General features: G+C 39.7%; 1 protein-coding gene and 2 pseudogenes across 1 annotated transcript; 2 read left to right on the top strand and 1 right to left on the bottom strand.

The window, feature by feature from the left end:
• Positions 1–28,446: 28,446 nt before the first annotated feature.
• LOC127633177 (crossover junction endonuclease EME1-like) lies at positions 28,447–31,564 on the bottom strand (annotated as a pseudogene).
• Positions 31,565–32,645: 1,081 nt separating this feature from the next.
• LOC127633837 (39S ribosomal protein L27, mitochondrial-like) lies at positions 32,646–34,254 on the top strand. The gene is made up of 4 exons (XM_052113178.1): positions 32,646–32,706; positions 33,120–33,248; positions 33,410–33,483; positions 33,846–34,254. The coding sequence occupies exons 1-4, from the start codon at positions 32,667–32,669 to the stop codon at positions 34,050–34,052; spliced, it is 450 nt and encodes a 149-aa protein (XP_051969138.1). The 5' UTR covers positions 32,646–32,666; the 3' UTR covers positions 34,053–34,254.
• Positions 34,255–40,403: 6,149 nt separating this feature from the next.
• Positions 40,404–55,327, top strand: LOC127633176 (uncharacterized; annotated as a pseudogene).
• Positions 55,328–72,089: the final 16,762 nt, after the last annotated feature.

Genomic DNA, 72,089 nt, shown 5'->3' with positions numbered 1-72,089 from the left:
TCTGATGGTGAGATGGCGTTTGTCAATCAGCACAATGCTGCAGATCCAAGTGTAGCGGAAGCATTGGAAACAACATTGTGATTATGTTGCATTTCATAAACTGAAGGGGTTTTCTTTGCAATAATGACCGGCTGATGGTATATTATCCTACTTATTGCACAACTACCTACAAAATAAATAAAATAATGGACATGAAATATTTATTTGCAATGAAACAATATTATTATGTGACATGAAAGTAATCAAAGTGTCTATAAAAGCAGCTGAATTCCACCTATGGTGTGGAGTTTTTTTTATTTAGTTTTTTATGAATGTCTGACTGCTCATTATTCCACATATTACTAGACTGATTGTCAAATAAATAAATATACATGAAACACTGATTTCAGATGAAATTATTTTAAAAGCTTACTATATAGATCGCAGAGTTATATGAGAAGCAGGAAAAATGACTCGCAATACCCAGAGAACCAGTCTGATATCACGTAATCTCCAGATGTGTGGTTTACTAATCAGAAATGAGTATTCGAGAGAGCAGAGTAATACGTTTTACTATTTTGCTATAAGATTACAAATAGCATGTTGACAAAACAGAGTGCACAACACTTATGTGCATTGGATAGGCCGGTAAGGACGTCAGCACATGTGTTTACACTGGGGAAAACGGGCAAAATCTATATGTGTCCATCAGCTTTTGCTTAAATTTTTATGACATTACCCCAATAAAAGAAAACTGTTTATAGCATTTAAATGACCTTATCCGTTGACAGTTTATTAAGCATAAAAATGAATGTATCAAATTAAATAAACTCAATACAGTTTACAGCATCAACTGGAATACCTAATTATACACTAATAAACAATTAGCAACTTTCGAATTAGTCATTTTCCAGTGGCTTTGAAAATGGCTCATCCAATCAGAATTTACAGAGTTGGAACTGTATAAAATTTTAATATATAAATAAATTATATACAAATATATATATATATATATATATATATATATATATATATATATATATATATATATATATATATATATAATATTTTCCTGTTGTGAATGATGAGCAACTTTTGCTGGAGAGCTGACACTGTGTTCGCTGAGCATGGCTTCTAATAGAGTCACAAAAATAATAAGGATAAGAGATGTGACCCAGCTTCAGCCAAATTGAAGTGGTAATGCACTTTTCAAAAGGCACCAGTTTATTATTGTTTGTTTTTGCTTTGTTTTGCATTCAGGGCACTGGGAGTTTGTTGAAGAGATCCTTGACACTCTAATGTTTTTTTAGATATTGTTGGCAAATCCAAATTCTACCACATGGGGACAACTATTTGTCTTTGTCTATTTTCTTATTCTCATCTCCAATGACTCAAGCCAATATGTTTAAGAATTTTGTTCCTGAAAGTTTTTTTTTTTTTTTCCTAGAACAGCAAAGCTTTCCCACATAGCCAGCTTGTTGTTGCAACCTTAAAAAGGATATGACGTTTGCTTATACGATAGCATCCACAACTAATCTGTAGACATCATATAAATTATGGTAGCTTTGTGACTTCTAATGTGCAATCAATGTGCAGAAAGGGCAGTCAATAATTTATTGGATTTTTTGCTATTTGTTGTGCATTGTAATACCTGTTAAGCTTTTTTGGTGTTGTAAATCGCCTGCTGTTATGTAAAATTATTTTATTCAATAATACTTTTATTTGAGGGAGAGCACACTTGTGTGGTGTTCCTTCTTTAGCTTACACCCCACTATGTGAGATTCAATAATTCCATTAAAAATAAGCTGTTTTTCAGATTCAGTCCCAAGCTTGCCTGTATATCATCTTGTATTTCCTTCTAACATATTAGTCTTATCATTTATTCTGTCTATACATTATGGAGCTCATTCACTTTGAATGATCTGTGGTCATTATATTACTGCAAAACATTGGCAGACATCGACCCTGTTTTGAACCATGGAGCCTGTCAATTCTGTTAGATTTACCTACTTGTTTTGTCTATATTGTTTTGTTATAAAGCAGACTGAAAGAATCTGTCAGAATAAAGGACAGTTAAGAAAACCTGAAATCTGCTAGTGTTTTGTAAGCAGTCAAGAGAGTATTTAACTTGTTGAATTTGAATTCTAGCCTCTATATGACCTGGAGACTGCTATAAGTTGGCATTCCCATTCATCTCAAAGGCAGTTGCTCAGCTGGTGCAATACTAATACTAATACTAATACTGCGTCCATTCAACTTGGAAAAATGCAACAGAACACCACTTGACGTTGCACTTCCAACTTGGAAACTTACAATGAAACGCTATAAATACATTATATCATGCAAACATGTCGGTACTTAGGAAGATTTATGGATTTATTTAGTTTTAATATTTACTTTTTAAGCAAAAAAAAAAAGCCTCTATCAGTCAAAGTTTGTATATTCCATGATAATATAACCCGTTTAACAAACATTCACAGAGACAGGTGTGTATAATTAGGTAAATTGTACTCTCTTTTGATAATCGTACCCTTATGGAACATATGCTAGCATTGTATATATAATTTATCCTCCTCATCTCTGTCATCAATCGAACAGCTGCTAAAATAACAGGAGTGGTTTGTTTCCTTATACATCATCTATCGAGTATCGGGCAATAAACGCCTTAATGATCAGAGATGTCAAGAAGAAATATCCTAAATAAGACTTTAAATAGAATGCAGCATAATGACAAATCTGATTGGCCAATGGCACAAAGAGAATGAGCACAGTCACAAGGCCTACACTAGCGGAAAATTTTAAAATACAAATCCATTTCACATGTATAAGAACCTTACAAAAAACTTGCGCAGATTAAACATCTACTGTAATATAAGGAAATATGTGTGTTTTAGATGTTTTATTTCCTCAGAACAAATAGCTAATTGTTAATCTGTCAATGGAGAAACTGGCTTTTTGGGTGCAAATGGTGTAGTTAAAACCATACCTGTCAACACTCCCGTTTTGTTATTTCTCCTAGGAAACTCCCATAATTTGTATGGCCCAAACCTCGTTATATGAATAATCACATCAATATATTATTCCAAGGTTGTCCAGTTGCCAGATTTTGTATGAAACGCATGCTAATCACAAAATCGACACATAATACATATTTCAACCCATTTGTGACCTCAACTTGGCAACCTACAATCCAGTTGCGCTGTTGATATCTGTGCAGGTAGTAGACGCGGGAAGTTGAATCAAGAATCACTGGTAGATGAGAGAAGACTCGGGTGGTGCTCTGTCAGAAAAAAAATATATACATGTCAATTTAACAACAGCTGGACGGAATAATTAAATTTCATACCTCTAAGACATATCGACAATGCCCATGCCTTTTGCAAAGTGTCGCACTGATTATAATATCGGACACGGTGGGAAAAATTATGTTACTCAGCACTTTAAATCACATCGGCACAACTTGTATGTATTTAGCCTGCCTCTGCCAAACAACCCCAGCCCCGCTCAGAGGTCTCCTGGATTTTGGTACCCAAATGTTGAAAGTTATGGTAAAAACATCTAACAGAAGTGGCTAACTGGGCCATGTTAACTAGCCAAACCTTGACCCCTTGCTTTACTGTACATCACACAAAAGAGCCTTTTTCCACAGGTCAGAGCCAAACATTAAGGCAACTCTAAGATGGAACTGCCCAGTGACAATGTGAAAGAGTGACTTTACCTGAAACTGGTACATGTATTGTGTATAGTTAGATCTGTAGTCAGACAGATCCACACTCCTCATCGGCATCTCATTTCACTACCCTTGTCTGATCACCATTTCTCAAAAGGAATTAGTATTTTGAAACTGCTCATCTGTCTTGCTATTTGTCAGCTTTCTCAGAAAACACTGGCCACACAGTGTGGCAAAGACACCAAATTCCTTGTGTTGGTTTCCACAGAATGTGTGTGTAGCAGCCGCGGGTATTTGTCTGGCTGTGTCTTGAATAAATCTGAGGAGAGGAAGTGCTCCCAGCAGGAGTTGTGAGTACCACAGACATCTTCCCAATTAATACATCAGCAGCAAGTACATTTGTCCTCTGGCTAGATATTTTCTATCAGCGGCATGTCAGTGATTTCTCAGCTGCATTCAAAAGTGCGTACTATAAAAAATGTTGTGACATTTGTACCTTTTTAAAGTTTGCAGTCAATGATTTTTTTAAGGGATAGTATATCCAAACCTTCATCATTTACTCACCCTCATGTATAATATATCTTTCTTCTGTGAAACACAAAAGGAGATATTAGGCAGAATGTGGGTCTAGTTACCCTTCGCTATCACTGAAAGGAAAAAAACGTGTAATGAAAGTGAATGGTGACTTTGTGTTCCACGGAAGAAAAGGCCATTGTTACTGAAAATGGGCAATATGGTCAAACACAGGGCAATCAGTTCATGCAATATTTGGTTAGTAGCTGTTGCTTCCTGTGGGGAAAAAATGGATACCCTGTGTTTTTCTTTATTTCCAAAGAGTCTTTTCAAAAAATATAATCAGATTACAACCTGCAAGATTTTAATTGGACTGCACAATGGTCACTTTATTAGATACTCATTTTTAAACAATGGAAAGGACCCTCCTTTGCTGCTAGAACAGCCTAATGTTTTATGCGATAAATTCAACAAGATACTGGAATTATTAGTTTGAGATTCTAGTCTGGCTGACATGATAGGAACACATATTCCTGCTGTATTGGCACATTGTTGGAAGTAGCCATTTTAGAATGGATAGACTGTCACCATAAAGGGATTCATTTGGACATCAACGGCAATAACTGTCAGCAACAATACTCACGTAAGCTATGGCATTAAAATAAAGCTCAATTGGCTTTTAAGGAGTCAATTGGTTTTAAGATAATATTCCCAACATCATCATTAGCCTGAGCATTTGACAGGAAGGCAACAGATAAAATAATTGTTACAATTATGTGTAATTCACATGAATCCACTTCAGGGTTCAACATGTTACATTTTCAGAGATGCCCTTCTGCATTGCACTGTTGTTACAAAGTTATTTTATTTACTCTAGCCTTCTTTTCAAGTTTGAACCAGTCTGCTCATTCTCTTTTGACCTCTCTCATTAACAAGACATTTTCACCCAAATAACTGCAGTTTACAGAGTGCTTTATTTTTGTTCTTTTTTTTAGAGACCGTTGGCTTGAAAATCCCAAGAGATCCACAGTTTATGAGATACTGAAACCACCTTGTCTGACTCCAATAATCATTCCATGGTCACTGTCACTTAGGTCATACAGTATTTCTTGCCTATTATATTTTGTTTGAACAAGTTTGCATGCTTTTATGCATTATTTCTGTCTCATGAATGACTGAGATCAAATGACCAGCCAAACACTGCTTGCTTAATAATCCCTCTATTATTGGACACCTTCACTCATAGAATACACAAGTCATGGCTGACTGCTAATTGTGCAATCCTACAATGGCATAGGTAATGGGAATCCTTGCTTTTGTATAATGCTTCATTCTCGCGAATAGGTGTAGCCTGTAAACCTTTAAGGAGCACATATACTAGGTGTTGAGCATGCAAAATTACCATGCACCTTTAATTCATAGTAGTATTATTTTGTAATGAGCCAAGAAGTCAGTCTTTGATGTATAGACCCTGTATTGGTCTTATTGCTTTACAAATTCGCTGGTCAGAGTTGACCAAACATGAGCTTTGGTACTCTCAATCTTGCGATTCAGTCCTACTGTGTCTGTATACATAGATGTGAAAATTAATGGAATGTGAAGTACAGTGTGACTTCACCTTTAATGGGCAGGTGTACCTAATAATGTGGGCACTGAGTGTGCAATAAATCTGATGTCCATGCTCTTTACCAGAGCGACTTACATTATACTGTATCTGAATGCACTATCTTTAACAGATATGTTGGCCAAAACCATAGTGGCCCTGTGTGCACAAATACAGATGTAAGGTTTAGTCAAAGTTTACATGATATTACACAGGTGCAAAATACAACTGGGATGACACATCCATTTTGGTGACCATAGTAACCACTGATATGTTGCACATTTCAGTTCATGGATAGTGCTAACAGGTATACATCATCAAGCATTGGATGATTGCTAAAACCTGTCACAGTGCTTCTTACGAGAGAATGGTGAGACCATCCAATAATACAATTTAATGGAGTTGTATATACTTGCAATTTCTAATGCATATTACTATTTATGTTCCAAAAATGAATTTAGACATCTCAAAAATGTTTAGACGGTGATGTCCATGCCTGTTGATTATTCAAAAGGAGATGTAAAAAGGCTTAAAAAAAGACATGAATAAATGTTAAAAACACATAAAATTCTATTAATTAGATGAATTATGTATCCCTTTGTTTTTGAGAGCCATTCAATATAGAAGTCATCAAATTTACATTGTTTTAGCCATCAGACTATTTACTTCATGAAGATCTCTTGATTATCTTGAGCCATGCTTAAAAAAGTCAAGGCCATTGTTTCACTAAAAGTATATGTACACAAAATGCATACCCCTCTCTTTTATTCCAAAAGCACCAGAATATTTTAATGCAGTCCTGTTTAAAAAAGGGGAAAAGTGTGACATGCAGGATGCAAACCCATGAGAGATGAAAAAAGTTAGAAAGTCATAGCATGTGTTCCAGGTGTACTGTACATTTTCAGTTGATTTGTTAGTGATATCTAGTGATAGCTTTTATTTTTATTATTATTTAAAGGTTCCTTATAAGTGTATACGCTTTGAGTAATCCTCTTAAGTGATAAAGAAAACGTAGAAAATGTTACCAAACAATTGATGTTTGAGCTTCAGATAAAGTGACAAGCTGAATAGTGAATAGTTGAGTAGTGGGTGCTTTTTAATAATAAAAAATCAAAACTTTTACTAACTTCCGCTAGAAAGAATTTGGTTGCAATTCAAACCGAACCAAACCAAACCATCTCTGCTGAGAATCAAATACCTGCTAAGCTAATGAGGGTGTTGCCATTTTATTTGCTTATATGTCATCTTCTGAGCATCATGTAATGGAATGCCTTTATAGTTGGAGATCAGAGATATCAAGTCGGAATAACCCACATCCGACTTTCAATGGAATGCAGCAATACAAGGCAGAAAGGCAAAGAGCTTTCTCTGATTAAAAAGAGCACAAACCCCTCCACTACTTTTTTTTTTTTTTTTGCAGTTTACAAAGCCTAGAGCTGTAAAAGAAACAGATGTGATTTCTCAAGATGCCTGTGTAGTCATAAAAATGTTGTCATATTTGTAAGCAAAATTAACTGGCCAGCAAAAGAGTGCACTCTGAGACTAAGGCTACCCAAGACACTCACACAAACCTAAAGCACGTGCACACACAAACACACACACACACACAAAAACTCCAAAAGACTGCTGGCACTTCATCTATACTTGAACATCATTCATGCTGTTGTATGCCCTAACATTATACAGTAGGTGGCCTGCTCTACTGGCCATAGCTCTTGAAAATCATATATATACACCGATCAGGCACAACATTAAAACCACCTGCCTGATATAGTGTAGGTCCCCCTTGTGCCGCCAAAACAGTCTGAACCCGCATCTCAGATTAGCATTCTGAGATGATATTCTTCTCACCACAATTGTACAGTTTGATTATCTGAGTTACGGTAGACTTTGTCAGTTCAAACCAGTCTGGCCATTCTCTGTTGACCTCTCTCATTAACAAGGCGTTTCCGTCCGCAGTTATGCCGCTCACTGTTTTTTTGTTTTTTTTTGGCACCATTCAGAGTCAATTCTAGAGACTGTTGTGTGGGAAAATCCCAGGAGATCAGCAGTTACAGAAATACTCAAACCAGCCCGTCTGGCAGCAACAATCATGCCATGCGATTATCTAATCAGCCAATCGTGTGGCCGCAGTGCAGTGCAGAAAATCATACAGATGGAGCGGTCTACTTCAGCACTGAACCACTGGATCTATAGAGATAATTACATTTTTAATTACATTAATGTTGTGCATCTCACACATTGAACTAAATTGCTTCGAAGGATCTCGTGTATGCCATCTCTAAGGGTCCTGCCCACAGGATACACAACAGTTTAACTACAAAATGTGCAGCAGTATGAAACAAAACCTATCGCTCTACTGTTGCTGCTGATGCAGTGGAGACTTGACACTTGACACAATTGTTTCTTGTGTGACTGTGGAACGTTTTATAATATTCTGCTCTTTTATAATATTCTTGCTGTTCAAAAGATAATATCTTGCACCTCAGCTTTGGAACAGGTCATGGACTTTCATGTCTCAATGTTTTGAATTATACACTTTGGCCATGCACTGTCATTGCTGTTAGATTACATGTTTATTTCATTCATGTCATGTTAAAGCTTTTTTTGTGAGGCTCTTTTTGTTAGTAAAAAGAATGGAACATGTTTTCTATATTATCATACACAAATGCATGTGACATAAAATAAAATAGAATTGGTTGAAAGTAATCCAAAGCTATCATATTAAATAACCCCAAAACTTTTTTTGGCGAGTTTACGTCACTGATTGCATTTTTTCTTGTGTAATTTGTAATCAGTACAGGATTACAATTCACAAGTAATCCGCCCAGCACTGTGCACATATATATATATATATATAATATTGCAAGTAAAATTTTTATGTCATTCTAGTTTGACATGGAAGTTATTTTGCCACTAAAAATTAACATTCTGGAGGGGAAACCCTTTGAATATAAATTTCAGCAGTGCATAATGCATCATATCATGAATGAACGATTATCAATGCATGACTCAAACTAACTTACAATGCTGACAATTCCTGCAATAATTTTCCACACATCATTTATTTTTACCCTGTATGTGGGGAGAGACAAAAAGAACTATGAAATCATTCACAATAACATTAACTTCATCTTGCCTCCACTCGACTACAGAAGGGGAGAGAAAGGAAAATTGTAACATTTAATAAATATAACGTTAGTAATAATATTAATGCAAAATACACCAACAATGACCATATCATGTCCAGTATTTCCACACATAATTTATACATTTATAGATTATAATCTTATAAACTATTGAAGTGAAAATCAGGGTTGGTATTTTCCATAGCAGCTTGTCTTGATTGCTCCATTTATACTCTGGGGACGTATCTAGTGTTTGAGGATGTGCTTTGCATTAATCTACATTAATGCATACACAAAGAGTACATATTAAAATTATAAATCTTTTTTTTTCCGTTTGTTTGTTTGTTTTTTCCAGTTACAATTATAAAGCCAATAGAAAATGTTATGCAAAGTAAAAAATGTAGTTGACATTAGTAATGTCAGAGATGTTTGTGGCAAAAGTTCAATAATAAACATTTTCTGAGTAAAGGAGAAAAATCCCTATTGCATAGCTGGACCACATTGTATCACCAACTACAAACGTAACTGGTCTTCACCTTGATTCAGTTGCGGTGCAAAGTTTTGTTCCCCTTTGGCATGTTTGGCCACAGATTCCTCATGGTTTTAGTAACTAATAATTTTCAAGAACTGAATAATTGTAGCAAGTGAACAACCCATCCTTATCAAAGTGATTGAGTAACAATTGCCAATATTTACCAATTAATTCCCTAAAATTCCACTTCTTGCTATCAGGGCTTGAGCCCCAGAAGTTTGCCTCTATCAATGCCCACGGTTACATCTCATACCATCAATGTCCCTTCCATATCCTTACCTGGTATATTCACAAAGAGACAAAGCAAGAGTAACCAGGTACATTTTGAATCTGTCTTTGCTTGCAGAGATAATCTATATATATTAGACTACTATATATTCGATTTGAATTAGCACATACAATGAAAACCTCTCCTCTATTCCTTTGTTTTCATTGTTCTATTCCCCTAGCTAAAATATGGTGCTTTTTAATACAATTAAAAAGGTGTGGATGGATGGATGGATGAATGGACTGACATTAAACTCGAAACATAAAACAATTTATTTTTTATAAAACAGGAAAGAAATCCACAAAATTGACAAATACAAATTAGAGAAATACATTTGACAATAAAGGATGATTCATGAAAGAGAGATCAAGCTGATCAACATTCTCATTATAAAGTTGAGCTAAAGTAATTGCTCTCTCTATTAATGTGTGTGAACTTTAGGTCCTTTATAAAACAATGTGGCTGTAATTATTTTAATACTTTATGCAAGTATTAACATTCAACTTTTACACATTGATTCAGAAGAAGAGTTCAACCTTTGCATAGCATCATCAGACTTTGCTCCTTAAATGATCCCTTCATTTCAAGATGTGCACTGTCATTTTGTAATAGTTTTAAAGGGTAAAATTAGCAACTGAATTCCAGAAGGACAACAGCAACATTATCCTCTTTAATGGGAGCGCACCAAGTCTCTCTAAGATAATTACATCATTATCGGTCTATCAATCACCATTTGGTGTTGGGAAAATTACATAAATCCCAAAGCTCAGGAAATATGAAGTACATCAAATACCCTGAATTATTCACTAGCTTGGGCATTTGAATTGATTTATGATGAAAAAGCCAGCCTCACATCATAGTGTTTACCATTTCCACAGCTAAGAAGTTCTTAGAAAAGAATGAACATCCATTTTTTATTTCTGCAATGCTCACCTTCCTCACATTCACATAGAAAGAAAAGAGATTTACAGAGCAACATTTATTCGTTTTTGGTGTTTTATTAGGTATACAGGAGAAGGAGCATACTGTCTTTCCCCTCATATTTGTAATGCTCTAACATATTTATCTCAAGGTTAATAACTTCAAATATGCAGACATTTATAAAAAGGGAATGTATGAAAGATAAGGGGGCCCTGCTGCAATTAGCCAATAAGCAGATTCATCGACCTTAGTGTCTTGCTGCAAATTCTTTTCATAGCAATCATGAATAAAGTTCACAGAACAAAAAGCCCTTTTTTCTAGTACCTCGTCAATGCATATTATCAACTTTTTGTCTTTATACAAAAAGTTACAATTAGTCTTCAGAATTTTATTTTTTTTATGAAAGTTAATTCTAATGTATCTAAAATAGCGTGTAATATACAATTTTGTACATTTGATACATGCAGTATCCATATAGATTCCCAGACTGTACAGTGGCCCAAAAAACTATTTAGAAACTTCAGCCATACTAAAGTGTCCAAAAATATACAGCACAAACACACAAACAAAAGTTTCCTTATTGACAAAGTTTGTTAGCTTTATTAAACAATAGACATTTTTAAGAATAGGTATTTTGACTTTTTCTGGTTGTCAAACATTGGAGGAGCATGTCTTTAGTTAAAGGAATAGTTCACTCAATAATAATCATTCTCAAATCATTCATCCACCCATATGCAATTTCAAACTTGTAATTTTTTTCCATTAGCGAAACACAAACAAAGATATTTTGGTGAAGATATTATGTGGAAATAAAGTATCCCTACAATGCACGTCAATGGAGTTGCTCATTCCAGGCTCAAAAAAGGAAATAAAGGCAGCATAAAGGAAATCCATACGACTCTATCCAATACTTTTTGGGTGTGAAATAGACCAAAAATTGTACTTATTTTTCACTAATCTTGACATTGCAGTCTACCTGGCACGATCATGATTTCAAGCTTGATTACACTTCCTTGCGTTTGACACGTGTGCAGAGCACTTTACACAAGCTCTGCCCAAGTACACATGCTAAACACATGCTCTGCTTCTGTATTTCTTCAGAAGACATGGATTAAGTCAAGTCAAGTCATTTTTATTTGTATATCGTTTGATAAAGCAGCTTTACAGAAGATCAGGCATTAACAGACGATAAAACTATAATGTCTATAAAGTCTATGAATCATCATTGTGTAATTAGATAAAATACAATCGTGAATTGTGTTTAAAAATAAGTCATAAAATACTAATTGTATTTATAACCCCAGTGATCAAGCCGAAGGCGATTGCGGTAAGAAACACAAAACTCTATAAGATGTTGGTTAATTGTGAAAAATAACCTTGGGAGAAACCAGACTCACTGTGGGGGCCAATTCCCCTTTGGCTAACATCATGCCAATATTACTTATGTATAGTGCAAGTCATGGTTTAAAATTATTAAACAAAGTAAGTGTTAAGGGACATATTAAACCACTCGAGTCATTTGCCCTGTGTTTATGCTGCATTTATGTATTTTTGGAGCTTGGATGTGTTGGACCCCAGTGACTTGCATTGGATATATTCACATCATATCTCCATTAAAATATCTTTGTTTTGTGTTCCGCAGAAGAAAGTCATACAAGATTGAGATCTAAGGGTAAGTAAATAATGAGAGAATTGTAATTTTGGGGGGACAGTTGCTTTAATATGAACTACACCTGTGTTAAATAAAATCACCTTGAAATCAGTCCATTAATAGTAATTTTAGAACATGGCAGAGACAAGTGAAGTTAGTTTGGAGAAAAGGTCTCGCATAATTTATTTTCAGATTCCACTTGGCTTGGAATTTTTCAACCAATGCAGTGGAATTCATAAATTAGCTAACATTCTGCATTACATCTCTTTTGTGTTCTGTGGAAGAAAGAAATTCATTTCTAATTCAATCAGATTTGGAATTACATGAGGATGAGTAAATTATGATAAAAACAAAAACAATAAAAACACATTTTTGGGCGAACTATTCCTTTGAGTGTCCAAAAGTATCCAAATATTTTTTGGGGTCACCATATATGCATTTCTGAAAGTACTTTTTTCCTTTAGTATGAGACAACATATAAATGAAATAAACAATATAATATTATCTTGGACAGAGTGAACACTAAAAGCAGAAATAGATTTATTTCTTGCCATGTTTTTTCATTTCACTCTTCTAAAAGATGCACCATTATCATCATTCCAATTCCATTTCCTGTTGAGCTTAGATGCCTTTGTCATGCAGCAATCACTAACATCATTCTGACATCCTCATACATTCAACATGAAGTGAGCACCAGGAAGGGTAGGTTAAGTATAGCAGATATAACATAAAATAAGGATTGATCCTAAGAAATGTCAGGAGAGGGATAACTCAAAGGTAACACAGTAAATGACACACGCTGTGGGAACTGCATCACACGCACAAACTTTTTTGGTGTTAAAGGTCAAGTATTGCTATTGACCAGAGAACGTAGAGCACTAAGTCTTGTGAAGCCTTCAGTGGATTGAGGGGTTGAGGGGAGTGTGACAGACCTGTGAATTGAGAGACATGATGAATGACACCCTCTGTCTTTCCTTCATCTCTCCATCTCACCGCTGCCTTACTGTGAGAATAAAGTGTGTCTTTTGCGGGCAACTGTGGCTGTCAAACACCTCCATTCTGAGAATTAGACGAACTAAAGACAACAATGAAGAACAAGAGAAAACCAGAAAAGTGTCCATAACTTTCAGGAAGAACCAGCAGCATTCCACGGGTTGTTTTGTAGGGCTGGGTTTTGCCTACCACGTCACAAATCAATATATTTTGCAATGCATCATGAAATCATCACTGAATTGTGATTGAAACTGCACCAAACTGTGCGAGATAGACCTAGATTGTCCTTCAAAGAAAGAGTGAATCCTCAGGTTTACATTGAATCTCTCGTGCAGCTCATTGAAGCGATTCTGACTACACTGAGGACTCATCCACACAAATACATTTTAGTTTGACACTGCATGAATTGAATGAATATGCTTACGCCTCTTATCCACACTAGAGCTGCTTGAATTACTAGAACGGAGTGTTTTGAAAATGCACACGACAGTGTGCTTGCTTGAAAACACCTTTAAAGTTCTTTAAAATTAATAACATAAGCATTATGCTTCTATCTAGCATGTGTCAGAACCTGGCCTGCTATATTCACCAAGAGCGCCACTGTATTAAAGGGGTGCGACGCACACACTGTTACGAAAGCAGGAGGAGGCAGACGAGGGTGAGGATCTAAGTGCGGTTTTTATTGAAAGTGATGGAAACAAACAAGACTGGAACAAAATGAAACGTCCACGATGGGAAAAACAAAACCAAAACACGAAACACAACCAAGAGTACACGGGCTGGAGAAACATCCACGGTGGGCAAAGTTAACATAGACAAACTGGGCAAACACATGAAAACATCTACATCCAGACATCCACATTCAACAATCGACAATGACTGGGGAACAAGCAGGGTTTAAATACACAGAGAGAGTGATGATCAAACAGGACGCAGTTGAAAACAATGAGTGACTGCTGGCAGTGATGAGGGCAGGGAACTATGGGAAGTGTAGTTTTAAGACAGTTGACAAGTGAAACACGGGGCAGACAACAGGGGATCGTGACACACACACACTCCGCTGCCCACTTCTTTTCCAGTTAAATAACAACATAAAAGCTCATAATTAAAATTGTCTTTACAATATCACACTTAAAAATTGTCTTAATCTTTCTCTGGTCTTTATAGACTAAATTACATAGCGACCTTTACATTTTTTATGAGGGGGTCCAGCGCAAGGTGATTGTTATTTTTGGGGGTATTTGGCATCAAAACTTTTGAAAACCTCTGATTTAAATGACCAGCTGCATACATTTTGAACTGTAGGACATGACATGAATACTTAAATAGATCAATAAAAAATATCAATACAGGGATCCAAAATCAATGCAATATTTAAAAAAGTATTGCAAGATTTCTGTATATAATTCTATCGGCACAGCCCTGTTGATTTGTTGAACAAGATCTCAATGTATGTGGATCCGATAGCCTTCTCCAGGTGCCTCTGTTGTGTAGTGTCATTTGAATAACAAACAGCAGAGTAATGGCCCTGACTTGGCTCATTGACTAAATCTCAATATGTGCCGTGCACATGAATACATATTTGTGTGCCTCCTCTTGTCAGAGTGTTTTCAGACCTTATATCAAAGACTATTCCCAATTTGTTTCTGCAGATCGAGCAATCTGGCACGGCACTGATTGGAATGTTAATAAAAATGCCCTAGAGGGTGACGGCGTGTAATGAATGCTGAGCAGCGGCGTGCAGGACACTCCTGCAGACCTGCTGTGGTGTCTCGAACACATCAACACACACACGCAGAGCCTCAGGAGACTCTTCCGGGACGCAGTCCATCAAACCACCTTACAGACTCCAGAAGGTGCATGCTTCAAATAAATAAGTAAACGACTCAAATACATCAAAAACACATGCACCAAGCCTTCCACTGACAAGCAGAAAGAACGGCGGACTTGCTCGCCTTCACACAAATAGCCCAATTAGCGATCACATCAGGTCGCTACGGGAGAGGAGGGCGAGAGGCGGGCATTGATTAGGGGTCCCTGCAGGGATGAAGCCTAGGATCTAGCGTAAACAGAGCCCTGGCCTGATTCCGCACAGCAGCCTCAAAGAGCCTCCCACAGTGACACTTAGATTCTGAGGAGAGATGGAACAGATAGAGAGAGCGAGATCATGATCAGATTTTGTTAGGGCCATCGTTAAGATTTGATGACCTGTTGGAATGGGATCTTATATGAGGATACTAAAAGTGCTTGATACGTAGTTGGACAGACCTCAATGTACTCACATTTTTCTCCTCTTTAGCAAGATAATCAGAATTGGCCAAGAGTTTTAGAATGGATATTGCACAGTAAATACTGCAAAGTGTAATAGGACCTAGGGGCATAGGGTTTCAAAGGTTAGCATGGACAGTTAGCTCCCGTTGGTAGATGCCATAACTACACCATTCTGGGGGCTAAAAAATTCTAGTTTGAAGACCATTCAAAAGTAGCTGTGAATTCTGACAACAACAAAATGAATAACAATTTCTTCATTATATTATAGTAATTGTTTTGTTACCAATTTATTTTGGAGGGCCCTTAATAGCATGAAAAGGACTTGTATTTCATCCCTTTGATGTCACAACTCAGGATAGTCACTGGTGAAGGATTCTGTACTGTGTGCATTCTTGTAGTGCCACCAGCCAATCATCATTGTCATGATATCATTTTAATGCAGCTTCAGAGTGATTAGTCACATGGTATCCACAGCTCAGGCGCTTGCCTCAGAAACTCACTTACACAGAACCGAGTCTCTGCATGCAATGATCCTGCATCAGTCAAGCAACTGTCTTTGAGATGAAAAAGGAATGCTAAAGAATAAGCTTCTCCATGTATTATTAACCTCCTTGAATGGGACGCACAATTGTTAAGAAGTAGTTATGATAGTAGTATATGGTAACTATGTTTATCATATACTACTATCATAACTACTTCTGCCACTGATTTATTTACTACATACTGTTATGACAGTATGAATAAGAAGCCTGGTTTCAAAATTTTACATTTAAAATAAGCACTTCGACATCATTAAGGATGCATGAGACACAAAAACATTACATCATATTTCTCAAACATTGATCACTGATTAGAACAGCAGGCAATTAATGCATGGCTCCAGAGCATGATTAAGCATCTCTGGGTCTGCTTTATATACATCTACATTTGAAAGTTTGTATTGTATATATATTTTTTTATAATATATCAAAAACCTCCAAATAATTTCTCAAATAAGCACCCTGAGCAAAAAAGTGTTTCCATTTCCATTCACAGGTATGAATGCTTGCAATTATCAGTTTTTATAAAAATGTACTATCCAGGGAAAAATATCTCCAATAAGATATAAAACATACTAAATATGTTTCGTGCTCAGGGGCACTCAGAAGTCCTTACCTGGTCCTGCTTCTCAGTGTTTTTGTCCAATGTAAATTCATGTTTGAGTGATGTTTACACAGTGTCTAGTGTAAAGGCAAACATTTTTCCATTGTGTCATAAATAATACCTACCATTACAGTCAGGAGCACTTCCATCAAATGAATAGATTGAATACTTTAATTAATACTTTATTGACTCTGCAATTAAGCATCTGTTGGTATTTGCAGTATGGTTCTGTTCTGGGCAAACTCCTCGCACTTCCATGCAGTCATGCAGTGGATATCACACAGGAAATTGTCAACACAGTGTAAATGTAAAATCAATTAAAATGTAATAAACCTAGATGATGAGAAATAGTATAAGAAAACTGCAAAAAACTTCTAAGCCTTTATATAGTAAAATATTTTTTATCTAAACAAAGTCTATACCCTGCAGATAGAGCCAGTCCTAGAGGGCATATATACATATGATTTGTTGTGAAGCAATCGTAACTTTTGTGTAACTAACACTTTATTATGGATATTTAAAGAAAAGAAAGGAGAACATTCATCACCATGTGCAGAATGCAGAGGCCAGTTATGGTGTAATTAAGCCGGTGCAAGCATGATGGATGAAGATGAGCTACAATCACATTGTTCAATCATACTGTAAATATTTATTTTATAACAGTATCAATGTTGTTTACCTACTGTACTTTACAGTAGTTACGTTCATTTGGAGCGCACGCATACGTGCAGCTGATCAGATTTGAAGCGGCATCAAGCCAAGTGCAATGAAACATTCTCTTCCTTATTCAGCCTTTGGTGGATTGACGGACTATCTTACTATAGCATTTGCTAATATTTTTATACAAAAACGTTTTATCAAAAACGTACATTTGAATTGGAAAAATAGAAAATAATCGCCCAGCCATAGTTGAGATGACTAAATAAATACAAATGTGATATTCAAGAGGTGGAGCTGGGGATAGAGGAGGGTGTTGAGTGCAGCTGTCATCCAGCAATAAAAAGGTGGCTGAAAGAATGAATGAAGGGGGAACTTAAAAAGGACCAATTTGATTGGAGACTGAACATAGTAGACGAGCGTAGCTGATTTGCTGTACTGATGCTACACTTGATAATTAGGTAACAAGCATATTTTGTAAATCTCTTATTTGGTACTGCAAGCTGTTGTTCATCTATTATTATTAGTCACCTTTTTTTCGGAACGTTAGTGAACAAATCCCTGGAAAACACCAGGACAAGTGTGTTGATGGTCATAGGCATGGAGGAGCACCTTTTATTCTAAACATAACTATAATCCAGCTTACTCACATGCATTTCAATTAAACAGGTTCCTTTCTATCCAGTCATGACCAAAATTGGTGATATGTGAGAATGCGTGAGTTTTGACAGTCATTAAAAAGTATTTCTTGGTGTTATGGACCTCCTTGATTATTGAATTTTAACCAGTTTCCACCAATTTGAACAATTCAGTCTGAATTGCAAACTGGTTGTAAAAAATGTTTTTTTTATTGTGGGCATTGATTAACCCAATGACGATTATTTAATTGGTCAATCATAGTGCTATGGTGTCTAAATACTAACTCTTACCTGACTTTTCACCTGTACTTCACCATTACCCCCTAATGTTCACATGACACTTAAAAGACCTCTATGAGAACACAAGGGAGGCAAAGGAGACATCCAATTTTTTCAAGGTTGGACAGTGTTACTCTAGAATTCTTTTCAAACTATTTGATCTCATATTGCCTAATATTTGTTTTGTTTCACTTTCGCACTGTTGATTATTTTCTCATCCACATCTTTGGGAGGAGTAACTGCCTCCCTTGCCTCCTCTGAAAAAACGCCCTGATAGGTATAGGCAGTGTGAAGCAATTCTGCCCCCATGTGGCTTTCAAAAATTCAGCCAACCACATAAAAGAAAATCCACTGTGAGTGAAGGAACTACAGTATGTACATAGTATATGCAGTCTGGGAGTAGAGTGCAAGGCAGAAAGCCCAATTCTGCAATAACAATGCAATGTTTTGTGGCAGCAAAGTTGTTTTCTTGCATCTATTTTCCCTGAATAGTTGGATCTGAACACTTCAATCATCACTCGTCTCTGATTTGCAAATGAACAAAAGGAACATGCAGAGAAGAATAATTATTTATTTTTAAAGAGAGGCAAGAAACATTGATTGAATGCTGGTGGCAAGAAAACCAATACCACAGTGGCCGGTCTACTTGTGTTCTGAAATAGATTGTACAGTCTCTGACATTCTCTCTTGTTGTTTTAGCACTCAGATTCACTCACCGCTGAGGCAAAACACACACTGAACACAATACAAGGCTAATTTCAGATGCATTGCCATGTTGCTATTTTACCCAGAGTTCTCTTTGCCTGAGATAATGCATTATTTAGCATACAGAAACTGAGGCTGAATTTTGTCATGCCACTGTTGACAAAGGGCCAGCAGAACAGATGCAATTATTTTGGCAGAGCACTATAGTCCAAGACATTGGAAAGGCACCTAATCCCCAAGGGTACGAATGGAAAATGGTAACAAAATGGTCTCGCAAAACTGTAAACAGCACTGCCCATGGTATTCAGTCTTGTGCGCCGGCCGATCAGAAAGCACATTTTTCAAAAGGATGAGTCGAGTTGAAAATATGAACAGAAAGACAGTGACTAACAGCGCTGCTTTGCTTTTCACTCTACTGACTTTGAGTGAAAGGGGCCGGCAGTGACCTTCCGCCACTCCCAATCCCTATTAATCTCCAACAAGAAGCAGGAAGAATCTCAGATGTGCATCAGAAATGAGAGAGAGAGCCTGCTCCTCCACTGAACAGAAATGGTTTACAGCGGCCCAATCTATCATCTGGAATACCCATGAATTAAATCTGTACATTCCACATAGGAAAAAATAAACTTACACAGATTTTTGTGCTTTGGTGCATTTGGAACAAATGGTAGACATCAAGAGTGTGAGTATAATTTCCCATCTTTGGGGCGACTATTCAGTTTTGACAAGTTACAATGGTAACTAGTAATGGTAATATATAATATAATATATATATACATAATATCCTGCAACAAGTTTTTTTGGAAATGAATGTGCTATTCAAATTGTTACAAGCCAGTGGAGATTATTGCTCTGCAGACTCTAGGTCATAAAAGTTTTTATAGTCTGCATTTTGAGTACACGAAAATTGGATTTCATACTATTCAGCTTAACAATCACTACAAGGTGATCCTTTTTTAAGCTACCATAATTCTGCTCTTATAATTCCCTTTGGCACAAGTACACACCTACTAGCCATAGTTTGTTATGCCATCCCTTAAACTGTAGAGGAATTACTGCCTTCAGGGACAGGGATGAAGCATGCTGATCATCTTTTAAGCACATTTAATGGCTCGTTACCTTACTGCTCATTTCAGGCATCACGGCACTCCTTGGTCAGGTGCCATTCTCTAATTTGCTGGAAATGAGCCATAGGCCTCTACAGTCCTTAGACAGTGAGTACGGCATGCCCAAAGGACCATTTTGGTTCCAAAAAGCATGCTGCAGTGTCTTTAACAGGAAAAGAGCCTTGACAGAATCAGAAACTGTTGTTTCTGCAATTACTAAAACTCTGTCTGACACTGCTAGAGTGTGTTAAGATACAACGCGAGGGACAAAATAAAATTAAAAATGGCTTGGGTTTGACCTATAGTTCTTTACAAACCACAGAGTGGCAGGTCAGTGTCATGTGAAAAACTGCAAGCATATAGCATTTCTAAGAATTTTACTCTATTTTGAAAGTATGCTGAAACGGCTTCTCGACTTCCAAGACAATATTTTCCACAGGGATTAAGAGAACAAAGAGACTGAAAGAGCATTCCAATGATAGAGAAACTTTCAAGGTTTACCTCTCTAGTGCAGAAAGGTGTATAAATGTTTGAACTAAGGAAATAGGACAACTAGTTCTGATGGAGACAAATTAAAATGGTTTTAAGAAACTTAATTAAATAAAAAATAAAAAAAAATAAACAACAATTTATAGTAGGAACAAACAAATAAATCATTGAAAATCTGGTACTTTCAAATGAAAGCAAGTAGGTTATAAAATATTTTAACTGTAATAAATACCAAAACATTTAGAGTTATATAAAATGTACCAAAACTTTAAAAAAATTCAGACAGAGGAACCTATACTGCAGAATCAAGGGGCTGCTAGGTGGAGGATGACATCATCAGAAGAAACAGCCGTTTGGAAACCTCCACACCTACTCTGCGTGTTGTAGACGTTATGCCCTCTCCACGTCTGATAGCAGGCCAACTTGTTCATGCTCTGATTGGCACCGTGCATATGCCCGCATGTAACAAATATAAATATGAGACCTCAGATCTCACTATAAAGTATTACATCCAAAACAATGCTGGCGAAATGTGCTCATTATATTTATATATGTATATATGGTGGTATTTTTACCAGCTAAGAACAAACGAAAAGTTAATAAAATGTACAAAGGAGTAAAAACAACGTCAGGAATTCCTTTGTTGTACACACATGTGAAGATATGCTGCAAGGACAGCTGACGGGCAGTTCCTACGCCAGTACAAAACTGTAATGGGAAACATAGCTCCAATGATGAGAAGAAACGTCTCGGGTTACATGTGTAACCCTTGTTCCCTGAAAAAGGCGGAACGAGATGTTGCGCTGCTAAGCGCTACGGGGAACAGCTTTCGCTGTGAGCTGAGCTGAAATATTGTGTGAAACACGTCAATGAACATTGACCGGAATTTATAGCCTCGGCTGATGTAATCATTAGATGCACCTGAGGCCAGGCTATAAATGGATACCTCACCAGGTGTCGTCAGATACTTCTTTTTGAAGAGCAGTCCTGGGACGTCCCAGTGCGGCAAAGCAGCGCAACATCTCGTTCCGCCTTTTTCAGGGAACAAGGGTTACACATGTAACCCGAGACGTTCCCTTTACAAAAGGCTTCACTACGATGTTGCGCTGCTAAGCGCTCACGGGAACGCAATACCCACGCCGCGCACTTGGGGCTGTCCGGACCCCTACGGTTGTGCAGTGTACTCACAAAAATGCAAGAGGTCTCAGACATGAGCTTGAGATGTCGACTCAAGGGCATAAGAGCCCGGAGTAGCATAAACATCTAAACCATTAATTTTTTGATGAATGTGTGCGGAGAGGACCAGTCTGCCGCATCACAAACTTGTTCAGGCATGAGCTGAGATGTCGACTCAAGGGCATAAGAGCCCAGAGTAGCAAAGCATCTAACCCATAAAGTTCGATGAATGTGTGCGAAGAGAACCCTATCGCAACACAAACTTGTCATAAAAACTGATGAATGTGAGCGGAGAGGACCAGCCTGCCGCATCACAAACTTGTTTAGGCATGGGCTGAGATGTCGACTCAAGGACATAAGAGTCCGGAGTAGCAAAGCATCTAAACCATAAAATGTGATTAGTGTGTGCGGAGAGTGCCAACCTGCCGCACCACAAACTTGTTCGGTGTCAACTCAAGGGCGTAAGAGCCAAGAGTGGCAAGAACATCCAAACTATAAAAGTTTAATGAATGTGCTTGGAGAGGACCAACCTGCCACACCACAAACTTGCTGCAGAGGGAGACCTCTAGCCAAGGCTTTAGAGGAGGAGAGCCCTCTGGAAGATTGCGCCCTAAAACCTACTGGCTGAAGCTTGAACGCGCCTCGTGAGGCCCGGGCAGTAAGGTCCCTCACCCAAAGTGACAACCCGGTCACGGCTTCAAAGTGAAGAACTGCTGCCCTGACTTTACGCCACTAGCAAATGCGGTGGACATAATTCTGAAGGGCACAGACTGGACAAAGTCTGAGTAGTCTTTAGCTGCTCCAGCATTACAAATGGCAGGGAGCAGAAGGCTTAGAGAATGACTGGCCAAGGGTCGAGAAAGGCACCTTGGGCAGGTAGTCAGGGTGAGGGTGCAAAGAATGCTCTTGGTCCTACCTGGGGCAACTCAAAACAGGCCGGCAAAAGAGACAGAGCCTGTAGGTACCCAAGTCTCCTTAGAGACGTAATTGCCATATGAAAAACCATCTTGAGAGTCAGAAGTCTACCAAACGCTGACTCTAGAGGTTTTAAAAAGGGGGGTCTTACCCTATGAAGAGGTCCTAGCAAGGATGCCTCTTAGAGGGCACCCCGCCCACCAAGGCGTGGCAAACCGAAGTGGAAGCCACATAGAACCCGGCAGTGGCGAGGCAAGTGCCCACTGACAGTTCTTTCCACAGAAAATCCAGAACTGAAGCAAACTGGCAGTTATTTGGTTCTGTAATTTGAACTTATTAGAAGGAAATGCATGCATTTGTGCCATGTATGCGCCACCACGATCAGCACCCCAGAGGGGGCTGGGTGACTCGGGGAGAAGTAGAGGAGACATTGCGCTATCAACAGAGGCGAAGAGGTCCTCTTCTGCCCTGTAAAATCTACCCAGATCAGTTCCAAGGGAGGGAGCCCTAGCACTTGCAATGGTCTCGATAACTTCAGGAGAAAACCCTGTGAACCTCATTTGGTACCCTACAGGGGCCAAGCATGAAAGGTTTCACAATTCGGGCCGGGGATGAATATGCCCCCTGAGCCTGAGAAAGAAGGTCCTACCTGTTCGGAATCGCCCAAGGCGAGCCGTCGAGGAGAGATATTAACTCCGAGAACCATATCATGTTTAGCCAGTGCAGCGCCATTAATAGGAGGCAAGACCCTTGCTGGTGAACATTGCCAAGACTCCCGGGAGCAGAGAAACTGGGGAAAGAAACGCATACAGATGCATTCTGGGTCATGTATGTGTTTTAACGTCCAGACCCAAGGGGGCTGGGTGATTTCAGGGAGAAGTAGAGGAGACATTGCACTATTCATAGAGGCGAAGAGGTCCTCTTCTGCCCTAAGATCTTACCCAAACTTATTCCAAGAGGAAAAAGCCCGGCATTTAAAAAGGTCTCGATAACCTCAGGAGAGAGCCCTGTGTCCCTCAGTTGGTACCCTTAGGGGCCAAACATGAAAGATTCCACAATTTGGGGCAGGGATGATATATTGCCCTGTGCCTGAGACAGAAGATCCTTCCTGTTCGGCACCGCCAAAGGCGAGCCGTCGAGGGAAGAGATTAGCTCCGAGAACCAAGCCCTGTTCGGCCAGCGCGGTGCTATCAGTAAGAGGCAAAAACCCTTGCTGGCGAACTCTGGGCAACTACTACCTTAGGGTGGAGTTCTTAATTCCCCTGTTGGTATTTTCTGTCTGGACCTTAAATCTGCTCCCATATACGGGCATCCAGGGATATAACTGACCTGAGTGACAGGAGCTTGCCCTGGGCCCTAAGGAGAACCCAACGTGTCAGAAATACAGCTGACAAGAACGTGGGTCTCCTTGATTATTTATGTAAGAGGCTACCGCTGCATTGTCCACCCGCACCAAGACATGGCAGCCTCAGGAGGAGGTATTTCAGGGCCAGATGTACAGCCATCAACCCGAGACAGTGACTGTGACAACCGAGCTGACAACCCTCCTTTCCCCTTAAGCTGGACGACCACTTAAGGCCGCTACCCCGCCCATCAGGGAGGCGTCTGTCGTTAGCAGCCTGCGACAACAAGACGCACCTAGAGTGGGACCCAAGGCAGAGAACCGGGGTCTGAACCACATAGAAAGGGAACGAAGCCTGAGGCGCGTAACCCTATTTAGCCTAGGGGTTTTGGCCCTTGGAAGAAATCCCTGGCTTTTGGCCACAACAAAAACGGTCTCATGAGCAGAAGGTCCAGAGGGATCACTGTGGACGCCTTCAGCCCTGAGACCTGGAAATCATTGATACTGATAACAGTGCAACCTTGACCTAGCCTGACTTTGCTCAGGGTGATCTAAATGGACTCAATACTAGCGCGAGACAGTTGTGCCCGCATTGAGATTGAACTCCATACGATGCCCCGATAGACAGTGTTCTGAGTGGGAGAGAGGACGCTTTTGTTGGCGTTGAGCCTCAACCCCAGAGAAACAGATGAGCTGAGACGATGTCCCTGTGCTGAACTGCCAGTTCCTGGAACTGCGCTAGGATCAGCCAGTCGTCTACATAATTCAGAATGCAGATGCCCCAGAGTCGCAAGGAGCCAGCGCTACATCATGCATTGTGAATGTGTGGGTAAAAAGGGCTAGGCTGAGAGAAAGAACCTGACCCTGGAAGACTTTTCCCCCGGAAGTGAACCTCAGGAACTTTCCATGTTGTGGCAGAACTTCTAAATGAAGTATAGAAGTGCGTCATAAGATCAATGGTGACCAGCCAAACGAGTTGTAGGGCTTGAGACACGACCGTCTTGACAGGCATCATCTTGGACTTGAACACCCACGGGTAGTTCAAGCTTTAAGATCTAAGCCAGACGCCACCCCTCACCCTCCATGGGAAACGGGAAGTATTTAGTGTAATAACCTAACTCTCTCTCTGGAAGGGGAACACATACCATGGCCCCTTTAACCAGGAGATTGAGTTATATATATATATATATTTTTTTTTACATAAAAAGAAATCCGGTTCACGGTAGTGAGAACATGCCGTTGAAACACGGAAAAGCGGCAGTGAATTAAATCCTGACGCCCTTATAAGACCCACAGAAAATAATATATCTGGCAGAAGTTCCTACGCTGCCAGGATCTCTGAGATGGGTATTATATTTTAACACTTCCTGTTGAGGGGTTGTCGAGTGTTTCGAGTCCTGAATAAAATGCAGGAACAGCGAAAACACCCAACTGGGAGGAACAGCATAGTGTGCAGAGCAGCATAGTGTGCAGAGCAGCACCAGCCTGACCTGCTGCTTGATAAGCCCCTCCCACTAAAGTGGAGGTTGTCCTACAAGGCTTTGAGGGAGAGAGGGCTTCTAAGTGACGATGCCGAGCCCGGCGAGAGATAGCCCATAAGCGTCTCTTCGACCGGGCGGCATCACTGAATACCGCCGTGCCTCAGCACCCACGACAGTCGAATATAATGACGCCGAGGGTATGTAGAATATACGTAGATAGATATATATATATATATATATATATATATATATATATATATATATATATTTTTTTTAGGGGTTCTCCATGAGCGAAAAAGCTCTTAATGGAGGTTTATCAAAGAAGGGAAGGAACCCATGAGGCGTTCCCTTTCTTAGACTGGAAGATAAAATCTATCCCCTAATTTGGAGCGTGTTTGGGGGGTCTCTTTTTCGCGTGGCCAGACCAATCTGGCAACCACACGAGTAACAACATCGAGCAATTCCTCCGTAGATTTTTTATCGCGGACGGAAAGCTCGGAGGCGGGAAGAGAATAGCGATCCACCTCATGATCCGAGAAGCGTCGAGATCATGTGAAGAAACAGCTGGGTTTGGGGAGAGAGTGAGAGAAAGGGATCAACCCGTCTCTTGCTCCTCAGCCAAAACCATGCACGAGCCCCACGAACGATCTTCTTTTCAAGAGTGCTGACTCCCGGAAGCAAGCGAGGCGAGCACGACGCACTCTGCCTGTTAAAGCAAATCGCAGTGCTCGCGACCGCCCTGCTGCAACGCGAGAGCAGCGTGCTCCCAAACAAACAGCAAAAACTGATGTGTGTCGTCTTCAGCTATAGAGCGAGAAGAGGGGAACACGCACCGCTTATGCTTTCAGTCATTCTCTCTTTTTAGAAATATATATATATAATATTTTCTAAACAGAAGAGAAAAGAGAACAAAGAACAAAGTTCACTGCACATTGTCTAACTGATTCTAACTCCTAACAGAGGAAAGAAATTTTTGACAGGGTGTGTGAAACACACAGAAACAGAATCGCTCTGAAAAAAGAGTTTTTGACGACACCTGGTGACGTATCCATTTATAGCCTGGCCTCAGGTGCATCTAATGATTACATCAGCCGAGGCTATAAATTCCGGTCAATGTTCATTGACGTGTTTCACACAATATTTCAGCTCGGCTCACAGCGAAAGCTGTTCCCCGTAGCGCTTAGCAGCGCAACATCGTAGTGAAGCCTTTTGTAAAGGGAACAGGTATGCTTGAGGTCAGTATTAGGCAAATTACTTCCTGTTTTGGTCAGTTTAGACGTCTTTGGTCCATGTTGCGTTCATATATCAATTGAACCGTACAAGAGTTCATTTGGAAGCGGACCGAGACCCACTTTTCAGGCGGTCTCGGTGCACAAAAAGGTTCACACGTGACAGCGTTCACACGTGTTCAAATGAACCGCACTAACATAACAATCGCACCAGAGTTCGTTTTAATCGACCCAAACCTGCCAAGTGTGAACACACTTGTGCACATATGCTGCAGAACAACATTCAATTGTTCCTGGCGCCTTCTGCGGCATTAGTCTGGCTTCAGACTCTTTAAAATTCTGTCGAGCCCCGGTGCTTTTCCGTCATCAACTTACATCATCACAAATGTGCACATGATGGAGAACACACAGCAGGATGTTATATTTGTGTTTTTCATTAATTTGGTGTCACGACAGAGTGAACGCCACGTGTCTCTATGTGTCACATGCCATAATTCAGTAGATATCCATGTCCAGGAGAAGGAGACTATATCTGATTCTTGCAAACAATCTTTTTTGAGGGGACAGCTGATTGTGAGCAATGCATTTGCAGCATTGCTTATGTTTCTCTGCCACTCATGCATGTGTGTGTGTGTTTTGTGCAACTATGTTGCATGCACAAGTTCTTTTTACTTCGTGAACAAGTGCGGACCAGAGAAAAGGTTGCTTTCTCACTTAATGCCGAGTTTACACTACTCGATTTTAAGCCTGATTTTCACTCGCCGACAGTTTGTGGCGATCGCCGACAAAAGCCTGAAATAGCAGACAATCAGAGCTCGTTCCAATGAGGGACGATCGCAATATATGAACTATCAAAGACCCGATTTGAGAGAAGCCGACACGTCACCGATGTCAGCGAGATATCTAGGACGTTAAATATCTGAACCTGTCTGCGATTCCAAATCGTGCAATGTGAAACATGTTTTGACTGAATAAAACTGCAGCGTTGACCTACAGCCAATGAGAGCGCAAGAAACAGGTCAAGGGAACTTTCAGTGGGAGGAGTCCTGATGTACCTGCAACAGAACATCAACTAGCATGGCTAGGCCTAAAGTCTCATTTGACCGAAGAAATGGAGGAAACATTTGTGGAACATTGGCTGGAGTACCAGCACCTATTTTATGTTTCAGCTGAACTGTACCACAACCGGGTGGAGAAAGAGAAGAGTTGGAGAGAAATTGCCAATTTTTTTGGACAGTCAGGTAAACAAATAGGTAGATTTTTCAGTAGGAGGTACTTTTTCATATTGTAACCAATAAAATATATGATGCCTTTAGGCGATTAAAAACATACACATCATATTCTGAAATGTATAATATATGATCATGCATTTGTTTTCATATCTCGTATCACTTCTCGTGGGTACTCTGCTGTGAAACGTAATTTGGATTCCAGGCAGAGTCATCGGGGATCCGTCAACCTGAAATGTCTTGCAATGTGTTCACGCCGTAGCAGATTCGTCGTATAATTTGAAAACGCTACGACTTCCATGACAAGACAGACAGATGACAGACAGACAGAGGCGGACTGGGAAGGGAAATCAGCCCCGGATTTTACATAGAAAAAATGGGGGGTTGGTGTCACTGTCATGTGTAAGTATAGGTCATGTGCTGGCCAATTTCAGCTTATCGTGGCCCATTGGGCCCCGTTTCGCAGCCGGCCCATCGGGAAAATTCTCGAACTTCCCAATGGCCAGTCCGCACCTGCCTGCTTCCCTCTCACTTGAATAGTTCCCCTGCTACTGCTTTAGATTGACATGGTAAACTATAATCAGTGAAGTTCTTTCAGGTTGAGTAGAAACAGACCTGCACCCCAGTGTGCAGCTGCAGGTCTACCATAGCCTGATGGACAGGTGAGGGGAGTGAAAGACAGAGCTAACTCAAACAACCTCACATATCACTGTAAAAAAGCATATGCAGTCATAAATTTGACTCGACTGCCAATGAGGTGCTTCAGCTTCCCTCCTCCAGCTGCACTCAACAGACCACAGGAAGCTGATTGATATCATCTTTCTTTCTTCTCTTTTTCTGCCCTCCCTGTAGTCCCATGTCCTCGCCCAGCAATGCCTCACAGTATTTCTTCTGGCATTTTGAATTCTGCGATCTGCAAAGGAATATTTATTATAAAAATATATGTAATCAGATTAGACTTCGTTAGTCAGCCATTAAAATTAAAGCCTAAAGTGTATGCAGTATTTTATATGTTTGTACTATGATGGTTTTTAAACCCATTACTGTTACAATTTTCAGAAAATAAGAAAACATTTTAAATATCTTAATATAGGATAACTAAGAGAAATATTGCAGGTTAAATACAATTAAATCGCTTTCGACAGCATCTGTGACATGCTGTTGAATAACAAAGAAAATTATTTTGATTCATCCCTCAAACAAAATCTATACAAAATATATGAGAGTCTATGAGGCAAGTGCACAGAAGCCTATTTTTTTTTTACAGGATTTACATGAAGTCTTCGATTTTAAATACAAATAAATGTCTGACACTCTCAGTGCATTGCTTACTTAGTACTTCTCTATGTCAATCATGACTATGCTGAAGGTTCTGTCTGGGAGTCCTTGAGTCCAGGAGGTCAGAAATATACTGATTTAATACCATTGCTTTGTCTCTACATTAAAACAGAAAACCTAGGTCTTTAAAAAAATATATTTGCATAAAAAAAATCCTCAATTCTAAAGACAAAAATTTCTCAAAGTTTATGCAACCGCATACTTTAAGGAGCTTATGGGTCATTTTTACATAATTGAGAGGCGATGCTATAATTATATTCATTACCTTCAATTGCTCTTTTAATTCCATCTTTAGTTGCTACATCATACAAAAATGGCATAACCAGCCAATTAAACAATTATCCTATTAATGGTTAATTAAGTAGTTATAATGGGCCTTTGGGCAATAGAAAAATCATGCAGTGCTGGAATAAAATGTCCCTAATTTGCAGTAATTGTTAATCATAGTCACAAAGTTATCCACTGGAACTTGGATTACAGTATGGGACTTTGGAATGGACAGCATCTCACCAGTCTGCACACAAAATATTCAAATATTCTAAAACCATGTGTAGATTTAGATATAACTAATTTCTTACAGATACAAGATGGCACAGATAAATGTGAAATGTGCAACAGTGACAGCTGGATACATCAAGTTTTATTTAAAGCATCTTGTTTATTGCATTAGATCTTACATTGCATCTTAATCATTGTGAATACAGATACAGAATATATGACAACAAAAATGGACATGTTGCAGATGAGCAAACACTCTAAAAATTACACTGTCTAGATGAAATTGAAAACATTACATATCATTATTTTACTGAGATAAAAACACTGAAATGAACACATTGCATTGTTGAGTCAGCGACATATAGTATGTGTACTATTTGAGTATACTAATATTGTGAAGTTATATACCAGTACTCATTATATTTCATTATCAGTATATTTTTATCACTGGCCCTAAAGCCAATTACAAAAGGAATAAGGCTTCATAAGTTGTGTATGTGTTGGCGGTAAACATGCCTGAGTGCAGGGTGAGCGTCTAGCCCAGGTGACACTGCAAGGAAGACACTGCTTCTCTATGGCACAACTGCATCCCATAGCGTGTAGGGAAGTCAGGAAAGTGCCACCACCTTCCAGCTGCAGCAGGCCTATGGGGAGGAGACAGTTAATCATTGCTAATCCATTGCACAAAAGCAGCTTAATATCTCATGCCAGCGCATCTCCCCTTTTCTCCCCAATATGGAATGGCCAATTCCCACTACTTAGTAGGTCCTTGTGGTGGCGCATTTACTCACATCGATCCAGGTGGCGGAAGATAAGTCTCAGTTGCCTCCGCTTCTGAGACAATCAATCCGCGCATCTTATCACGCTGTGCGTGACACCGCGGAGACTCCCAGCATGTGGAGGCTCATGCTACTCTCCGCGATCCATGCACAACTTACCACGTGCCCCATTGAGAGGGAGAACCACTAATCGTGACCACACTCGTGACTCTACCCTCCCTTGCAAACGGGCCAATTTGATTGCTTAGGAGACCTGGCTGGAGTCAATACCAGTGCTTTTTTTACAACTCAAGAAAACTATGAAAGAGCACAGAGCACTGAAAATAAGAGTTATGGAGTCACACTGCCACCTACCAGGGTCAACCGTCACCACCATGTGTTTGATGCACTCCTCTGGCTTTAGGGCTTTCACAGCATCAGCAAGAGCTTTCTTCTCCATTCTCAGCCTCACCTTCTCTACCGGCTGTTGCTCTCGCATGGCTTTTTTCCTCAGGGCTTCCTGTCTGGCAGCCTCCACTTCTGCTGGGGTTTTGCATTTGGACAGGTAAGTACCATTTTCCCCTGCAGGCTGTGCTTCGTAGTCAGACCTGCACTTCCTTGTTACCGTGATAAAGATATTGTTATGTTCAACTGGCTGGGCCTCAGGGTTGATATAATGTGCAGGTAACATAGCTGGAACATCTAAGAGGCATGAACATCCTTTAGAAACCGCATTAGAAGCCTGGTACTTCTCTACACCAGTGGCTGCTGTAGGCAGACCATGCTGTTTCTGTTTAAGTCATACAGCTAAAGGAATCATGGCCTCCTCACTGTCACTGCTAACCGTAATAACGTCACTTCCAGCAGCTCCAGAGGGATCATTAACATCTGATGAAACTGGATCAGCAACAGGTGCATTTCTGAGTCTGAACTCTCTAAAACCACCAAGTTGGCTTTGGTTTTGACTGAGAAAAATCAAACACAGGCAGCTCTTCTGTATCACTGGAGTCACTGTCACTTATGAGGAATCCAGTTATACTGGTGCAGGTCATGCTGTCATCCAATGATCTAAATGCACTGAAAGGAGAGACCAAATAAAAAATGTCAGCAAAATATCAAAATTACTTCAGTTGTTACTATAAAATCAGAATAGATTAATATGAAATTTCTTTCAAGCAGTGAAAAGATCTTGCAAAACTTTTTATTATTCATTAAATTACTTTACTGGTGTTGGATAACACAGTAACTGTAACTATGGTATTCTTTTGCAGACTCTGGTTACTATGTTATTTTTGTAAGTAATAGTACATTTGTTGTAAATCCTCAACGAATCCTTTTTGTATTTTTTACAGTAAAATGATGAATGTAGGAAGCTCTTAGACAAAACAGGAAGAGTCCCAGCAGCTACAAAAAATTTTAACTCAGACTTACAGGTATGGGAACTACTAAAATATTTTTACAATATCACTTTGTTGAAACAGGACGACTTTATATTCGATGGAAAAAAACAAAAACAAAGCTCATTTCGCCATACCCAATCACACATGATCAGATCGAAAGTCGACTGCACTGTGGAAAATTTAAGTTTCCTGCTCGAGACAACAGAACACAGAAAATAAAAAGTACAACTGCTCATTCTACTACAGCTTCAGCTTCAGATCTATGTATGACAATTTCGTGAAATTTTAATTTCTCTCTCTGCTCACACGAATCAAATTCCGCAGTTCGCGGGTTCTTTTCGTTTTTCTTTTTTTTTTACCTTTTATTATTAAATATATATATTTTTTCATTATTTATAGAACCAATCATAGCACATGTTATACATATATAGATATTGCAGTGTAACAGGGGAATTGAAAATTATGTCATAGGATTTTATACAGGCTTTGGACTTTTTGTTTTTTAACATTCACTGGTGAAAACATAGCAGTCAAATTCAAAAGAAATCACCTTAATCATGGGGGATGAATTCAAATATGTCTATAAAATTTTGCCATTAAAATATTTTTTTAACAATGTATTCTAAGTCTTTGTTACTTTTGTTTTCATAGAACAAAATACCATCCTTCAATGTAAAATAGTAGTCAATATCAGTTCGCGGGTTCTGAAGGATGACGGAAGCTCGTCCGCTGCGTCAGAATCACGTGATTCCAAATGGCGGCGCTGGCGTCCTTGATGCTGAAATCCAGAGCTTGTAAGTTTAATATATTTTTTAATTTTGTTATGATGCAGTGCGCTGGTTTGGAGTCGTGTGTGAATTACTTATTGTAGATGAGCATTTTTTCTTTCAACGCTTTGTAATGACACTCGGTTGTCGGTAGCATACTAACCTTCCACTCACTCACTTGGAAGTAACCTTTTAAGTAAGCATGTGTTCAATGTTGACAATAGACTCGGAAGCATTCAAACGGTTATTTATGAAATTATAGATAAAACACCGAGGTGGCTTATATTTTGTACGTCTTAATGCATTTAGTTAATGGTTAAGCCTATTTTTGTTTTACAGCACTCATCTATATCAAAATGTTGACGTCGTGGAGAAACGTTTCAACACCAAACGTGTTTCATGCAATAATTTCTGTTGTTTATTTATTCATGTCTTTGCAGGCGCTCTATTTTCAATTCAAACACCCACAGTTGTATTGTCGAGATTTGCCTCAAAGAAGTCCGGAGGAAGCAGCAAAAACCTGGGAGGGAAGAGTGCTGGCCGAAGATATGGTTTCAAGAAACAAGATGGTACTGTTTTAAAGACTACTATCTTAGCATATACAAGAAATATATGGAGATCATTTTTTTTTTAACATTAATTTTACTCTAGCTGCACTTTGCATAAATGTGTCTTAACATCATTCATTGTCTTGCATTACAACACATTTTCTGCTTTACCTTCTACCAAGGGAACTTTGTGCATGCTGGCAACATCCTAGCAACACAACGGAAAGGTTTAATGCGCTGGCATCCTGGAGCCCATGTAAGACTCCTATGAATGTCAGATGTGTACCTGTTTTCACAAGATGTGACAACAATGACAACACAAAGGCAGCATATAGAATAATTTTCATTGGATTTACTTTAATTTTGTGAAGTGTTTTTTTTTTATTTCATTTGTTTATCAAAACACTTATTACAACCAGGTCTACAATAGAAAGTTATTGTGGATTATAGATGCATGCATGGAGGCATTTTTAAGAGTATTGATTTAGTATTTCTTATTTTTAGTATAAGTTTTGAAATATGGCTTAATTCAGAACAGTGTGACGTATCTCAGAAATGTATGTAACGTAAACAAGATTTAACTAATATGATAATACCTCTTATTGCCTGTCCTCACAGGTCGGTATTGGAACCAACAAAACACTTTATGCCCTAGAAGACGGTATTGTCAGGTTCACCAAGGAGGTGTACATTCCTCCACCACGAAGTGCTGAAGCCCGGGACGTGATCCCAAAACTTCCCAAGGGTGCAGTTCTCTACAAGTCCTTTATCAATATCACCCCAACAAAACAGGAGACTACATTTAAACTAGTGGACATAGTGTGAGGAAGTCTTTGCCATCTTACCACATTTTGGTCTGGATTCTTTTACTGGTAACCAAACTCTGGAATATTTTTTTGCTGTCTTTTGATATGTGTATAAAAATATAGCAGTGGCCTGCCACACCTACTTCATCAGTGGGATATTGAATTTCTTTCTATTTGTACAGATATGTGTTTAAATGTGCTACTCAAATAAAAGTTTTTACTTAACACCTTGTAAATGTACTGTGTTTAATCACTTGCATTTAAAAAAGAATCTAATTGTTTATTACAATCTAGAAATATATATATATATATATATATATATATATATATATACATACACAGTGGATATAAAAAGTCTACACACCCCTGTTAAAATGGCAGATTCTTGTGATGTAAAAGAATGAGACAAACATAAATCATGTCAGAAATTTTTCCACCTTTTAATGTGACCTATAAAGTGAACAATTCAATTGAAAAACAAACTGAAATCTTTGAGGGGGGGAAAAAATGTAAAACCTTACAATAACCTGGTTGCATAATTGTGCACACCCTCTTATAACTGGGGATGTGGCTGTGTTCAGAATTAACCAATCACATTCAAACTCATGTTAAACAGAAGTCATTATGGCCAAACGGTTCAATTTTGATTTCATTAGACCAGAGGACATTTCTCCAAAAAGTAAGATCTTTGTCCCCATGTGCACTTTCAGACTAGTTTGGATTTTATACTGCTGATTTGGAGCAGTGGCTTCTTCCTTGCTGAGCAGCCTTTCAGGATATAGATACTTGTCTATCTGTTTCCTCCAGCATCTTCACAAGGTCCTTTGCTGTTGTTCTTTGATTTGTACTTTTTGCACCAAATTACATTCATGAGACATCCCTACCTGAGTGGTATGATGGCTGCGTGGTCCCATGATGTTTATACTTGCATACTATTGCTTGTAAAGAGGACCGTGGTACATTCAGGTGTTTGGAAATTTCTCCCAAGGGTGAACCAGACTTGTGGAGGTCCAAAAAATTATGTCAAGCTGAGTCAATGAGTTTGAAGGTTGGCCTTAAAATACATCCACAGGTACACCTCCAATTCAATACACCACCTATCAGAAGCTAATTGTCTAGGCTTGACAACGTTTTCTGGAATTTTTCAAGCTGCTTAAAGGTACAGTTAACTTAGTGTATGTAAACTTCTGACCCACTAGAATTGTGTTACAGTCAATTAAAAGTGAAACAATCTGCCTGTAAACAATGACTGTAAACAATGTCTGTAATGACTCGTGTCACGTACAAAGGAAATGTCCTAAATTACTTGCCAAAACTATGGTTTGCTAATATTAATTCTGTGGAGTGGTTAAAAATGAGTTTTAATGACTTAAACATTTTTTTATATAAACTTCTGACTTCAGCTTTAAATAAACTCAGCAAATAAAGAAACGCCCCTTTTTTAGGACACTGTATTTTAAATATAATTTTGTAAAAATCCAAATAACTTTGCCTTTTCCATGCTTGTTCAATGAACTATAAAAATTGTATGAATGTGCACCTTTGGAACGGTTGTTAAGACACTAACAGCTTACAGATGGTAGGCAACTAAGGTCACAGTTATAATACTTAGGAAACCAATGAGACCTACCAACTGACTGAAAAACCCCAAAAGAAAGATGCCCAGGGTTGCTGCTCATCTGCGTGAACATGCCTTAGGCATGCTACATGGAGGCATGAGGACTGCAGATGTGTCCAGGTCAATAAATTGCAATGTCCGTACTGTGAGACGCCTAAGACAGCACTACAGGGAGACAGGAAGGACAGCTGATCGTCCTCGCAATGGCAGACCACGTGTAACAACACCTGCAGTATCAGTACATCCGAATAGCACACCTGCAGGACAGGTACAGGACAGCAACAACTGCCCGAGTTACACCAGGAACGTACAATCCCTCCATGAGTGCTCAGTTTGTCTACAATATGCTGAGAGAGGCTGGACTGAGGGCTTGTAGGTCTGTTGTAAGGCAAGTCCTTACCAGACATCCCCGGCAACAACATCGCCTATGGGCACAAACCCACCTTCGCTGGACCAGACTCGTCTTCACTGACGAGTTGCGGTTTTGTCTCAGCAGGGGTGATGGTTGGACTCATGTTTATCATTGAAGAAATGAGCGTTACACCAAGGCCTGTACTCTGGAGTGGGATTGATTTGGAGTTGGAGGGTCCATCATGGTCTTGGGCGGCTTATCACAGCATCATCCTACTGAGCTTGTTGCCATTGCAGGCAATCTCAACACTGCGTTGCAGGGAAGACATCCTCCTCCCTCAGATGTACTCACCCTCCAGCATGACAATGCCACCAGCCATACTGCTCGTTCTATGCATTATTTCCTGCAAGACAGGAATGTCAGTGTTCTGCTATGGTCAGCGAAGAGCCCGGATGTCAATCCCATTGGGCACATCTGGGACCTGTTCGATCGGAGGGCTAGGGCCATTCCCCCTGAAATGTCCGGGAACTTGCAAGTGCCTTGGTGGAAGAGTGGGGTAACATCTCACAAGCAAGAACTGGTAAATCTGGTGCAGTCCATGAGGAGGAGATGCACTGCAGTAATTCATGCAGCAGGTGGCCACACCAGATACATTTGATTTTGATCCCCCCCACCCCCACAAACACACTTTGTTCAGGGACAGATTATTCCATTTCTGTTAGTCACATGTCTGTGAAACTTGTCCAATTTATGTCTTAGTTGTTGAATCTTTTTATGTTCATACAAATATTTAACACATGTTAAGTTTGCTGAAAATATAAGCAGTTAAATGTGAGATGACGTTTCTTTTGTTTTTGGTGAATTTGTTTATTATTTATATATATATATATATATTTATAAATAAATTGTTATGGTTAGATTCTAACAGTTAGAACCTCCGTAATGTGACACATTTCCGAGTGGAACAGGATATTAAAAAATTAGAACTTGATTTTATTCAGCAGAAAGAAAGGCTCAGTCCTTCAGCAGATCAATACAAACAAACAAGCACTTGCTGCTTTTTGAGATTAGCTTTTCATGGAGCATTAAACAGTGCAAGGATTGTCCTGTTGGTGCTTTTTGTTCTGCTTTATTGACTCCATATCCTTTTATATTTCCTAAACTTCTTTTGTCTTAACTGTTAAAGATTAGACTGTCTCTCTTTTCCATAAAATAGTCATGGACTGTCTTAGTAGCTGTTCCCTTTGGGCTCAGCGTGCTATTCATGTGTATCAGAAGGATTAGGGGAAACAAAGCCTGAATGTTTTCTTGGGTTGGGGTAAGTCAAGGAGATATAAGAGGTATTTTACCAGTACCGGCCAGGTAGAAAAAAGCTGCCAAATGTGTTGCAGCTGCACCATGTTGCTGAACTCTCTCTATGGAAGAAATGTGAGAGGATTAATTATGGAGTGTGCTGCTGACACTTCAAGTTTAATGATGAAGATGCACAAGATGTTCAAAACATTATCACACTTGATCAATGGATAATTGTTGAATGGCAATAAATAAGGATGGTGAATTTTTTCAAAAGTTAAGTGATTCTGAGCAATGCTTAGTGTAATAATCTACATGATTATTCATAAATTTACTGAATAACCACGAATAACAGATTGTCGCAAATACTTTAGTGAGATACAGTAACATTTTGTACTAACTATAGGAGACCATAATCTCAAATATTTTATATGTTTAATTTTGCACGTTGAACATCACTAAAACTCTAGGGGGGGTTATACTTTGTCATATTTGCACAATATTGCTCCTTTCATTGGCATGCTCATCGGTTAAGAGCAGAAGTAGCCTATTTTGTTTTTGTTGCCCTTTTTGTATTTTTTAAAACTTCCCTTCCCCCACTGTCACCTTTTAATTTGAGCTAATGTGCACTTAGATATGTGTGATGCCTCAATGACAAGACTCATATTTTATTTTAAATAGTTTGTTAAATATTTAATATTTTTATTTAGAAATTTCATACATTTCTTGTCATGTCTCTCATAGATGTATTGAATTCAGGACCAGACTGTTAAAATTCTGTCATTATTTTCTCACCTTCATGTTGTTCCAAACCAGAATTATTGTTTTTTTTTTTTTTCTTTCCATGGAACACACAGGAAGATGTTACTCAGAATGTGACAGTCTCAGTTCCCACTCACTTTTATTGTATGGGAAAGAGCGGCGTAAACATATATTTTAATTATTCCTTTTGTGTTTCTGAAAAAAAAACGGGAAGCAAAAGGAGTCAGATTTAAAAAGAACAGTGGGTTAACTAACCCTTTAAGTTCTTAATTCTTTGTAAGCACCAACCTTGATGTGTTATAGTTTGACCAAGAATCATAATGTCTGATCTCGTAAAAACAACGTTTTGCATGAAGCTTTGGTGAAAGGTCATTAGAATCAATCATCTTATTCTTATTGGCCCTTTGCTGTAAACCATTAGATGCTGTTTCATTGTCTGCTTCTGAAAGCAATGTCCTAGTACTGCCAAGAAACCCTTGTTACGTCCATCTGCTTTGCTTTGAAAAGAATGACTGTCAACCCTCACTCTATCTACTCAGTTGCTTAGCAACGGCTGTTGTACCCCAAGAAGAACTCATGCTTCCTTTTTTTTTGCATTTCCTATCCTTTATTTTTCTGTATATTTGAATTAGAGAGTAGAATAATAGTATGTCCTGGAAGGTCTTTGAGTAAAAAAAAACTGTTTCTCGAAGGCCAATCTATATTTTCAAGTTCTCAAGTGTTTGTATGTTCATAGGATAAAGGATTATACAGTTCTGCAAAGTAAAGTTGCACAACAGATGTTCTATTCCAAGGGCAAACAGTGACACTCACACCTTGCCTAATTCAGAATGCTCTTTTTCATCTTTTCATTATATAAAGTTTCTATAAATTTAAAGTAATAAAGGAGGCGATGACGCATTTAACCAGAATGAGTGCTTTTAACTGCCTATTCATCAGGCGGGACTTTACAGCATGTTAATGAGGGCTCCTCTGTCCATTCGCTTCTAGGGCTGTTGCTGTGAGATAAACCAGAAGTAATGTGAATGTTTAAGGGGAGAGGTGGCAAAACGCACTAAAAGGACAAGAGAAAAGACAAAAGATTAGAGGCCAAAGAGAGGGAGAAAAAATGTATTGACAAATAGGCAGAATGAAAATGTTGAGCAGGGTCCAGTGGATGGTTCACTATCAGAGCTTGAAATAGACCCTCTTGAAGTCTCTCTCATGTGTGATTCATTATTATTCACATTATTATGCTCTATCTGGGGAACAGATAAAATTGCAAATATTGTGCACCTGCCACTAATTTGGATTCTCTGTTTTCACAAGCTGCTTCAGTGGTGAGATGTCTTTCCTACCTTACTCAGTAATAGATATTATTATTTCTAATTGTTTTCAAGCATAGAGCAGTATCGTGACCTCATATGAACACAGTGATTTTGGAACATTTCATGCTTTCCAATAGAATGTTACTGCCCAAAGGGAGCAAACATTTACTGTGATGTTTGCACTGTTACTGGATGCCAATATTTACATCAACATGGCTAGAAGCAAGAGACATCTGTCAGGGAGATGATGGAGGAGACCTTGCTTTGGTAAACAATGTGACTGTTCAGACCTTCATACAAAATTCATTTCAACTGTAAGAGATCACAAGACCTATATGTGGTTATATATGGTTTGATTGCATTAAATCAGAGCTGATTGTCTGTTTTCTCCCGCAGAAACACATGAAGGGAAATGTATCAGTTTGTTGCATTGCAACTGTCTTCTATAATAGGGCAGATCCTGTATTTGCTTTTACTCTCTGTGAAATCCAGAGAAGCCCCTGTTTGTGTCTGGCTGAGGAATGAGGGGTCGGGTTGCAAAGTGAAGCATGTACTTCAATGGCTCTGGCCTCTGAAATGGATAAATGAACAATGTGACAAAGAAAACTTCATCTTGTGAAAGAAAGGTACCGAATCAGATATGCTGATAAAAACTGGTGATACACCCAAAGCCATGTAATCCAAATCATCATGAGTGGAGTTTGGTAAGCCAAGGATTACTATTATAATTGCTCATTCTTTACTGTAGGGTTAAGAATGTGTACAAACTTCTAAGTACTTAACCTTGGCACCATCATGCACATGCATTGGCAAATCATGCATTTCCATGTGATCAGAACCTGTCAAATTTCCTATTTTACTATACTTCATTTGTGGTTTGATTATTATAATTACTTGTGGGTCTTATTGCAAGAAACTTGATATGACTGGATAAAAAAACAGTGATTATCTCTGAAAATTAAATGTATTTTATCACTACAGGGCTAGATTGCTATCAACTTACTTTTAGCAGCTAAGGGGTGACAAAGCGCACTTAGCATGACAAAACCTTTCCCAGAGCTCATAGCTGATAGCGTTGTCATTCATTTTCTTTTTAAAGTGTCTTTGCCATCTCTGGAGAGCTTTATGAACGGTGTGCCACTAATGTCCTAGATACAACGGCTACCCTCTCAACCAGACCCAGGACAAAAAAATGGTTGAGGTAAAGAAAATAATCTCACTGAATTGTTGTTAATCAATGCTGGTCTATTATGTTGGCTGGTTTTAGAGGGTTTGGGACACCAACTATGACCAATTTAAACCAGCTAAGACCATCAAACCAAATGAGAAGGGAACATCATACATAATCTCCCAAATAAGAGCTCACAAAGTAAATGCTCTTGGGATGTATTGTGAATAAGTTAGTGCAATTCACACTTCATGTTAAATGATTGTGAGAGCAATGGTCGATTTCACTGTGTCCACAAATTACATTGTTCCCTGGTCTCTGGTTCAGTCACGAGGGTCGAGTCCTGTCTATGGATCTGGTGACAGCCAAGTGATCAGTTGTCCTTTGCTAGGATGCAAATTTTACGGCCTTACTGTAGCCCGGTACACTTCATCTAGTTCCACCGGGTGAGTGCAGACATTTCACATATGTTGCTTGATAAATGCATGTCCTTCCTACTGACAGCTGCAAATTAAAGGTAAGGTGTGTAATGTTTTCCAAAGATAAAATGCTTTCTCCTTTCCCTTAAATGCAGAGTCAACAAGGAGTAAGTCATTCGTAGGTTGGTTCCCCTCAAAAAGTGGGAACATTGTGGCTTTGTGGAGCTACAAAAAAATTCCTTTGTTTGTTTGAGCATCCTGATATAGCCACATTGTCTCAACCAATCGTGTGAGTTTAGGGCCGGCTGTCTGTTTTTGTTTTTGTCAATGCTGTAAAAACAAGTTGTATTTGTACATATTCGGACACAGTAGTAACAAAATTAATGTTGCCAGACAAAATAAGTTTACAGAAAGTGCAATTCCTTTTTATAGTTATTTTTATTTATTTATGAAATGACAGAAATCTGGTTTACAACAAATCCTTTTTTTAATTGTGTTTGTGGTATTTTCACATTAAATCAATCAACTGTGCAATATATTGTCCTTTACACTCCTAAAAATCATTTTCAATATAAAATAACATCAAATATTTATCTCTCAACTGGAGTTTTGTGAGTTTTTCAGCCCAGCTTTTGAGGTCAGATATATGCTAGTTTTCTTAAAATTTACTTTTAACTGGCTTTATAGCTGTAGCGCAGAAGCTGGAATTTTCACATCCAGAAAAATTGTCAAAAATATTGATGACTCATCTTGCACTCACTCATTTTGATCAGATAAAATGCATAAATAATTTTTCTGCTGGTTATTTAAAACCAAGCAATGAGTCCTTCGATATGTCCCACCCTAACTTCTAATTTAAGTAGGAAATACCTCAATAAAGTAAATAACTGCACTCGTCAAGCTTTTTAATGGGGTCTTTAAGTGCTGCTAATTAGCAAAATATAATTTTCTGTCAAATTATCAATTGTCTATTTTCATTAAAAAGTAGCTGTATATTCTGAAAAAGACTTACACACACAGTGTACCTCTTGCACTCTCCCCCATCAGGCTGTAGTTCTCTGTTGAATGCCCATGTGTAACACCACTGGTGGATGTGCCATCCGGCAGTATTGGTGCCACCTGCTTGAGATCTGTCTGCCTGTCACCAGTCCATGCAACCCTTATCACTCTTTCAACGTGGGACATGCATTCTCCCTGCCTCCCCACTTCCCTGCGACGCTACTGTTCTTCCACTTGATGGCAGACATGTCACTCAAACTGCCCCCGATTGCTTATTACGCACACGTTATTGTAAGTGGCATTGCTTCACTTAGTGGCATGGCTCTTAAAGGGATAGTTCAACCAAAAAGTACAAATTTTGCCATCATTTACTCATTCTCATGATTTTCTAAATGCATATGACTTTCCCCTGTGAAACACAAAAGGAGATGTTAGGCAGAATGACAGCTAGTGTTGCCACCGCCATCTGTACCATATTTCGGTGTCTCACACCCAAAGTGCTTGAAACATTTAGCACACTGAAAGAAATAGTCCTGAAACACAGACATCTTTTGTGTGAGCTGTGTGAGAAATCAGCTTGCTCTACATGGATGCTACACTTGACAGAAGGGCCATCTTGCCCTGCTGAGATGCTTGAGATTGATGGAGAATGTGTGAGGGAAACTCCTCACATATGGTTCTCTCATGTGTACATGGTGCTTTCAAGTCTAGGGGAACATACACTAAACACCATAGCTTCAAACAGCCTGAACTACCAGAGTCTGAGTTTGAGAGTTGTGTCTCATATCCCTGTAACTGGGTTACCACAAGTAGGTAATTCTGTGAGTTTTGTCATTGTGCAAGTACATTTTGCTAATAGTATTTGCATGATATTTTGGGAAATGTTTCTAAAATGTCATAACTGCATTTTAAGGGATTTCTGGATGCTTAATCAGTTTTATCTACAGTTGTTTACAGCTTCAGTAGCCACATGCTCATCTGTGAGTTATACATGGTTTATTGATGACCTGGTCCAGTTTGCACACACAAGAGAGTCTTACAGCTTAACTGTAACAAGCTTATGGTAAAATTAATTATCTACATGTGCAAATGTATACCTATGAAGCCTAAAATGGATAAAATAATCAACTGATTAAAGCCTTCAGATCTTTTTTAGGTTAGTGGTTCTCAACTGTTTTTTCCTTAGGACTCTGATTTTACATTACAAAACAAACTGTGTTTGGCACAAGCCACATTTATACTTAATGCAAGTGAATAATTAATAAAGTCTGGTTTGTATTATTTTTCTTTAACCTTGCATGTCATTTTGATCATGGTTTTCAAGGATGAGGCCATGTCAAGCAACATGTCCATGTTGCTTGACATGGCCATGGTTGTATCGCCATAATTTGACAATATTCTATTAAGTGACAGATGAATTTGCAGAAACATATTATACATTTTGATTGGATGCACAGCCTTTGATTTCAACAGAAAATATAGTAAGCATTTATTTCCTCCCTTATAAAATTTGATAAGCCTATTTATTTTGCTAATTTAACTTTAAATGATCATATGGTTTTTTGCATTTTATTATATGCATTTAGATTGGTGCATCCACCACCCTATCAAAACAGACCTGTGACCCACCAGTTGAGAATCAATACTTCAGGTTTTGTTTCAAATTATTATTGAATTTTTTTCAAAAGTCATCAAATCTTTACTGCTTTATACTAGGTGATGGAAAAGAACCATGTGAGCTCTCAGTTAATTAGTTAATCAGAACGTGCAGTAATTTCCATATATATATTGAGCTTTTGTCGGATCATCTAGACTGTAAGGTGTGTGAGAAGTGCCGGACAATACAGGATGCGTGGGGCGAAATGTCATCTAAGTTTCTGGACAAACAGACAGCTAGAATGTCAAGGATCTGCAAAGCTGTTATTGCTGCACGTGGAGGATTTTTTATGAGAACTCTTTGAAGTAGTTTAAGAAGTTCATAACATCTTTTTCAAATTGTAACAGTAATGTTTTTACGTTATTAATGTCCTGACTATACATTGTGATCAGTTGAATGTCACTTTGTTGAGTACAAGTAACAATTTCTTTCCATAAGAGCAAAATTGTTACATTTTACATTTATATATATATACACTACTGGTTAAACGTTTTTAAACACTCATTCTTTATTATAATATTTTTCTTCACATTGAAGAATGATAGCAAATTCATCAAAACTATGGAATAACATAAATGGAAATATGGAATTATTTTGTGTCTAAACAAAATCCAAAATAAATCAAAACCCACCCTTTGCCTAGAATTTGCAGACATGTACTTTTGACATTTTCTCAACCAGCATTTTGAGGTATCACCCTGGGATGCTTTTTAAACAGTAATAAAGGAGTTTTCATCTATGTTGGGCACCTATTGGCTGCTTTACTTTATTATTTGGTCCAAGTCATCAATTTCAAAAACCTTTTTTTTATTATTATTAAATTTTAGTTTTGTAATTAAATAAATTATTATGGTGGCATAATTATATTGTTGTCTACAAAACTAATTTCAAACATTTCAGCACATGCCTTCAGATCAAAAGATTTTTAAGATCATGTGAAAAATTTCAGTCAAATGTTTCAAATGTTTTGACCGGTAGTGTATAAATATGTAAATGTAGCAAATGTCCTTCAATAGTTTTGAATTGACTTTTTTTTACATTTTTAGGTGACTACACACCGAAAATAACGGATTACAACAAATTCAACCATAATGAAAAGACTTTAACTGTTAAAGGATGCCAATATCAGGATTGCTGGTGTCATCGTCCTCTATTGGCTGTCAGGTCAAACACACCATCGTCTTCAAGGTCTCATGTTGACCCTCTTCATATGGAGTGATTTACTACTGGAACTTTGGAGACAACTCCAATAAAGTGAAGGAATATCACAGTAAAGTCAGCCATGTTTTTAAAAGACCCAGGACATACAATGTCACCATTTGTGCCAACAACACCCTGTCAGTCTTGACTAACTATATAGCTGTGGAAGTAGTTGAAGCTGTCTCTGGTCTCCAGCTGAATTACACTGGCTCCATTGAACTTAATTGCATTTTTGAAATCACTTGCAAAGTGTCTACAGGCACAAGTTTACATGTTATTGAATGGCTATGTTCTTCTTTTGACTCATCACTGGGTTTTTGGAGATGGGATGGGTTGTCTATTGTTAAAGGGGCTACCACAATCACTCATACTTCAATTCAGGGATTTACTCAGTTGGTCTAAAAGCTTAGAGTCCAGTTGGTTCAGCCCATTATCAAACCAACATATGTGTTGAGGCCCAAATAACTGATGTTACATTGCATTCGCCCAAGATTGCTCTAGCGGTGAATGAGGAAATATGCTTTGATGTATCTGTGCTTCCCAAAATAAGTGATCATTATAGGTTTTGGTGGAATAGTAACTTTTCTAGTAAATTCCTGTCATAGGCCTGACTCAAAATGATTTAGTTTTTTCCAGCAGAGGGTTTGTATGAAATTACGGTGATGGCAAGTAACAAAACAAAATCAAATGCTGTATCCAATCTATCCATAAAATACAAAGGTAACCAATATGCTATAACTATTCAGGCCAATTATTTTTGATCTGAGCTTTCTAGTAAGTTAGATGGCCTTTTTCGTTGGGACTTTGGAGTTGATCCCTTAAAAATCCATCCAATCCAGTTCCAAAATCAATCACACATTTTTCCTTTCGTTTTTTGTGACTGTCACTGCATCTAATGCAATAAGTTCCCATTCTGTTTCCAAAGTAGTAGAGGTGCAGGCATCTCTGTCACATTTAATGGTTAATACCAGTCAGCCATTTGCAAAGGCAGGAAAAGAGATTTTTTAAAGCTTGGACTGATGTGAATGGGAATGTTAAGTTTTACTGGACTGTAAAATATGTGTCACTTTCAATCCCAGGGACATCTGAATTTATATATGTGTTCCCTAAAGCAGGGGTGTTTCTGATTAAAGTCACAACTCAAAATCGTGTCTGTCACGTGAAAACCACAATGCTTTTTGAGGTCATAGAGAGAATAGAAGGGGAAGGAATCCCATGTCATGGTCTGCAGTCTGCATGATATTTCATGACCATGAGATTGTGCTATTTACAGCATCAGTGACATATGGTTTTAAATTGACATATGAGTGGCTCGCAGATCATGGTGGGAATAATCAAACTATAAGCAACAGTTAACAATTTCAGCTATTTACAAACAGCCCTGGTGATGTATATGTTTAGTTGGTAGTATCCAATACTCTTGGATTAGTAGATACTAAACTTTCATTGAGGACAGTTGAGTGCATTTCTGGTGTGGGTATTTCAGTACCAATGTTGCCAAAGGAAAGCCAGTAAAGATCTCTGTGAATGTAGCATATTGAACAAACCTTCATATGGTTCCTGCACTCTGAACACAGTCCTGAAATATCAGATGTACCCTTTGTCTTGCATGCCTTCTAAGTTATTGGTGTGGTCGAATGCAGAGTGTCGGTCTCAAATGTGTTTGGATCTGACAATTCAACCAAACTACTAATAATTCAAGAGAGCATCTCTGAAGTTGACTTTCAGATAAATGGAAAAACAAACATTTTTTGTCGCATTAAATAGCCTCCTGTCACTCCATGGATGTGCAAGGACAGAAAATGTCCTACATTGGGAATGGACATTAATTTTTCATAACAGTAAAGTAATTGTTCTTGCTGACAATCAAACAGTTAGCTATTCTTTTGTGGACACATGTCAAATGACATTAGCTGGCAAAATGTTTTGTATACTGTGACCATTGATGATGCCAGCTCGCAGCTGTGTTGTGTGAGAGAATGATTTGGTTACATTCAAACCATCTGTCTCCCAAGGTACTGAAGTTTCCTTTACTTTGAAATTCATGAATGAAATTTTATCCATTGACATTGAGCAAAATTTTACCACCTCTTCTCTTTCAGTTGGAAAGCACTGAGTGAGAGCAATAGCAAAAAATAATGTTAGTATCCAAACAGTGACCATAACCGTGCAAGTGGCGGAAAGAATCAAGGGCTTGCATTTGATTGGAAGTTGCTCTGATGTCTTTGAGGCATCGAAAACCATCACTTTTCAAGCAGTACAAAGCCATAGCTCCCAAGCCGATTATTACTGGACTTTCCTATTAAATGGAGTCTATTTCTCTCAGGAAACCGGGCAAGTTCACTTTACACCTATTACAAATGGATCCCTGTCAGTTAAATTGGAAGCTGATAATGGCTTCTGTTCACTGTTCCTGAGCATTACAGCAACAGTACAAAAACATGTAAAGGAAGTGAAGCTTGTTAGCTCCCACGATGGAGCTTTTATTGACTATCCAATCACTTTTGTAGTCATCACAGATGGGGGAAGTGACCTTAAATTAATTTGGGATTTTGGGGACCCCAGTGGAGAAACCCTGGTTTAGAATCCAATACTCATGACCACAAATAGAATGTTACTGGTTGGTTTGTGGTCCAATTAACAGCTTTCAACAACATAAGTCAGGTCTCAATGCAAATGACAAATGAAGTACAAAAATTGGAGTGTCCAGCCTCATGTCTACCTAGTTGAAGAACAATCTAAAATATTAAAATCTACGCCAAGCTTTTTTGAAGCAAGAATGGACTTCAAAGGCTGTTACACACAAAGCATCATATCTCTGGGAGATTTTCAGAGGCCCTGATTGCTCAGCAATGGACAAGATATCTTAAAATAATTCAGTGGATGTTATGACACCGCTTCTGTCTCTGCAAAACCACACTCTTAAAAGTGTGAAACTACTGTCTGACATTTACCACCAGACTGCAGTGAACTCCCCTAATGCAGCACAAGACTGTAAAGACGCTGTGGTCCACAGTCAACTGGTGTCTCTGATTAAATGTCAAAATGGCCTTATACTGGATGCAACTGAGTCGTGTGATCCAGATTCAGAAGAGGATACTATTGAGCTGTTTCGGGTCCAGTGAGGTTACATTACAGAGGTAATTTAAATTTGCAAGTCACCAACACACAGTACAGTCAATACCTCATTCTCTCAAGTTCACTTCTGTCAACTCTTGATTTCTGGTGGATTATGTGATTCCAGAACACTACAGCATCATCTTCAGCCATTCACACCCCTCATCATCCTATTCCATGAAATGAAAGTATTCCTGTTTTTCCCAGAAGTGCATTGATGCCAGACAGTGTACCACTTTACTCTCACCCTTTACACAAGTGGGCAACAGCTTGTCTCTGTATCACAGCCAGTGAGTGTTAGCTCATTTTACAGTGCTTAGAAATTTCATTGTGAGCATATTTTATCATTGATACTGTTAATTCTCTGAGGTTACAGTAGACGATGCTGCTTTACTGTCTGTGACTGTGAAGTGTGTATCCTGTGATTCCCTGTTGTCATTCTATGTGAGTCATAGTCAGCAAATTGTCATGGCTGGCTATTGTTCTTCATGTGAAGAAGACACTGTACAGGTAATCCTTTCACAACATAGTTTAAAATGACTTTATATAAAACAAGCCCATAATGCCTTGTGCGTTCAACTATGCTTTTTTGCATACAAAATGTGTAGCGATTTTTGTTGTAAATACATTTGAATTGCATTCTATATTCTCATATTGGTTACAAAAAATATGGACACAAAGATATGCTGCTGATTTATGGTAATAAAAAGTAAATATTGATAAAAGTTTAGCTTTAGAACAGTGACAAATAAATGGCATTTATTTAATTGAAAAAATATATCTGCCTTTATATTTTGGGAAGGGGGTTCCTTGCCATTGCACATTTTGGGGTTCCTGGCATTAAAAAGTTTGAAAAACCCTTGCCTATAATCCTATAAGCCACTGATTTTACTCTTCATAACAATACACCTCATCTTACAGTACAGGTGGACAGCAGAGAATCAAAGAGGTGAAGCTCCAGCACTAAATTAAGTCACTACCTCAACAGGAACTCTCTGGAGAGAGATTAGAGTCATTAGAGTAGGGGGGCTAATAGAGCGACATGAATACACCTTTACTCTCAATGTGTCTGAGCCAGCCTCTGGAGTTTGGGGGTCAGCAAGCATCATCTTAGTCCCCAACCATCCTCCTTATGGGGGCATTTGCACTCTGTCACCAGATGACTCTCTTCATTTCCTGGAAACTGTGGTCCTTTATAGCTGCTCAGGTAGTGTAGATTCCTTCCACTGTTATTTCTCAAGTAATGGATCTTTGGTTTGAAATCTTCATTGCAATTTTTTAAAATGGCAAGGTGGATGGATGACAATGGTAACTCAGCTCAGCTGATATTTTCACTGTGAGTGGCACAGTGTGAAGGTTTTGGACAATTATGTCCCATTACCCTTTATAGAGGCTCTCAAAGCATGTTTGGCTCCCTAGTGCCACTGAGTAATGCAATCACAGCGGAAAACACACCTGTTATTTACGTGCTGGTGAAGGTAGAAGACAGCGTGGGGGCTTCAGTCATCACAGTGAGAAAGTTATTCAGCTGATTAGCAATTATTTCGTCTGTGAAAAAGTTTATTCCATATTTCCATAATTTGTGTTCCTTATTACATGCTTGCCACATAACAGCTCCAAAGTAACATTTCATATCTCATGTAGGAACCTGACAGTACTGTTGAATGACCATCGCACAACAAAGTGGTCAAGAAAAAAAGCCAATCATAGTTCTGGGCCTTGCACTAACAAGGCAACCCTCAGGACATCATACAATATTCTATTGTTCTCACCAACCTACTCAACCCGGTAACTGGGATAGCCCTGAAAAAAAAAAAAACAGTTGTCTGGATGTTCATTAAGGACTTTTACTTTGTTAAAGTCTTCAGAATGCCAACAACCTGTCATACTTCCACAACCTGTTCATTCCAATAGACAGCACTTTTCAAAGATTTGTTTAATAATTTGATGCTGCCCAAAAGTAAATGATTTTATGATTATCATTATTTGTATACTCTCTTTTTTACAGTTTAAGATATAATGATCATCACTAGGGTGGTACCCCCAAGGGCAGGGCCTTGGGAAGTAGGAGTGCTGCACCCCCTGGTGTCGAGATGATGGTAGGTCTTTTCTTTTTTCAGTCTTTTTTTTTTTTTACATTTTGGATATGTTTTCCTAAAAACTATATGCTTGAGGAAGACTTGACTCTTAAAAAATAAAAGCCCATGTACATACAAAAATGCACCTCCTGCTACAGCACCCCCAATTTTTGCACCTCTAGTTCAGATTTATAACTTGTTTTGGGTACATACAGTTGAATTCAGAAGTTGGTTGAAGTCAGATTTCATATTAGCAGACTAGTTTTGGCAAGACGTTTAGGACATCTACTTTGTGCATGACACAAGTAATTTTTCCAACAATTGTTTACAGACAGATTGTTTCACTTTTAATTGACTATATCACAATTCCAGTTATTTGTATTTTTATCCAGCCAGAGCCAGCCCAAGCTCTGTTGGCGCCCTAGGCGAGATTTTAGAAGTGCACTCATGCGCTCAATAAATTATACACAATTTTCAAAAGTGTATACTGATGGGACCATTCTGTGATTGCTTGACGTTTTGCTGCTACTTTTCTATCATGTGTTAGTAAAACTCAATAAAGTCTGAATAAAATTATTAATTGTTTATTGTACCATACTTCAATGCAGTGATAATTTGGTATTCAATTTAACACTCTCAGGAGTCTGGTTTAATAGTTAAATAAAATATTCTGAAATAATAGATTGTAAAAGCTAATGTTAATGTTTGCCGCAAAGTGGATAAAGTCAGTTTATTCTGAAAACATTATCAAGCAGTTTGCCAGTCATGATGCACAGTACTGTGCAAAAGTCTTAGGCACACACGATGTTTCACAAAGACATTTGTCTTAAGATGGTTATTTATATCTTCAGTTTCAGTGTGTCAATAGGAAATATAAATGTTAGACTCACAAACATTATTTTTGCAAATAGAAAAGATTAGAATAGAAGAACAGGGAGCCCTACAACAGATGTAATGGCCCCCACAAAGCCCCCCAATTAACATCCTGTCAGTCTGAGATTACATAAAGAGACAGAAGCAAGCGAGACAACCTAAATATATAGAACAACTGTGGTGAATTCTCCAAAAAGCTTGGAACATCCTGTCTGCCAACAACCAAGATAAACTGTGTCCATGTGTACCTAGGAGAATTTGTGCTGTTCTATAAGCAAAGGTGGTCAGACCAAACATTGATTTAGCTTTTTTATATACTTTTATTGGACTTTGTATGACATTAAGTGAGAAATTAAAACTATTTATGTCATTATTTTTAAGACATCCTCACTAAGCAACATTTTCCACAAGTGCCAAACTTTGACTGTGCGGAGTGCTGTACGCTGCTTGTAGGATTTTATCACTACTATTACTCTGATCAATACTCCTTATCGGTTTGTTTTTTTTATCGGTTATTAAATAATTGATAAAAATATCTTATTTTTTTAAAGGAATGTTGTTTCTAAAGTAGCAACAGTAATGTTTACAACAACAATATATAAACTTTATCACTATATAAACTCAAAATCTCAATGGAAACAAATCTAAAATGTCAATAAAAGAATTGTATCCAATTGCTGTGAAGAAACCATGGAAGGCTGTAATCAAGAGTCTGTGTCAATCAAACTATGCACATGTAGTTCAAGTGCAGGTGGACCTGTCACCGTCTTTGCTGCCTACACAGCGCTTCTCAGCATTGGTAACGTTTCCCACATTAACATAGCTACTATTTGTCCCACAATTGGTTTGTTGGGATCTGGTCACCCCTAGTGTGTGTGTGTGTGTGTGTGTGTGTGTAAAGTGCAGCTTCAATATACAGAGTGCAAGATTTCACATTGTTAAGTGCAACGTGTTGAATTTGTAAAACTTGAACAAAGACAGAATGATCAATATTCATATTTGTACATATTTGGACTAAAATCTCTAATGGATTTCATTGGGCATCTACATACTTGTGAATATGTAGTGAAATTTAACTTCATGAAAATGTGTCACTTATAGAACAGGTGACATTGGAGGTGTCTCTACCTCCGTCTCATGTGTCTCACAGTTTCGAGATGGATCTTTTTCTCAGTCATCCAAATGACTCATACTCTTCTTTTCTGTCCCTACCCACTGGCCCTGACTCTTCTATATATGATGGACCGTCTCCTTTTACTGTGATTCAGTATTTCTTAATTAGACCAGTGCGATTTCTTTAATTTGCAATGCAACAGCAGAAACTTTATATTAGAGTCAAGACATCTTATTTGTTTGTTGTTTTCCTCCAAGACCTCTTTACAAAGCAATAAACTTGATTCAGAATTTTGGAACTCTACAGAACAGTACCACAGTTTTTACTCCACATGCAATTACAGTATTTAAATAGATTACATAATGACAGACTGTTATTTTAAACATAAATTTTAAACATAAAGTGGATCACTGGTCATCGTGTGACATCTTTGGTCTGTCTGAGCTGACAGGAACCACTCATTTCCTGAAGAGAAAAAAGCCCTTCTACAACTACATTTGTCTTCTCTGACCGTGACACTTTGAAACCAACCGAGTCTCCAGTTTTATAAAAACAACCATACTTTTTGTTTGGTTGAAGTAATAAGGAAGGATAAGTGTGCATAAGTTTCGATGTTAAAATACTGTCTCCTACCCAAGCTTAATATTCAGAGACAATGGCAAATGGGGGAGTGTTTGCAAAAGCTCTTTGAAAACAGTCATTATTTTTGCAGTGTCATTTGGTGACACTAGTAGTGCAGAAATTACACACTTCAGCATTTTACTGTCACACAATAAAATGATAAAAATCCCATAAAACAAATCATCCAAATCACCCAATTTCCTTAAAATATAGAACCATTTGTTCTGTTTTTAGAGGAAGATCTTAGGACTATATCTGCAGACCTGAATCCTACAAACACTCTGGCAAATACACTCTGACAGTGACCATTTAACACCCAATGAGAGCACACTATCTGACATGTGAGGGTTGCACTGGACACTTCACACTGAACCACTCACAGTTCACCTGGATACGTGATCACACATCTCTATGTGTTTTTCTCTTCCAGTCAGGACAGTTTGTGTAGTGAGTGGTCTGATCTGAGTCTGGATACATCTGCATATGAACTTAGTCTCCACAAATCGCCCTCAACCTTCTCAGTGCTCTGTGAGGCCAGCATATTTCTCCCTAGACTTCCACCCGACTCTATAAGCAACACATGCATTGGTGAGCACAACTCACAGAGCAAGAATTGAGGATTTTCAATTGAGATATTAAGGTCAGAAACATGGCCTCATGTGAGGGGTGCAAGTTCAAATCTAGCTTGGGAAAATTTCCTGATCCCATTTCCCCCCTCACTCTGCCAACAATACCTCAAGAAGATCAATATTTCATATTGTTATCTGTGAATTAATAATTTGATTATCAATTTAAATTTGTATACATTTGTAATCAATTTAACTTTTTTATGAAATAACTAATTTATTCATTTTATAAGATCATGGAAGTGTTCTATTTTGTTTTAGTTTTAAACAATTTTATTTACATTTTTACCTTTCTAATTTAGCTAATTTACATGACAAATATTTACATAAGTAATTTATATTATATATGATATTATATACATCTGTATTATACACAATTATATAAAATTTAATTCAGAATTTGGCATTTCTATCACAGCCTCATGGACCCTCTGCCGTTCTTTCACAGGCAGACATTTAGGAAACATGGATCTATAGAAATAATAAATAATTTTAATCATAATAACAAAAAATATCTTTGTAATGTCACACATAAATCACAAGAAATCTTGAATATCCAAGATAAACATTAGGATATTCGTTTCCATATAATGTCAGTCCATGATAATTTATGAATATCATAGACTGAGATCTTATTATAAAAATCATATATAATTGTAGTCTAGCTTCTAAGTATGGACTGTTCTTCAGGTGTGGTTCGTGGTGTGCCTGGTTTGAGTCTTCCTTCCTGGGTTCTGTGTGTGGTTTACCTGCTGGTGGCTGCTCTTATGGGAACATGTCTGGCTCTTGTGGGACTTTTTGGGAGCAGGTTGTCCAGCTCTGTGTTTCTCATGTAGCTGGTGTCAACCCTGACTGCCTTCCTCTGCTTAACTGTTGGAACCTTTTGCAGTGAGCTATCAGTCCAATTTAACCCTGTTCTTTGGAAAAATCAAATATGGTAGAGAGGTAGAAAAATTGGTCCCACTTTATATAAGTTGTCTTTAACTACCATGCACTTAAGAATTTGTTGCGATGCACTTATTATATATGTTGTTGCATTGTACTTAATTACATTTATTTACATTTTTAGTTACATTGTTAGCCTTAACCTAACCCAAATTAAACCCTTGCCCTAAAACCTAACTTTAAAACCTAACCCTAAACCTATTCCTAAACCTACCCGTACCTTAACCTCAGTAGCAGCAAATGTGAATCTTATGAGAATTTTGCAGAAAAACATGATGGTACATTAAAGACGTTGCATGTAAGTATTTTAAAGTATAAAATAAAGGGAGTCCTGTGTAGCTCAGCGAGTATTGACGCTGTCTACCACCCCTGGAGTCACGAGTTCGAATCCAGGTTGTGCTGAGTGACTCCAGCCAGGTCTCCGAAGCCTTGGCCCGGTTGCTAGGGAGGGTAGAGTCACATGGGGTAACCTCCTCATGGTCATGATTAGTGGTTCTCGATCTCAATGGGGTGCATGGTGAGTTGTGCATGGATGGAGAGTAGGATGAGCCTCCACATGCTAGGAGTCTCCATGGTGTCATGCACAACGAGCCACTTGATAAGATGCGCGGATTGACTGTCTCAGAAGTGGAGACAACTGAGACTTGTCCTCCACCACCCGGATTGAGGTGAGTAACCATGCCACCATGAGGGCCTAATAAGTAGTGGGAATTGGGCATTACAAATTGGGAGAAAAGGGGGTATAAAAAATAAATAATTAAATAAGAAAAAAATTCAACATAATATACAGTCTGACCAAAATATTTTATTAGGGCTGTCAATTTAACATTAATTTGGTAAATGATTGTAATTATATGTAAAAACACACACGCACACACACACACACACACATTTAAACATACAGTATGCAATGATCTGATTAATTAATCAGCGGATCATGTAGTTAAAATTATAAATAGATTTTCAGCCCTAGTTTTTATCAGAACAGTACAGATCTTACCTTATTCTTTACATAAGGTGCTCTTAATTTTTTTCTTTTTTTTTCTTTTCTGCAGATATGTGTACAGGCACTATATTTGGTTGCTGTGGTGAGACCAGTGGACCCAGAGATGGAGGAGCGTTTGTCTCAGAAGACTGAAGTGTGAAGGACAGGAGAGGATGAGGAAGATAAGGTGCATCCTCCCTGTGGATACGGCCTGCTGCAGGCTAAAGAGGAAGCCCGGAAACTGAGAACACTAAGAGCATTAATGAGGGTGAGCTCAGAGCCACACACAATCCATTCAGCACTCATTTAATCCTCAGAGACCTATAACAACAGGATTATTTTCCATTCTGACCCTAAAGTCTATTAATATTTATTTTTGTGGTCTGTTCTTATGTTTTATCTTTATTATCGGAGCTGTTTAGTCTACATGTTCTTCCTGTGGGTGGTTCTGATTGTGAACTACCAGGAAACCGTGCAGGAGGCCAACGGTAGACTGCTTCACTCGGCCATTAAACACACACTGATCTCAGCTTCGACAGAGCAGCCCAGTCTCACAGCATTATCAGGGTAAATCCATCCTGCCTCTGTACAATCACATCCCCGTTAATCCACATACAGTGATGTCCAAAATCTGAGACCTCATTGGAATTCTGGGAATCAATGTCTGTTTTAAACCTGAAAATAAACAAAAAGGTTTTAGACGTTTGAATCTGAATTAAAAAAAAAGAAACATTAGTAATTAATATATATTTAAGAATCTGCACTAATGAAATGTGAGCATATTCGTGACATTGACTAACCATGTTAATTCCTTTGTACGAATGGTCAGATGGCCTTGCTTCCAATGAAGCACACAAGATTCTCTTTGGAGCATTCTCAAATCACATTGGGATAACATGGATCTTTAGGATTTGTTGAGTCCATGCCATGCTGACATTAAAGTAAAAAGAAGACATACCAAATACTAGAATATTTTGAATTTTTCAGTTAAACTTTTTATCGTTATGGTAGTCATATAAGCATTTGTTTTAAATTAGAAACATTTTCATTAGGGATCTCAGACTTTTGGACCCCACTCTATATGAATATCTGATTAATGCTTATAAGTAATATGGACAAAATGATCATAATGAAGTGTAACTTGTCATGGTTTATTGTTTCTTTTAGATGGTGGAATGCAGAGCTGTAGATAGAGCAGAGATTAGTATCACATATTTATAAAAATCCTTCAATCTCTTTAATTGGCCCACCACACCTACAGAAAGTGCATTCTCAAGACTGTGAGGACTTATTCATTTATTAGCAACTGTAGCATTTTCAAAATCTGCAGTAAAAATTTTACAGATCAGTTTCAATCTGGTCGGTATCCTTTGATGCTGACTGCTCACGTTTCATCACATGCCAGCCCTGGAAACCAGAGCTCCTCTACACCCAGCAAGCACACTCCAGCTTTTTTAACTCCATAAGAAATATCAGACAGAGACAGAGAAGATATATGTCTAAATAAGAAGATGATGCACACATTACTGCTCTTTTATGTGGAGATGTATATACTCTATACATCTGAATTGAGTCCATTTTTTTCCATTGCAAGTTCAGGGAAACAAAGTCCTTTAGTCTGTAGTGAACGTGAGCTGCTGAATCATTCCTTCCTATTGGAAAATACAATGACATTTTCCTTAATTTAATATATTTCTGCAACTGATCACAATCTCCTTTGTCAAAGCAGAGGAGCAAGGGCACATCATGTACATTCATTCAGAGACAGGAAGTAGTGCTTGTGAACAACACTGAATCCACACATCAGATTATGTAAGACCTACAGACAGCAAAGTGTCTGACAACAGGGTGAGTGTAATGCCATGCCATTACAGACAAAATAATACTATTGAATATAACGCATACATACCCATGTCCAGTCTTCTGCTATGGATTTGTTGTCTCAGCAAATGTGCTGTCTGTTACTATTTCACAATGTCAATTATTGAAGCTTACCAGCATCACATCAGCTGAATGAATCCTGATTTTGTTTTGTGTGACAGGACACAGGTGGTGTTGATTGAGTTCACTCAGTATAGTAAAGAGATGAGTGTCTTGGCAGGCAGAATTCTTGCTTTTATCTCCATCCAGCCTTTTCACTTTTCTCCGTTCTCTGGTCCAGACTTACACATCACATTTACAGTAATGGTAATAATATAAAGCCAGCATAACAGTAATCCATAAGACTCAAATGGTTAAATCAAGTCTTCTGAAGCAATATGATAGGTGTGGGTGAGAAACAAAACAATATTTAAGTCATTTTTTACTCTGTATTTACACTTTAACTTTCACTTCCAGATGTAAATGTGGAGATTTAGGTTAAAAAAATAACTTAAACTTTGATCTGTTTCTCACCCATAAATATGATATCGCTTCTGAAGGTATGGAGTTAAACACTGGAGTCGTATGGATTACTTCTATGTTTTCTTTTTGTGATTTTTGGAGATTCAAAGTTCTGACAACAATTCACTTGCATTGTATGGATTTAAAGAGCTGAGATATTCTTCTAAAAATCTTATTTTGTGTTCTGCTGACGAAAGGAAGTCATACACATCTGGGATGAAATGAGGGTGAGTAAATGATGATCATCATTTTTGGGTGAACTACCCCTTTAAGTTCTAGTTCAGTGTTAGACCATAACAGGTGTTGTATAATCAAATAATCTTTTCCATTCTGTCAATTGGGTTATTTTTGTCAGTCATGTTCTAGTATTGGTATTTAGTCTGTTTAATTTTTGTATTCCTTATACATGTACTATATATTCTTATCACCTCAGAGGCATCTCACATCCATCTCTTTCAGCTCTTTTCCAGTTCAGTAAAGGGCTTTAACACCTTAGGGCAGGCTAGTCACTCTCTGCTGTGTTTGTTGAGTGGGGATATGGATCTGCATCGACTTTGTGTGCATCATCCAGTGGCGGGAACTCTTTAATGCCTGGTTTCTGTGGGCTTTGGGTACTTTGTGCTGCTGTATTGATTCAAACCTCCCGAATGGTACAGGCAGAAATTTACTGGCCATTCATGGAGCCACAGGACTATGAGATGGTACAGTTTCTCATTAAACGACTCAAGCTATGGATAGGGCTTAGCAAGACCAAAGAGGTACTCAATCTATTTCTGAATATTCTTGTCCAACTTATGATTTGTATTTACAGGAACATTTATATAGGTCCATTGACATTTATATTGACGTTCAACAGACCCTTAATCCAAAGTGATTTACAAATGATTTATCATAAAGGTGCCAACAATATTAGTAGTGTCACAAAACCATATTTCAAAAGTAAAACAGAATAGTACATAGCAACATATTAATTCTGTGTCAATATGGTTTCAAAACTCAGGACTATCCCTTAATCTGAGTAAGACAGTGTCAGTTTGTTTTGCTTCCAGATTACACCCCATGGAAGAACTGCATCTGACAATTAATGGTCAAAGAATTGCCCAGGTTAAAGAAGTAAAATATCTGGGATTAATCCTGGACTCCCATTTATCATTTGAAAGTCATGTAAAAAAAATCACTAGAACAACTAGGGCAAACTTGTATAGTTTCAGAGTCATACGGGACTGTTTAACATTTCATGCGGCAAATACATTTATGCACACAATGATTTTTTCTCACCTAAGTTATTGTATAACCTCCTGGTCACAGGCAACAGACACAACAGTCAGGCCCCTAAGATTGATTTACAACAGAGCTTTAAAAATATTGGATAAAAAAACTGTTAGAACACACCATTGTGGAGTATTGCAGAGGTTGAACTTTTTAAATTTTGAAAATTTTATTAAATTTTGTAACTTGAAATTAATGTATAAATGTTTGCATAAACAAGCCCCTGAAGTTTTTAGATGTCACATAGTCCCACTTCGATAAGTGGGCTCCATTACACGAGGGGCTGCTAATGGAAATGTGAAAGTGCCCGTTAGAAAAAAGACCTTTGGCCAGTCGGCTTTTACTGTACAAAGTGCTAAGCTCTGGAACTCCTTGCCCGCCGAGCTGAAACAGGACTTAGATCTGGGGGCTTTTAAAAATGAATTAAAGCGTTTTTTAAAAAGAGATCAAGTATGCAATCATTTATAGTTTGTGCTCAAATGCACATTTCTTTATGCAATGTCAGAATTTAGTAATGCTCTTGTAAATGTAAATGTATTCTTTTTTACTTTCTGTATGTATTGTTATGTGGAAAACCCATCTGGGGACGGCCATTGCAAATTAGCCTCGGCTATAAATGTTGTAGTGTGGTGCATGTTGATTGTTCCCACTTGTCCCTATCAAATAAACAAAAAAAAAAGAAAAAAAAAAAAAAGTAAAGATGATCAATTTGTTGATAGATGTTATAGAATGTGCCATTATATACTGAATATGGATATTAATCTGTTAAAGGTCCCATACATTGTCATGTTTTGAGAGTAGTTTTGTTTCCTGTGTTGATGTATTTCCTGTTGACAAAGGAAGTTGTGGCAGGACACATCGACTAGCAAATAGCCTTCAGTTTACATCACAGCTGTGAGCCATGTTTGGATATTTGCTACTTCTAGTTGGTGCAGGTGGTATTAGGAGGAGGGACATTCTCGTTCTTGAGAGCAATTTAGTGGATACAAATTTTGATATGCTTGTGAAAGCAAGATGAGTCATCAATATTTTTGTTTTATTTTCCTGGAAGAGAAAGACCATCCATACATTTTAACCGTATATACAGTATATTTGCAAGAGGCTTATTTGTTCAACTAGTAGAGTACACTAGTATTTAAATTGCCTAAAATTCACAAAAAAAGCCAACATTTTTATTTCATTGGGTCTTGAAGTGCTCAAACAAAAAGTATGTCTTCAGGTTTTCTTCTCTTTTTTTATGTAGTGACTATTTGCACTAGGTGCAAATAGCACCTGCCTGCCTTAAATACTACTTCTAATAATAGAAACAAATGAATATAAACATTGATTTCCAAGCATTGATTTGGTCACTGTGAAGGTCAGAGAGTTTAGAGTAAAGTTTGATGCGGGTAATATTAAACGTGGTTTTACTATTGAAATAACTGTGTTTTTTGGCAAAAGCTATAGTTTTAATGCAATTAACCATGTTGTTACTACAGTTTTATGATGTTAACTTTTAATTTTGTGGATACTATGATGTTTCTACAAAATATCATGGTGATACAATGGTTACTCTGGTAAAGCCATGGTTCATTTTTGTTGTGGAAGGTGGTGGTTTAGGGGTAGTGGTTGGCGTAGGGTGTCTGTGGGACTCTATATAAACACAATAAACACACTGTGTTTAATTTGGAGTGCAAGTAGCATATATCGCTAATTACACTTTGCATCTTTTATTATTTTTTAAGTTGTAATTGCCAATCAGATACTTCCATGCTAAGAGAACACACAGAATTTTCTTATTGGCTGGAGTGTTGTCAACAAATTAAAAAAAAAATTGTTTTTATCTACTCTATAGTTTAGGCACCGAGTCAAGTTTGAAGGAATGGTTCCTCCACCTTCCAGATCCTCCCAGGGCACTCAAGCCTCCAATCTCTCCATTCCACCCAGTCCCATTGCACCACGGGAAACTTAATCTGCTTCCTCTTTGGCCTCCGATTCCTCCATCATTTCAATAGGTTTTGAATTCAACCATTATGTGGACTGCCTGGTGCCCTGTGTTGATAGCCTTCTGGCTGATTCAACCAGCTGACTGAAGAGGTGTACAGCTTTGAGCTCTAACTTCAAGAGATCCAGAGCAGAATTTCCCAGATAAGAAAGTTACCTGGGCCTATGCAGGTGTCCACCCAGCTCCAAACCCAAAGCAACCATGAGTCCCTTCCATGCTGCCATGTTACCTATTCAGAGTCCTCAGTTTTAGGATCCAGAGCTCACTACAATAAAGGAATACTGTCTACATTGGATCAAGGGTGAACAGTAAACCCCCCGGAAATGGGGGCATCACAAGACGTTGAGCCTGGAGTTCAGTAACACGTTTATCTGCTGATACGGCACAAAGGTTTGCTGGCTTTCAGAGCACTGTGGCCTTGCCAGAGAGACCCTAAAGCAAGATGGTCACAGGCAACATGTGTGTGATGGCATGCCAGTTAAGAGACAGGCATGGCACACTGATCACACTGATTACCATGGGTATACCTCAAACCATCAGATTCATCTGCACAGAAGATACCATAGTGCAGATTTAATATTAAACCACTGAACAATACGTTTTTACAATATTCATCATAAGGTTAATTTATAAATATTCTATTGTTATTGTTGTTAGTACATAATGTTACAAATGTATTAATAGGCCTACTGTACAGTATGTGTTGAAATCAACATTAATCAAGATAAATTAAGGCTGCAAATGCATTGTTGATTGATAATTCGTGTTAACTATTGTGTTACCTAATGACAATGTTTTCAACCTTGTTGTAATGTGTTTCCATTTTATTCTTTAAATTTTTATTTTGAAAATATTTTGTGTATTATTTTGACATGGTGAAGGCAGATTAGTCCCTGGCATTAATCACTTATGTACTGTAGATTTTTGTAAAGTGTGTTTACGTTTATGAGCTTTAGTTATCTACCTCGTGACTGGTGTTGTTGCACTGTTTTTCATGTTGAAGTGTTCATTTACATCATCTCTGTATCCTTTTAATTTTATTATGTTCAATCTCTGTGTGACGCATATCTTGCATATGGAAGAATCTGTTTTATTTTTGTCAGTAAAATGACATCGGAAATGTGGCTTAAACATCAGAATATTTGTGTCACTTTAAATTCTAACAGGGGTTTTAAAAAATATATATGTGTAAAAATGTAAATAAATAAATATGTTTTAAATGAACAAATCTTGAAATCATGGGATTAAATATGATTATTTTATTCTATTGATGGCCACTTTTTTAACAGTAAAAAACTAGGGGTTGTAAGGCCATATTCTCAGTAAAGCTGCTTTGGAACAATATTTATTGAGAAAGCGTTATACCAGTACATTTGAATTTTATTGAAACAATTTTATTGTTTCTCTTCAGATTTATATAAAATCATTAATAATGAAAATAAGATAAGATTAATCACTATTAAGAAAATGAGACACTGTAAACTTATTACAAAATATTTTTGGAGATACTATTTTTCAGATTATAGTTTAGTCATTTTGACTTTGGTGCAATGATATTATAAAATCCAATTATTTCATCTCACCAACATCTTTATAATATCACAAGTACCAAACTAAATTGGTTCTTCACACAAAAAAATTATTTAAGATGCCTTTTTGGGGGTCCTTGGCATGAAACAGTTTGAAAACCCATGATTTATAAAATTTCAAAGAAAGTTTATTAAAGGTTACTACATGAAATAGTTTGTGCACCTAAATATTAAACCATTTTGTGACATTCAGTGAACCCTGTATAATGGCAGAGCCAATGAAACAGACTCTTTATGGCTGAAAATGTCAATTTAAAATACAATGTCATTGTTTCATTGTTTTTAAACATGTCAAATCTCACTCACTCAATTTATCAACTGTTTAATATTCATTTCCAGACTCCAATCCTTGTTTACCCAGCCTGCTTATGTGTGCTCAATACAGATGATCCACAATCCAACCACTAGATGGAACTCACATCAAGCAAATATTTACAGAAAATGCAACAGCCATTGCCTTCCACAGACTCTGCCTTAGATCACATGCTTCTATGTCCTCACATTCACTTTGGCACAGTCTATTACAGTAATGAACTTTCAGATTGACTGCGTTGCTACACACCTTCATTGCAACCAACCTAACGTCGAACAATTTCAGAATTATCATTTCCAAGCATCTATGAAGCAAACGTTACTGTTTAAATGGTTCCTGATATTTGTATGATGCCTATTTGCATCACTTTTACTATGTAAAAAAATCAACACTATGACTGAATGATTTGTGGGGATTGTGAATACAAATTTTTCTCTCACGCCCCAATGGTATTCACACTAAGCAGATTTAAGAATGAGCATTAGTTCTCTGACAAGGTAGAGAACACTGTCTGCACAAATTCCTTTTTCTGCTCTCTTTTATACTTTGGATTATATAAGAGGCATAACCAAGAGCATACAGCCATGATGTAACCTGACACAGTCCACAGTCTGTCCTTCCTCATGTAAACAGCCATTGCCTCCCCAAAGGCTTGACCCAGTCCCAAGACCCCCTGCCTCCCGCAGCCTTGTCTGCCTTCCCATCCTCTCACCGTCCATAGATCTTCCCCCTTGCTACGACCTCCCGTCCCGCCTAAGCTTCTTATTGCTCAGAATATTTCCTCACAGTCATTCAAAAACACTGCCGCTGCAGTTAAGGTACAGATCTGGCTCCTCTCTCAATGTTCACTCACTGAGCATACCACGAGTGTGGCATTGGTTTTAAAGGTTTATGAGTGTTGTAATTCTGTTTTTGTTAATAGCTCAGCACCATTTTTTTTTGCTCAAATTCCATTTGCCTTACTGTTTAAGAGTGCAGAAAAACTTTACCTCTTCAGCAGTCTGAGCCCCTTGTGACCGGCCTCTTTCTTTTTACAATTGTGCTGAAAGTTTTTGAAATCCTGAAGACCTTTTCATCTCACTTTGGTTATTCGAAGTGACACAATTAGACACAATTAATTCATTATCATGTTGGTTTGATGAAGCAAACATACTGTTGTTCAGCAAAATTTGTTTAGGGTACTTTCAAAATGCCTGAACTGAGACCAAAATTTCTGTATGGTTTACCGATTTTGTTACCAATGTACGGTTTATGCACAGTGAACAATCAAAAATCACTCTATATCTGACTGTTTATCTGACAATAATACGTGTCTGTATGAATATCTATCTTGCTGGCTGTTTGTTTTACTGTCTACATTTTCATACTAGGCTGTGACAAGCAAACATCAGTCTAGTTGTTACTATTTTACACGTTTTAGCATAATACTGACATTTAAAGGCAAAGCAGTACTTAACTACACAGATACGTTTGGCTCAACTGAGCTCAGATTCAGAAAAAAAGGTGAAAACTGCTGTTCCCATACATGCAGGACACTAGTTTTCTGCATTGAATAAATAACATTTGTGTTTGGTAATAATATTCTACATCCCCAATTTGAAAAGGTTGGGACAGCATGGAAAATGCTAATAAAAACAAAAAGGAGTGATTTCTAAATTATATTCACCTTGTGCTATATTTCAAGCACTACAACAATGCATTATTTTATGTTTTACCTGTTTGTTGTTGTTTTGTTTGTTTGTTTTTATTTATATACACTCATTTCATATCAGAGGATTGCTGTTCCAAAAAAAGTTGGGAGACTCAAGTGTTCACTGTGTAACATCACTATTTCTTTTAATAGCTCTTATTAAGCAACACAAGTTTGTTAAGTTTAGCATCCAGGATTTCCCCCCACTCATCCATTATGCAGGTCTTCAGCTGAACAATTACAGTGTCGTTGATGTATTTTGCACATCATAATGAGCCACACAATCTCAATTGGAGACAGGTCAGGACTACAGCCATGCACTTGTGATCTGTGCAGTAAGTAGTTTGGCGTTGTCCTGCTTGAAAAAGCAGGGAAGTCTCTGGAAAAGATGGCATCTGGATGGCAGAATATGTTGCTCCAATTTTTGTACATATTGTTTTGCATTAATGGTGCATTCATAGATGTAAAAGTTACCCATGCCATGGGCACTGACACTGATAACATCTTGGATGATCCTTTTCCTCTTTGGCCTGGAGAACATAGCTGTTTGTTCAAAGATTATTTGAAATGTGGACTTGTCGGAACAGAAAACATGATTCCACTGTTCTACTTTCCATCTCTATGAGCCCAGAGAAGTCGGCAGCGCTTTTGGACAGTGTTGATGTATGGTTTCTGTTTTGCATAGTATAGAATTAACTTGCACCTGTAGATGGTGTTGACTGACAAAGGTTTACCGAAGTATTCCAGTGCCCATGTCATGATATCCATTACAGACACATGACTGTCTTTAAGACAGTGACGTCTGAGGGATCGAAGATCACGCACATTCAGAAGTGGTTTTATGACTTGCCCTTATACACTGAGATTTGCCTGGTTTCCTTTAATCTTTTTTTTTTTTTTTTCACTTTAGATTTCACCCTATTAGAATGTGGATAAAGGGTCGGCTGCATTCCTCCTTTAGCTACGTTTCTCTTCCACGCTCGTTTGTTTACATCAGAGTGCACATCTGTCATTTGTGCCATATGCACGCTGTATTGTGAATCTTGATTTGTTGATGGGAAAAATACGACTGTGCGTTTAGAAAAATCTAAATAATCTGGCCAAAAGGCTATATGCAATTATTTACGGTATTTTGAAGTGCCCACAATAACAATATCTTGCATGATAATTACCATGATATACCGTATTACCCATGCCTAGCCTTGGACCATCTATGCTCTTTTGGAGGCTCCATATACTATAACATGATTGCCTCACTTGTTAACATCTCCTGTTTCACATCACCTTGCTATTTCAACTCGTCAGATTGTTAGCAGTCCTAAATTGCTCGTCTCAACTTTTTTTGGAGTGTGTTGCATTCATCTGATTTAAATCACAATTAAACTCACAAGGTACAAATCACTCCTTTAGGTTTTATTAGCATTTTCAATACTGTACCAACTTTTTTTAGAATCGGGGTTGTACATAGACGCAATTTGTATTTGTCTATAAAACTAATGTCAAACATTTAAGCAAACGGCTTTAAATCAACAAAAAAATTCAGCCCAATGTGTCCAAACTTTGTTCTGGTTCTGTATGTAGGAGGTGGAAGGGTTTACAGAGGCCCCATTTCCCTCTTTTCTGTCTCTTTCCCATTCTGTCCATGTCCTCACCTGACCCACATGAGTGTTCTGGGGGGGGGGGGGGGGTTCCTGCTTGTTTACATGCGAGACAGCGTGAAAGCAGAGGAGAGGAGGGAGTCCATTCATTGCCAGCAGTACTTGGCTATTTTTCATGTCTATGAGAGAGCAGCACATATACAAAAACCTAGTGAATGGCTTTGATGCCTACATAGGCAGCTGCCTTCTAAGGTGCCATTCAGACCGAAAATGTTCTTGGTTAAAAAAATACATAAAACAAATGGCTACTTTTGACAAATGACATCACACTTGACTTTGGGTATGCAAAAATAGTTCAGACACTGCAACTGACAGGATATGGTGTCATGCGTGAGGACTTCTGGTTTCAAGAATTAATAAATCACAAATAGTAAATAATATTGTACACTAAATCATAAAATATTTTGTCTACTCACTTCCATACAACAAAAGCACAAATCTATGAAATATGTGTTCCCCTTCTGTCGCTCTCTCCAAGGTGTGTCAGAGAAGCGACACTAGGGGTCTCTCTTGAGCGCCGATATTCACCTCTAAACTATGAAAAAAGGCCAATGAGAGTTGGCAACCAGTATTTGCATGTCCGGCCCCCGGACATACAGGTATTTAAGCGGCGCAAATACGGGAGTTCATTCAGAAAATTTCTTCGGAGCCGATGGTCGTGTCTGCAACTGCTGCATACTACACACCGAGTTCCTGTCATCCCTCTGCTGCATAACTGTTGGATTCCACGGCGCACAACAGCAGCTTTCTCCTGTTTGCACGGCTATGCATTCCTGCCCCTGGGCGCATCGGCAATGCAGATTTAAAAACTCTCACAAGTTTTTTCCCTAAAAGAGTGATTTTATTTAAAAGAGTAATTTCCTCTAAAAGAGCAAAACACAGCGGCGTTGAACGTCCTTTTAAGGACGCGTCTTTATAAAGATGCCCTTCCGCCCCTGTGTTGTTTCTGGATGCGGTAGAGTGCTCTCCGCTTCCGACGGCCACAGGCGCTGTCTCGTGTGTCTGGGTAGCGATCACACCGAGGCTGTGTTTGTGGATGGTTCATGTTCTCATTGCGAAAACATGACCATGACAACGTTGCGGTCACGGCTTGCTTACAACCGTGAGCAAGCCACTCCAGGCGCCCCCCGTATTGCTCCTTCTTCCCACGGGATTGAGGACGATGCGGCTGGCGATGGAGGCGATTTGGGGATGGCTGCGGGTGCAGCTCGCCGGTACGCCCCTCGGACCACCAGCGCCCCAGCACGCTCGTTGATTCCCGTCCGTGCTCGAGGCGGTGGCGACTCGCCTCACAGCCAGTCAGCCGACCCTCTTGCGATGGAAGCCGATGAGCTCGCCGCGACATCGGAGGGCGCGGCATCTGATGCAGAGGACTCCCCTGGGGTGCCACCTTCGGGCTGGCACACCCAGGCTGAGGCTGACGCACAGATGTCCGACATGCTTTCCCGGGCAGCCAACAGCGTGGGCTTGGATTGGAACCCTCCATCCTCCCCACAGCCATCACGGCTGGATGACTGGTTCCTGGGGTCTGCGCGCCGCTCACAGCCTCGCCCCCCCCTGGTTCCGTTTTTCCCGGAAGTGCATGATGAGCTGACGTCTTCGTGGAGAGCACCCCTCTCCACTCGTCACACCGCCACAGGCTCGTCCGCCCTCGCCACCCTCGACGGCGGAGCGCGCCATGGGTACACGGCGATTCCCCAGGTGGATATTCCCGGACCTGTAGAGCAACCTCCTCGCTGACAGCGAAGGCCTACAGCGCCACCGGACGCGCCGCTTCCACCCTGCATGCCATGGCTCTCCTGCAGGTCCACCAAGCCAAGGCACTGCTGCAGGTACTGCGCTCAGCGACCGACCTCGCCCTGAGAGCGATGAAGGTCACAGCGCAAGCGCTCGGGCAGGCGATGGCCACGCTAGTGGTCCAGGAACGTCAACTGTGGCTGAACATGGTCGAGATGCGTGAAGCCGACAAGACTCGCTTCCTAAACGCCCCTGTCTCCCAGTTCGGCCTCTTCGGCGACACCGTCAAGGACTTTGCCCAGCAGTTCTCCACGGTAAAGAAACAGACGGAGGCCATCTCTCACATCATGCCTCGCCGCAAGCCTGCCGCCACGGCCCATGCTCCGTCTGCTCGCCGAGGGCATCCTCCCGCGGCCAGAAGACAAGCTCCTGCTCCTGCTCCGCCTCAACCCGGGCCCAGCTCGAGCAAACCGTGGGAAGCGCACGCCCCCTATCTCACGGACCCCCTCGAGGACTCGGAAGGCTCCCAGGCGCTCCTGAGACAACGCACCCAGAGTCCAAGAAGTTAGCTCCGGAGGTGGTAAGACCGCTCCGTCCCCCGGTGGAGGGCCGGGAGGAGAATCCTTTGTTTTTTCATTTGCCGCACCCCTTAACGGGGGCTGCGGTAACCAAATTCTCAATAAAAGAGCTATTTCCTTTGTCTCTGGGGCATATGGCCCGCAAATGCCGTTCTCACGGCACTCTGCTTTCAGGCCTCAACAGTCCCGGCTCCATGGACGCGGTGTCCCTGCCCTCAGCCCCACGACTGTTCCCTGGCCGGCCGGTTCAGACGAGTCCAGAGGATGCCAGCATCAGACCTCTTCCTCAGTCACGAACCCGCCCCCTGCTGGGTGCGCGGAGCAAGGTAAGTGCTTTGAGTTTATTCTCAGCACCAGAGCCTCGGGATGCCACGTTGCCTCCCGACGCCACGTTACCTGTTCCACACCACTGCGAAGCCCCGCCAGGTACGTCCAAAAAACCCGTCCCTTTGGTGCCCCTAGCACGGAGTTTAGAGGCGTGGCTTTCACTGCCCAACCCGTCACGCTGGCTGCACCGGACCATTCGACTCGGTTACGCAATTCAGTTTGCCAGGTCTCCGCCCCTCTTCGTGGGCATACATTTTTACGCAGTACACGGCCAACATGCCCATTCCCTGCACGAAGAAATCGCCTCCCTTCTATTAAAGGACGCGATAGAGCCTGTCCCTCCAACTGAAACGAAGAAGGGTTTCTACAGCCCTTACTTTGTTGTACCCAAGAAAGGCGGCGGCTTACGACCGATCTTGGACCTGCGAGTTTTCAATCGGACCTTGTCCAAACTCCCGTTCAAAATGCTCACCCAGAAACAAATTCTATCTGGCGTCCGGCATCTAGATTGGTTCGCAGCGGTAGACCTGAAGGACGCGTACTTCCACGTCTCAATTTGCCCTCAACATCGACCCTTCCTACGGTTCGCGTTCGACAGTCAGGCGTATCAGTACAAAGTCCTCCCCTTCGGCCTGTCTCTGTCCCCTCGCGTCTTCACGAAAGTCGCAGAGGCAGCTCTTGCCCCGCTCCGAGTAGCCGGCATACGCATACTCAATTACCTCGACGACTGGCTCATCATACTGGCTCACTCTCGAGAGTTACTATGCGCACACAGAGACCAGGTGCTCAGGCACCTCAGCCGTTTGGGGCTTCAGGTCAACTGGGAAAAGAGCAAGCTCTCCCCGGTCCAGAGCATCTCTTTTCTCGGTCTGGAGTTAGACTCAGTCTCAATGAGTCAGTGCTGAAATGCCTCGCTTCCTTCAAGCCAGGTGCCGTGGTCCCGCTAAAACATTTCCAACAGCTCCTGGGGCATATGGCATCCTCTGCGGCGGCCGCGCCGCTGGGGTTGATGCATATGAGACCACTTCAGCACTGGCTCCGGACTCGAGTCCCGAGACGAGCATGGCGCCGCGGCACGCTGCAACGTAAAGTTACCTCTGCCTGCCGCCAGACCTTCAAACCCTGGACAGACCTTTGCTTTCTAAGGGCTGGAGTACCCTTGCAGCAGGTGTCCCGACGCGTTCTGGTCACGACCGACGCCTCCAAATTGGGTTGGGGCGCCGTGTGCAACGGGCGCGCAGCCGCAGGCCGATGGAACCGAGGCCCACTGCGCTGGCACATCAACTGCCTAGAGCTGCTGGCTGTTTTTCTGGCCCTGTAGAAGTTTCTTCCGTTAATTCGGCACAAACACGTCTTAGTCAAGACAGACAGCACCACGGTCGTAGCCTACATAAACCGCCAAGGTGGAGTACGCTCCCTCCACATGTCACAGCTCGCCCGTCGTCTCCTCCTATGGAGTCAGCAGCGACTGGAGTCACTGCGCGCCACTCACATCCCCGGCAACCTCAATGTGATGGCGGACGCGCTGTCAAGACAAAGCTTGCCCGGCGGAGAGTGGAGACTCCACCCCCAGTCGGTCCAGCTGATTTGGGACCGGTTCGGCAAGGCCCAGGTAGACCTGTTTGCCTCCCAAGAAACCTCCCACTGCCCGCTCTGGTATGCCCGGACAGAGGCTCCCATCGGGGCAGATGCGCTGGCACACAGCTGGCCCACGGGGGCTGCGCAAGTATGCATTTCCCCCCAGTGAGCCTTCTTGCACAGGTGCTATGCAAGGTCAGGGAGGACGAGGAGCAAGTCACTCTAGTAGCCCCCTACTGGCCTACCCGGACTTGGTTTTCGGACCTCACACTCCTCACGACAGCCCCTCCCTGGCGAATTACCCTGAGGAAGGACCTTCTTTCTCAGGGACGGGGCACGCTCTGGCACCCACACCCAGACCTCTGGAACCTCCACGTCTGGCCCCTGGAAGGGATGCGGAAGATCTAGCTGGTCTACCATCTGCCGTCATAGATATAATCAATCAAGCCAGAGCCCCCTCTACCAGGCATCTTTACGCCCTAAAGTGGCGTCTGTTCGCGGACTGGTGTTCTTCCCGAGCCGAAGACCCGCAGAAGTGTGCAGTTAGGTCAGTGCTCGTGTTTCTTCAGGAGAGGCTGGAGAGGAGGCTGTCCCCCTCCACCCTCAAGGTGTATGTCGCCGCTATTGTGGCCCACCACAACACGGTAGACGGAAAGTCTCTTGGTAAGCACAAATTAATCGTCAGGTTCCTAAAAGGTGCCCGGAGGATAGCTCCCTCCCGGCCTAACCTGTTCCCCTCCTGGGATCTCTCGGCCGTTCTTACGGGACTCCAGAGACCCCCCTTCGAGCCACTTGACTCAGTTGGACTCAGGGCCCTCTCTCTCAAGACCGCCCTGCTGATCGCGCTCGCTTCTATCAAGAGGGTCAGGGACCTGCATGCGTTCTCTGTTAGCGACGCTTGCCTGGAGTTCGGTCCGGCAGACACGTTCGTGATCCTAAGACCGCGACCAGGCTATGTGCCCAAGGTTCCTACCACACCCTTCAGGGATCAGGTAGTGAACCTGCAAGCGCTGCCCCGGGAGGAGGCCGATCCAGCCCTTTCACTGCTGTGTCCAGTACGTGCCTTACGTATCTACCTGGACCGCACACAGAGCACTAGACGCTCTGAGCAGCTCTTCGTCTGCTTTGGGGGACAGCAGAAAGGGAATGCTGTCTCCAAGCAGAGACTCGCCCACTAGGTTGTCGACACCATTTCCCTGGCTTATCACACCCAGGCCATGCCCCCCCCCTTTGCGGGTCCGAGCACACTCCACCAGGAGTGTTGCATCCTCATGGGCACTGGCTAGGGGCACTGCCCTAGCAGACATTTGTAGAGCAGCGGGCTGGGCAACACCGAACACTTTCGCGAGATTCTACAATCTCCGAGTTGAGTCAGTATCGTCCCATGTTCTCTCAGGTACCGAGCCCGTGAGAACTTCGGTGGCGCCTACCGATCTGACCGGGTGAATCGCTTGCATCTAGCGCCCTTCCCCTAACCAGGGAAACAGTGCGCCTTCATTCCCAGGAGATCTCAGGTTTGGGACACTGGTTGAGTCCTCCCTAGCCCTCGTGGGTCGCAGTTCAGCAGAGGAACTTCGCCGACCCAAGCCACTCGCGGTACCGCAAGCTACCCTGCACTGGTATAGGTGCTCCACAGGTAAGGCCTCCTTCGAATCCCCTGTGTGTAACGCCATGCGGTTCTGTCCCTCTGGCGAGTGGACTCCGTGCTTCCCTTAGGCAGTCACGGCTGCCTCGGTTGCCGTGCTGTATGTTCCCCCTTCTATAGGCTGGATCCACCACCGCACCGACTTTTCCACATAGGCCCTAAGTCAGGCCTC

This window comes from Xyrauchen texanus, chromosome 40, assembly GCF_025860055.1.
Source record: "Xyrauchen texanus isolate HMW12.3.18 chromosome 40, RBS_HiC_50CHRs, whole genome shotgun sequence".
Taxonomy (NCBI): Eukaryota; Metazoa; Chordata; class Actinopteri; order Cypriniformes; family Catostomidae; genus Xyrauchen; species Xyrauchen texanus.
Note: the sequence above shows the minus strand (reverse complement) of the source record. Positions and strands in the feature narration are given on the sequence as shown.

Excerpts from the sequence above, each read along its gene's own strand:
- LOC127633837 (XM_052113178.1), top strand. The coding sequence starts at position 32,667 with ATGGCGGCGCTGGCGTCCTTGATGCTGAAATCCAGAGCTT. Across the intron at positions 32,707-33,119 it reads GATGCTGAAATCCAGAGCTT|GCGCTCTATTTTCAATTCAA; the intron begins GTAAGTTTAATA and ends ATGTCTTTGCAG. Across the intron at positions 33,484-33,845 it reads GCTGGCATCCTGGAGCCCAT|GTCGGTATTGGAACCAACAA; the intron begins GTAAGACTCCTA and ends CTGTCCTCACAG.